The 70,266-nt window shown below is 57.4% G+C and overlaps 1 non-coding gene across 1 annotated transcript; it reads left to right on the forward strand.

Annotated features, from left to right (window-relative positions):
* The first annotated feature begins 20,544 nt into the window (after positions 1 to 20,544).
* TRNAY-AUA (transfer RNA tyrosine (anticodon AUA)) lies at positions 20,545 to 20,616 on the forward strand. The gene has a single exon. It is a non-coding gene; the product is annotated as a tRNA-Tyr (tRNA).
* Positions 20,617 to 70,266: the final 49,650 nt, after the last annotated feature.

A 70,266-nucleotide genomic window follows, 5' to 3' on the forward strand; every position in this document is an offset into this window, starting at 1 on the left:
TTATTAGTTGGAGGCTAATTACTTCACAACATTGCAGTGGGTTTTGTCATACATTGACACGAATCAGCCATAGAGTTACACGTTTTCCCCATCCCGATCCCCCCTCCCACCTCCCTCTCCACCCGATTCCTCTGGGTCTTCCCAGCCCACCAGGCCCGAGCACTCGTCTCATGCATCCCACCTGGGCTGGTGATCTGTTTCACCCTAGATAATATACATGCAGTTCTTTCGAAACATCCCACCCTCACCTTCTCCCACAGAGTTCAAAAGTCTGTTCTGTACTTCTGTGTCTCTTTTTCTGTTTTGCATATAGGGTTATCGTTACCATCTTTCTAAATTCCATATATATGTGTTAGTATGCTGTAATGATCTTTATCTTTCTGGCTTACTTCACTCTGTATAATGGGCTCCAGTTTCATCCATCTCATTAGAACTGATTCAAATGAATTCTTTTTAACGGCTGAGTAATATTCCATGGTGTATATGTACCACAGCTTCCTTATCCATTCATCTGCTGATGGGCATCTAGGTTGCTTCCATGTCCTGGCTATTATAAACAGTGCTGCGATGAACATTGGGGTGCACGTGTCTCTTTCAGATCTGGATTCCTCGGTGTGTATGCCCAGGAGTGGTATTGCTGGGTCATATGGCAGTTCTATTTCCAGTTTTTAAAGAAATCTCCACACCGTTCTCCACAGTGGCTGTACTAGTTTGCATTCCCACCAACAGTGTAAGACGGTTCCCTTTTCTCCACACCGTCTCCAGCATTTATTGCTTGTAGACTTTTGGATAGCAGCCATCCTGACTGGCGTGTAATGGTACCTCATTGTGGTTTTGATTTGCATTTCTCTGATGATGAGTGATGTTGAGCATCTTTTCATGTGTTTGTTAGCCATCTGTATGTCTTCTTTGGAGAAATGTCTGTTTAGTTCTTTGGCCCATTTTTTGATTGGGTCATTTATTTTTCTGGAATTGAGCTTCAGGAGTTGCTTGTATATTTTTGAGATTAATCCTTTGTCTGTTGCTTCATTTGCTATTATTTTCTCCCAATCTGAGGGCTGTCTTTTCACCTTACTTATAGTTTCCTTTGTAGTGCAAAAGCTTTTAAGTTTCATTAGGTCCCATTTGTTTATTTTTGCTTTTATTTCCAATATTCTGGGAGGTGGGTCATAGAGGATCTTGCTGTGATTCATGTCGGAGAGTGTTTTGCCTATGTTCTCCTCTAGGAGTTTTATAGTTTCTGGTCTTACATTTAGATCTTTAATCCATTTTGAGTTTATTTTTGTGTATGGTGTTAGAAAGTGTTCTAGTTTCATTCTTTTACAAGTGGTTGACCAGTTTTCCCAGCACCACTTGTTAAAGAGGTTGTCTTTTTTCCATTGTATATCCTTGCCTCCTTTGTCAAAGATAAGGTGTCCATAGGTTCATGGATTTATCTCTGGGCTTTCTATTCTGTTCCATTGATCTATGTTTCTGTCTTTGTGCCAGTACCATACTGTCTTGATGACTGTGGCTTTGTAGTAGAGTCTGAAGTCAGGCAGGTTGATTCCTCCAGTTCCATTCTTCTTTCTCAAGATTACTTTGAGCCCTGCATTTTCATGCATCGCTGGGCCTTGTGATGTGAGGGTTTCCGCCTCACTCACAGACGGGGACGGCGTAGGGCTTCTCTGACGTGGGTGCAGAGTGACTGGGACTCCCAGGAGGGCGGGGGGGGGGGCGGTGATTGTCGGGGGTGTCCCCGTGCTGGGCATCCTGGAGGGGTGGCAGTCATGGGGGTGCCCTCACCCCCAGCAGGTACCAACCCTTTTCTCCCTGAGAGTCTGCTCAATGGACAGCAGCTCCCAGGGCTAAGGCAGGCCCCTCTCCCTAGACCACCCCCACCCCAAGACCACCCCCTGGTGGGCCTGGGGGGCGTGCTCAGAGACGCCCCGTGGGGTGTGGGTGAGGGTGGGGGCCCGAGGTCCTGGAGGGGGAGACACGCCCTGGGGTGTCCCCCTGGTGGAGGCAGTTTGGGAGGGAGCAGAGGCCTGGTCCAGGCCCTGGGGACCCCAGATCCTGCCCAGGAGGACCCTTTCCGGGAGCCAGTTCTTCTTCAGACAGCGAGCCCCTCCCAGCCACGGGCAGACGCGCCTCATTGGCATGCTGGGGCCCTCTCGGCTCACTGCACAGCCAGCGCCCGGAGATCTGGTTTCAAGATCGTTACTGAGAAGTCCAGCTTTCCTGTAAGCATGAGTTATTACTCGGGAATCAAAGCCCAAGTGAAGGCAGATGACAAAAATCTGCTGTCTGCCAAACACGTCTGCTGGGGGATGGACGGTGATAAACACTGCCAAGCCTGTCTGCTGCACCCTGGCGTTGCGAGAAGATGAAACCGGTTCGGCTGATCCCCGGCGGGCATGGGCTAGTCCTGAGCACTTGAAGGGGGAAATAAAACCCCAAAATTCATGATTGGAGTCCACGGCGTTGTTTGCGGGGCAGACTGGGTCAATGGAGGAGGTTATGGGGACTCAGACCACCTTAGGTCTCAGGACAGCCAGGCATCCAGGTGTGTGCTCGCTCCCCTCCCCCCGCCCACATCCATCCATCATCCGCCCATCCGTGGACCACAGGAGCTGTCTGAGTGTGTAGCCTGTGCGGGTGATTGGTCCAGAAAGAGCCTCGTGGGAGAGACGGGCAGGGGAATTTCTGAGAGGACGGGGCAGCCTGGCAGCCAGGGGAGGGCAGAGGAGGCTCCCAGCACAGCGGGCAGTGAGAGGGGGAGAAGGCTTCCGTGGGAAGTGGTCCTACGCTGAGTCCCGCGGAACGGGGCAGGTGGGGGCCCGGTGGGGGGGGAACCACAGAGCAGATGGGGGACCCCGTGAGCAGGTGTGGAGGCCGGACCCGGGTACCCGGAGCATCCTGCACTTCTAGGACAGGAGGAGACGGAGACCCAGCTGGCAGAGGCCACAGTTCCCGAGACAGAGGGGCGCCGGGACGTCGTCCTGTGGCCTGGGAGCCTCTGCAGAGTTCAAACGCGGAGCAGGAGATAAAAGTTTAGAAAGGCCCATGGGTGAAGTGCTAACACAGAACGGGGCTCCCCAAACCTTTCTGCGTGGGCAGGACATTGGGCCTTTTGGTTTTCTCATCTACGCCCCATGGGAAGGATGACCCAGGTTGGACGGGCGCCCAGGGTGGTCGGGGGGAAAGGCTTTACTGAGATACCCAGGCATTGACCAGGCTTGCCCTCCAGCCCTCTTTAGCCTGAGTCCGAGGGGTCCCTCTCCTTGGAGGCTGTCCCGTGGACTGACCCCCACCCATGCAGCCGGTCTTGCCCCCTCGAGGGCTCGTCTGGCCTTGCGCTAGGTCTACCCTTGTCCCCACGGCACCTCCCCTTCCTCACCCCAGCCCGTTGCCCTGCCAGCCCTGGAGGCCGTGTGTGGGCAATGATGAGTCCTGCCCTGTCTGAGCTGTGGATTTGTCACCTGCTAGCTCCTCAGTTCAGTTCAGTTCAGTCGCTCAGTCGTGTCCGAATCCTTGCGACCCCATGGACTGCAGCACGCCAGGCCTCCCTGTCCATCACCAACTCCAGGAGTTTACTCAAACTCATGTCCATGGAGTCATGTCCTCGGCATATAGTTGGATGTGATGCCATCCAAACATCTCATCCTCTGTCGTCCTCTTCTCCTACCCTCAATCTTTCCCAGCATCAGGGTCTTTTCCAATGAGTCAGCTCTTCATATTAGGTGGCCAAAGTATTGGAGCTTCAGCTTCAGCATCAGTCTTTCTAATGAATATTCAGGACTGATTTTCTCTAGTATTTATTTGGGGCTGAGGACTGACTCATTTGAAAAGACCCTGATGCTGGGAAAGATTGAAGGCGGGAGGAGCAGGGGACGACAGAGGATGAGATGGTTGGATGGCATCACCGACTCAATGGACATGAGTTTGAGTAATCTCTGGGAGTTGGTGATGGATAGGGAAGCCTGGCGTGCTGCAGTCCATGGGGTCGCAGAGAGTCGGACACGACTGAGCACTGAACTGAACCTCCTCAGTGTCCCCATAAGGAGGGCGTCTGAGTGACATCTGTGCGGCCCATGGAGGGGTCGGGAGGCAGGTAGAGAGGGGCCGCCTTCCCGGCTGGGACGCCCGGCGCTGAGGGAAGGGTCCCCAGGTGTCGTCCAGTGTCTCCGGGAGGCACTGTCTGCGCTCCATCCGTCTCGGGGGTGGGGGTGCGGGCACTTTACTGGCCAGCTTCCTGGCATCCACTGCAGCTGCGGAGACCAAATTGGCTCTTCATTTCGTGATTAAAATCCTGGTTAAGCCGCGGGCATCACACGCCGAGCACGCCTCATCTTTGCATACCCCTAAGTCCAGCTCTGTGGGCTGAATTCAAAAGCAAAACGTGCAAAACCCAGCCCGTTGTGAAGTTTTCTGTCTCTAAAGTGAAGCTGCCCGCCACGCACGGACGCCCGGGCCAGTGGGGGCTCTGGATCTAGAGGGTCCTCTCGTCCGGTCTCGGGGCCACTGGGGTAGAGCCTGGTTAATCACGCCGAGGTGTTTCTGTCCCCGGTGAGACTCAGAGGGCCACCCCCTAGACTCCATCAGGCCGGTGGGGACAACATGTAACTGGGCCAGAGGCGCCTTGATTGATACTGTCTCTGCGATGACAAGGTTTTCGGGCTCCCAGCTGCTGGACCCTTACTGTTAATTTCCTTGGCATGAAAATGCATCTGAGCTCATTTCAGTCCTGTCCGTGAGCTAAAGAAATTCCCCCATTTCAGACAAACAGTTTAAGCAAGAGAAAATGACTAAGCGAGCGCTTTATATAACAACCATTAAGATAATTTGACGCTGCGTTTTGATTCAGGGCACAATATTCTCTTGAAAAGAGACATTCTCTGCTTTCTTGAGCATTTCCAAAAGATTGAGAATTAAATCTCATCCCCAATAAAAATAAAAAGCCTGGTTTTCCATCTCAATATTAAAGTTTAGCTGAGGCAGGAAACAGTCTCAAATTATGCAGGAGTCTCATTAACACACAGATTTTATGTAATGAAAGCTGCTGACATTTATGGGGTGTTTAATATTTACCGAGCCCCAGCTTTAGAACAGAGGCTACTGTGGCCCCACTTTATGGGGGAGGAAGCTGAGGCAGAGACGGGTGAGCGGCTCGCCCCACCGGGCAGCCTCTGCGTTGGCCAGGCAGGGGAACCTCAGTGGAGCCGAGGCGGGGGGTGGTCAGGGGCCCCCACGTGCGTTCTCTGCAGGCGGGGGCAGCACAGGGAAGACTTGGGGTGAGCAGGGGTCGCCAGCTAGCGTGAGGCTCACTCTCCTGCATCCGCGTCCCAGGCCACCTTTGAAACATGCAACCCTGACTGCGTCCCCACCGCCAACGACCTCAGGACGCGGCAGAGGTCCACCTCCTTAGCAGACGTCCAGAGGGCCCGAGACCGCCCAGCTCGCCTCTCCACCAGCTTCCTGTCTGTTCGGGAAGCCCCGGCGACCCCAGGTCCCTGCAGCCCCACCCCCAGACTTGGTGGCCCGGCTTCACCCTTGCGTGTGGCCTGAGAGCCCTCCCGGGGCCTGCCAGCCTGGAGGGCGACCCCAGGCCTTAGTCACCCTGCACCGATGCCTGCCCGCTTCTCTTTCCCTGGACATGCTTTCACTCTCGCCGACTGAAGCTTGGGTGGCTGTTTCTGCCCCAGCTCTGCCTCCTGGGCGCAGGGCTCTTCCTGTTCCAGCCTGAAGCCCAGAGGCCCCGAGAGGGGGTGCAGGGAGGCTGCAGGGCGCACCGCGAGCCTCTCACCCACCCCTGGGCACCCATCCTGGCCGGGCGACTCCTGGCGCAGGCGCTGCTTCCGCACTGGACAGCCTCGCAGCTGCCCAGAGGCGCTGGGCTGTCCCGGCCTCCCTGCCCTGAAGTCCTGGGGGCCTCTGGTCACCGTTGTTTGGAGTAAGTCTCCCCACTTTGCTCTTCTTTCTCAAGGTTGTCTTGGTTATTCTGGGCCCCTGGCACTTCTATATGAATTTTGGAATTTCTAAAGTTTATTAAAGCTTAGTTTCTTCAAAGAAGTCACTTGGGATCCCTGTCATGCATGCGGAGCTGTCCAGGATCACGGCTGCCTGGGAGAGAGGGGTCTGCCCGTGGGACGTGAGGAGCCTGCTCAGGTCTGCCCACAGTCCTCCGGGTTCAGACTAAGTGAGTTTCTGAGACAGCTCCCTGAGCTGTGTGTGTGTGCGTCTGTGCGTGTCTGTGCTTCTGTGGGTCTGTGTGTGAGCATGTGCACCTGTGTGTCTGTGTGCATCAGTGTGAGCATGTGTGTGTCTGCGTGTCCAGCGGCTGAGAGCTGATTTGGGTGTGGCGAGCCGCTGGCTTTGAGGCCGCCTCCCCAGGACAGTCCCAACTCCCCTGGGGAGCGGGTGGAGAGATTGCCGCCGATGGCCTGAGCCCCTAGGGTGTGGGTGCCGGCAGAGGCAGCTGGCGCCCTGAGGAGGCACCCGCGGGGTGCAGGGTCAGATGGGGTGAGACTGGGGGCCTCCAGGTTCCCTCCAGACCCGGAGCTCCGGGGACTCCATGCTCTGGAGCACGACCGCTCAGTGGATTTCACTCCGGCAGCCTGATTAAATTTTCACGCTCCTGGTCGTTGGGGCATCTGCTCAGTGGTTCTTTGTACTCGGCTGGCTCCTCTCCCCTGCCAAGCGTGTAACCCTTCGCTGCTGGAGAGTGGGTCTAGACTTTCTGCTGGGGGCCCCCCTCCACCTCCTGCCCGGAGCTCCCCATGCAGCCGCCCGCCTGGGTCCCCTGCTCTGGGAAGGCTGCCTGGGGCCCTGTGCGGAGTCTGAGCTATCGAGTCACAGGCCTGGGTGGGAATCGGGGTTCAGCATGGCCGGGGCTCTACTTGCCCACCTGTAGAATGGGCAGGACGTGGTTGGGGGGGAGGAGCCCGAGGAGGCGGGCAGCGAGCGCGGCGCCTGTGAGCAGCGCGGCTGCTACCTGGGGGCACGTGTGGTCGGTCACTCTGCAGCCCTGGGCCCCGAGACCCACCTGCACTCAGCGTCTCATCAGAGCCTGGGGGTGAGGAGGCCCGGCGGCTCCCTGCTCCTCCCCAGTGGCGCTGGCCTGGAACAGGAGCCCCGCGGCCCACCCCATCTGACTCGTCTCGCCCTGAGGACACCCCAGCTGGCCTGGGGGTACCCTGCTTGACCACGGAGGTGATAAGTCGTGTCCCACGAAGTGACACCTGCTGGCCTCTCCTGGAAGTAGAGAGATTCAGGGTGTGGATGAGGAGGTGAGAAGGTGAGGAGGCGTGCCTCCCTACCCCTCGTCCCGCTAGACCTGGCCTCGGCATCTCAGGGCGGTTCTCCCGAGGTTCACCCCCAGGGCCCTGGGGATCATGCAGTGATCCTGTGACTCAGCCCCGCTGGGCTTGGGGCTGCAACCCCTGCAGACTCGCTCTGAGATCCTCAGGCCCCAGCCTCTCCCCTGCGCTGAGTGAGGTCCACCACCGGGACCTTGATGACCTTCAAGTCCTTGCCGGGAGGGGGCCACAGAGACACACCTCTCACGGGCATCTGGTCCCCTTTTGCCAGCCAGGCCTGAGGTCAGCTCTGGGAGTGAGGAGGCTCGGGGGGTCCCAGGAGGCGGTGGGGGATGAGTGGGAGGGGGCTGGACACGTGGGCTCAGGGTTGATCCTCCACCGGTCCCTCAGCCTGGAGGAGGACGGGGCTCCACTCAGCAGCTTCTGACTCTTGCCCTGTCCGTGAGGAAATGTGGGGAGCATCAGGCCTGTGTTCTGAGATTTCTGCAGGATCTGGGGTGGATGAGGGTGGGCAGAGGGGCTGCCTGAAGCCAGGGGCCTTGGGAACCTCCCCCCTCACCGTGTCTCTGGGTCATTGTGCCCTGTGTGAAAACTCCAGACACACATCAACAACCACATGATCCCGCTGCACGTTCCAAGCGCCTCCTCTGGGTTCACGGGACGGGTGAGTCCAGACTCAGCGCTGGCCCCCAACTCTGCCCCCCTGCTCCTGCAGAGGATGCTAGTTCTGCTCCCGGCCCAGCCCGCGGACCCCCGAGGGCCTCGCCACCCCCTACCCCGCCCTGGAGGGCTGGGAAAGGCTGGGGCATGGTGACCAAGGGCATCCACGTGGGTACTCTGCCCTCGGACCTGGGCAAGGCCACTCTTATCTGCAGCCGCAGCCCCTGATGGAAATGAGAAGCCACAGAAAGCGTCATTGGCTCCTGCCCCAAGCCCACATTCCTCCCCTTAAATAATTTAGACAAACACACATCCCTGTCACAATGGCTGCGCAGCGCCCTTTTATCAAAACCAGAGGAGGGGAGGTGGCCACCAGCCATCAGATTCGGCGAAGATAAATAATGGATGAGTGGAGACCGTTCCCCGCCAGCCACCGCGGAATCAGAGCAACTCAGCCTCGACCTGACAGAAATTAAAGTGATTCTTGGCCCTTTTCCTTATAAATAAGGATCTGACTGTGGTTCCGGCCGAGCTGTTTGCTCAGTAGGTTTATGTGTAATTGGCTCGGCTTGGGGACCGCGGTTCTGTCCTGCGGTAGGAGCACTGGTCTGGGGCTGGGAGAGCTGGCCGGGCCTCGGTGGTCATTCTCTGGACGCTCCTCTTGGAGACAGGGGACAGTGTTGTCCTGTGCTTTCCTGGAGGAAACCCCGGGAGATGCTGAGGTGCCCGGCGGATGGTGGCTTCTCCTCCCAATGGGGCCAGGGTCTCCACGCCCCAGGCTGGTGGCTTCTCAACCAGTGGGCATGGGGAGCGGGGCAAGGGGTGTGGCACGTAGCTCGGTCTGCACCTTTGTTGAGTTCCGTGCACAGGATGCTGGGCTCACCTGTCCTCAACATGGGGACCGCGTTCTCTCTCGTTCTCTGGCCTCTGATTGTTACTGATGGCATGGTAGCTTTTGGTTTGACCGTCCCCAGCACCTCTGTTTGGGGGTTTCAAGATATTCTTTCTTGTCTTACCCGCTCCACCTGCCATACGCCTTCTATTTTCAGTCTGAGGACGCCTGTCTTTCACCCTTCTGGAAAACTCCATCATCCCCTGAGAACTGGCCCCTGGGTTATCTATCTTTTCTCACCAGAAGTACAGCTTCTGGTTCATAGTGAGTTCCCCCAAACTAGCCCGCGTTCTGCTTAGGGCCTGCCATCACCCCGTCTCTCTAACCTGCCCTCTGTGCTCCTGGGAAATCACTTCTGTTACGTTCTAATCACTGCCAGTCCCATTTTCCAGCTGTGACAAACCCGCATTGCCCGTCTTTGGAATTGTCTTCTTCAAAAGCAACATTTTTGAAATAAAAATAGAGTTGCCATATGATCCAGCAATTCCACTTCTGGGCATATATCTGGAAAATATAATAGCTCTAATTAAAAAAGATACATGCACCCCTATTTTCACAGCAGAATTATTTACAGTAGCCAAGTCATGGAAGCAACCTTAGTGTCCATCGATGGATAAACAGACAAAGAAGATGTGGTACATAAAGTACACAGTGAAGTGTCACTCAGCCTTAAAAAGAATAAAATGCTGCCGTTTGCAGCAACATGGATGGGCCTAGAGATGATCACAGTGAGGGAGGTGAGTCAGACGGAGAAGGACAAGCATCGCATGGTATCACTTACATGTGGAATCTCACATATGGCATAAATGAGCCTATCTACACAATAGAAACAGACTCTGGGGTGCCTCTAGTAAGGTTATGCTCAAAATCCAAGCCAGGCTGCAACAGTACGTGAGCCAAGAACTTCCAGATGTACAAGGTGGATTTAGAAAAGGCAGAGGAACCAGAGATCAAATTGCCAACATCCGTTGGGCTCATCGAGGGCTTCTCTGATGGGTCAGATGATAAAGCGTCTGCCTGCAGTGCAGGAGACCTGGGTTCGACCCCTGGGTCGGGAAGATCCCCTAGAGAAGGAAATGGCAACCCACTCCAGGACTCTTGCCTGTAAAATTCCATGGACAGGGGAGCCAGGTAGGTTACAGCCCATAGGATCACAAACAGTCAGACATGATCAAACAACTTCACATGGTCATGGTTGGATCATCAAAAAACCAAGAGAATACCAGAAAAACATGTACTTCTGCTTTATTGGCTGTGCTAAAGCCTTCGACTGTGGATCACATCAAATTGTGGAAAATTCTCAAAGAGATGGAACTATCATATCACTTTACCTGTCTCCTGAGAAAGTTGTATGTAGGTCAAGAAGCAACAGTTAGAATTAGATATGGGACAATGGACTGGTTCTAAATTGGGAAAGGAGTACGTCAAGGCTACATATTGTCACCCTGCTTATTTAACTTATATGCAGAGTACATCATGTGAAATGCCAGGCTGGATGAATCACAAGCTGGAATCAAGATTGCCAGGAGAAATATCAACAACCTCAGCTATGCAGATGATACCACTCTAATGGCGGAAAGTGAAGAAGAACTAAAGAACCTTTTGATGAGGGTGAAAGAGGAGAGTCAAAAAGCTGGCTTAAAGTCAACACTGAGAAAACTAAGGTCATGGCATCTGGTCCCATCATTTCATGGCAAACAGATGGGGGAGAAAATGGAAATAGTGACAGATTTTATTTTCTTGGGTTCTAAAATCACTGAAGATGGTAATTGTAGGCATGAAATTAAACGATGCCTGCTCCTTGGAAGGAAATCTATGACAAACCTAGACAGTGTACACATCCCTTTGCTGACAAAGGTCCATATAGTCAAAGCTATGGTTTTTCCAGTGGTCGTGTATGGATGTGAGAGTTGGACCGTTAAGAAGGCTGAGCACCAAAGAATTGACAGTTTCAAATTGTAGTGTTAGAGAAGACTCTTGAGAGTCCCTTGGATGGCAAGGAGATCAAACCAGTCAATCCTAAAGGAAATCAACCGTGAATATTCATTGGGAGGACTGTTGCTTGAAGTTGAAGCTCCAATACTTTGGCCACCTGATGTGAAGAGCAGACTCATTGGAAAAGACTCCGATGCTGGGAAAGACTGAAGACAGAAGGAGAAGGGAGCAGCAGAGGATGAGATGGTTGGGTAGCATCACTGGTTCAATGGACATGAGTTTGAGCCGACTCCGGGAGATGCTGGAGGGCAGAGGAGCTTGTGTTGCCGTCTGTGGGGGTCGCAAAGAGTCGGACATGACTTAGCCACTGAGCAACAACAGCAGCTGCATTGGGTGCTGAGTTTTCTTTTATCCTTTATTGCTGAGCAAGACTACACTCTGAGATCACCCTCACTGAATCGTCCCTGAGATCGCCCCTCACTGAATCGCCTGGGTTCCAGCCAGAGTGCCCCCACTGCACTGGTCTCCCCTGAGCATCTCCTTGATGACCGTGGTGGTAGAGGAATGACTTCTCTGTCCGCTGGCCTCATGTTACAGCAGGAGAGGCCAGAAGGAAACCCCAGCTTCCAGACTGAGGGAACAAGCTGTGCTCCCTTCAAGAAGCATCCTTTCCTGGGAAATTGAAGCTCTCAGGTCTCTAGCAAGTCCAAAGCCCAGGGCTAGACAGCAGCAGGCTTTAAGTGGGTTACCTGGAGTAACAGCAAGAGGGCGGTTCTCATCTCCAAACCTTGGCCTCCAATTGTGTACAAGGTATTGCAGGAAGTAAGACCTGCTACTGGCCATTGGTTTAAGACACACGCTGCATCTTCAGAGCAGTACCCTCATAGCTCCGGGAGTGTGTCTGCTCTTCTGTCAGGTCAGCCACGTCCAGGTGATGTGGTGTGTGTTGGGCCAGTGAAATCCATGGACATAAGTCCGTAGCTGCACCGCTTTCAGAGGAGATTGAGTTCCTGGGTGGAATGGGAGGCCGCGGCAGTGACGAGGGCTTTCTTCAGCACCATGGAGAGCAGTGCTGGGCCCTCCCTGCGTTTAGGAAGACCCTGGGAGTCTTGAAGACCTGCCTGTCCCCAGGAGGGCGTTCTCAGCCGAGGACAGGACTTCAGCTCCACGCGTGCAGGCTGCAGCGTTACAAGTGCAGCTTCGTCACAGTCTTTCCCCGACCCCTCATTTTGGAAGGATCTCAAGGAATCATCCTTGCGGCTCAGCTGGTAAAGAATCCACCTGCAATGCAGGAGACCTGAGTTCGATCCCTGGGTTGGGAAGATCCTCTGGAGAAGGGAAAGGCTACCCACTCCAGTATTCTGGCCTGGAGAATTCCATGGACTCTGTAGTCCATGGGGTCGCAAAGAGTCAGACACGACGGAGCAACTTTCATCTTCGTGGAATCATCCTACCAACCTGGGCCCCAGGGATGGCACCTCATTCCAGGTCAGCGTTGGCCCCGGCAGGCCGTCGGCAGACAGAACCTGCAACAGGGCTGTGGCCAGGCTGGGTCCTGGCACAGCCTGCAGCACCTCTGCCACCCTGCATCCCCTCTCCCTTGGCCTCCGTGCTGTTTCCCGATCAACCTGCCAGTGGACTGCCGGCCCCGTACAGGCCAAGCTCCAGACCTTTCAAGAGAAGGCTGAAGTTTGGATAGTTGGGAAAATGTCCTGGTTTTAAAATACTGATTACAAAGTCAAATTTAGAACAAATAAACATACATGCCAATCCAAAAAACAAAAAGCAAAACCACATGAGGGGCTTAGACTGACGGGTGCTTGGGGCTCCCACTGCTTGGCGATGGTTAGCTCAGCTCTCTCTGCTGGCTGATGGGGCTGACCGGCTATGGCCATTGGGCTGAGTTTTCTGCTTGTGTTTTAAATTATGAAAATGGTCTGACATCCACACTGCGGGATAGCAGCTGGGCTTGCATAGCTGACTCCCTGTGTCACCGTGGTTCTCTCACACGTGCTGTGGGCCCCACGCACCCCTGGAGACTGGAGGTCCACCCCCACTGACCTCCAGAGCAGTCAGGGCAGCCCTGAGACAGGCTCAGAGGACACGGGGACCCTGGAGCCGGGGTTTCGGGGGTCAGTGGCCGTGGGGGGGGCAGAGGAAGAGAGGCGGGGGTGACCACCTCTACCCCGGTGCCCAGGGCACAGGTGGCTCGGAGGCACCTCTTGGGGGTGGGTCTGACTAGTCGTCTGCACCCAGGAAGGTCCCCAGAAGGAGCGGAAGCCAATTCAAGGCTGTCCTGGGGTGGGGGTCAGGGAGTGGGCAGTGGTAGTGGATGTAGGCGGCGGCTCTCAGGTGGAAGGGGTTGGTGTACGAGGTCCCCCCGGGCAGGTCCTGCCCCATGCCGCCACCTTCTGCTGAGAACCAGGGACCCTTTACAGGGCATCAGCCACACACAAGTTCACCCACAGAATAAGAACGTATGCAACCATAGATTACAAGCGTCATTTTAAGCAATATTGAGTATGGTGAAAAAAAGGACGCTGACATCCTGTGGTCCTAGTTACTAAAAATCATACAATAGATACAATCATCAGAGCTTAATAAGAATCTACGTAATGGTAGATTACAAGCGTCATTTTAAGGAATGCTGAATATGGAGAAAAATGGTGCTGACACCCTGAGGTCCTGGTTATTAAACGTTATACAATAGATATGACCCTAGGAAGAAATGAGAAACCACTTGCACGTCTAACACTATGGAATAATTCAGATAAATTCAGCACTATCCGTAGATTGGAATTCCACGGAGTAATTCAGAATGGGGCGTCTAAGGGCCTCGAGGCCTCGGGGAAGATGCTCTCCGGTTCTACTTCATGTGACTGTCTATGTGACTGTGTTTCATGCATTTCATGTATTAATCATGTGAAATAATTAATTCAAAGATGTTCTTTTAAACCCCGAAACTTGACAAACCTCCAAGATGAGGTATGAAAATCAGCTGTTAATTCTCTGATAGGAGAGACCACGGCAAATTCACCAGGGACTGGGCTGCTTTAATTCCCTGAAACCATCTGATCGTCTCTCACGTGGGAAGAGAAGGGAGGGAAACCGCTTCAGGGACGTGGACTCTGGCAGTTTGGAAGCTGGGAAGACGGCTCTGCCCGGCGAGGAGCTAGGGAAGGTGGGGCAGGAGCTGCCCGGAGGCCTATTTTCCGGGCTCCCGGGAAAGGCCCAGCGTTTCAGATTTGGGTTCACGGCAGAGGTCCTGCTCGGCCCTGGAGGGCAGGGAAGCCGACACGTGGAGAACGCGTGGGAACGCCAGCATCCCCGTCAGCTTCAAACACCTGGGAGGCACCACTCTGCACTGGCCCTGCCCAGGTCCCTGGATGGCAGCGCCCAGCTCTGAGCCCAGGGGGGTGGAGGGTGCGTGGGGGAGGGTCCTGGGCCCATGGAATCACAGAGGATGCCGTTGTCTCTGGGAAGAAACACGGGGGGATCCTAGGGCCCAGAGACTACTGCTGTCCCCTGTCTCATGCCCCCCCAGTGGGTGTGACTCAGCCTGATCCTCATTGCCCCAAGGCTGGAGCAGGAAGGAGGTGCAGATGGGTGCTGGTGGGAGGACTGCCTGGAAGAGGGGACACGGGACAAGTGCCGGGTGGGAAAATACTGGCTTATGGAAGAGCTTCCAAAAGATGTGGGCTGCCCGTGGTCACCTGGTTGAGGCATGTCGCTGGTGAGCCTGGCACAGCCTTCAGGACACACCCTTCTGGGCGTCTCTCGTTTTCCTCTAGAGCTCACAGGGTCACCCAGAAGGGTGTGCATGTCTGAGCTACAGGGGACACACTGCTCTTCATCCGACTCCTACGCCATGTGACTCAGTTACATAGCACAGTTGTCAGGTGCCGCTGCAGAGGGTCCCCTGCGGGCTCTGGGGACGCTAGTGGTAAAGATCCTGTCTGCTAATGCAGGAGACATAAGAGGCATGGGTTCGATCCCTGAGTGGGGAAGATCCCCTGGAGGAGAGCACAGCAACCCACTCCGGTGTTCTTGCCTGGAGAATCCCATGGACAGAGGAACCTGGTGGGTTACAGACCACAGGGTTGCAAAGAGTAGGACATGCCTGAAGCAACTTAGCATGCACGGTCATGAATCTTTCAAAGCTGCGTCTCTTCCTTCATCCTTAACGACCTCTTTGGGGTCGGTTCCCAACAGCGGACCTCCCAGGCGGCGTCTTGCCATGCCTGAGGTGCGCTAGGCCACAAGCTCTGCAGAAGGTGTCTGTGGGGACCACTCATTGGTTGAGGATGGGAATGTTGGGGGATTTTTAAGCAAGGCACGACCTGATCTGCACTTTAAAGGGTCTCCATGGCTGCTGAGTTAGGGGCTTTCCTGCTAGCTCAGACAGTTAAGAACCCACTTTCAGTGTAGCAGACCCAAGTTCGATCCCTGGGTCGGGAAGATCCCCAGAGAAGGGAATGGTAACCCACTCCAGTATTCTTGCCTAGAGAATCCCATGGACAGAGGAGCCTGGTGGGCTACGGCCCATGGGGTTGCAAAGAATTAGACTGAGTGCCTAACCCTTTCACTCTCACAGGCTGCTGAGTTGGAGCGGTCTTTGGGGGCAGAATGGAGGCGGCAGGACCAGCTCGGAGGAGGCGGCTGGTGGTCTGGCCAGAGAGGCTGTGCCTGGGGAGGGGGTGCTGGGGGGAGGGCGGCGGGTGGTGGGGAGGGGTGGTGGGGAGGGGTGGGGTTCCCGTGCTGGGGGGTAGAGCCAACGGGACTGGCTCATGACGTGGTGGAGGTGGGCATGAAAAGGGGGGTCATAGGTGACTCTGGCCACAGTACTGATGTCACAGATTCGCATGGCATCTCCCCAAGGAGGGTCACGCTTCCCACTGTGGAAGTCAGATGTGGCCTCGGGACCCGCGGCCAGGGACGTGGCCCGGGGACCCCCATGTCCCTCTGGGCAGCAGCCCAAGAGCCAGTGCACGGTGAAGCCTGTCGTCCTGGGTCCTCTCGCGATGCAACGAACAGGCGGGAACGCAAGCGGAACTCGCTCACCTGAAGCCCCTGGGACGTGTGCGGTTTGTTAGCATCACCTGGGCTGGCCTGGCTGCTGCGGGCTCCAGGGTTTCTGGTCTGAGCCAGGGCAGGACAAGGTCATCAGTGGACTGAGGAAGGAAAGATGGGTGCCGGAGTGGGGAGCAGTTTGGGGCGTGCGTGAAATCTGGAGCCCTGTTGATGTCGGGGGACGGCTGGGGTTCCCCGAATGTTGGTACTGTTTCAAGCCATAGCAGTCACATTGGCTGACACAAGCTCGGGCTCGCATGTCCAGCTCTCTTCCAAGGGCTTTATGTGGATTAACTCTGGGTCTTCGGGGGAGGAAGCTGAGACACAGCAAGCGTAAGTGAGAGGCCAAAGTCCCCCGCTCCTCCGTCGTGGTGTAGAATTGACCTCGGGAGTCCTTGCACGCAGCGGCTCCGCGTTCCCCACCGGACCAGGGCAGAGGCCTGGTCCCCCGCCCCGCCTGCCCGTGTTGTCCAAGTGGGCGGCTGGGCTGGGCGTGGACCCTCATTGCTCAGGGGGTCCAGGCCCACCTGCTACCTGGCCCGTGTGGCCAGGCTCCCAGGGCCTTGGCTGTGTGTCTTTCTCCTCTGGACCTCCAGCTTCGCAAGGACCTCACCTTCCAGGACGGAACATCAACTGTTCAATAATTATAAGGGCTTTTCCGACTTCATTGTGGGGGAGAGAGAGCTCCCACAGGCAAGGCGGTTAACCAAGAGTCACCAGATCATTCAGACATCAGCTTCAAGGCTTGCACTTAAGCCGATTACTCCTGTTGGTAACAAAGGAACAGATGTTTCCAACCATCTCTAAAAAAAAAGTGAGCATTTGTGAAAGTCTCTCAGCCCTCCCCAGCTCTTTGCAACCCCGTGGACCATACAGTCCATGGAATTCCCCAGGCCAGAATACTGGAGTGGGTAGCCTTTCCCTTCTCCAGGGGATCTTCCCAACCCAGGAATCAAACCCGGGTCTCCTGCATTGCAGGCGGATTCTCTACTAACTGAGCGATGTGAATGTTTGCACGCAGCCTCCGGTACAAGTAACATCCTCGCCTTTATCTCTGGGAGCCGGCCCCCAGGGCATGTCGGCCTCAATGCCGCTGACGGGCAGGGTGGATCCCGAGCCCCCGCCTGGGTTTGTTCATCTGCAAGCTTCCATCCCTCCTGGGTGAGCTGGGGCGGACCGCGTTGCGTCTCTATGGCCTCGCCTCCACAGTGACGATCCCCTTATAATTTCCGGGATGGTTAAGTGGGACAAACGTGGTCCACTGGAGGAGGGAATGGCTGACCACTTCAGCGCTCTTGCCTTGAGAACCCCATGAAGAGTATGAAAAGGTTAATTGAGAAGCTGTGTTGAAAGCGTCAGTACAACGTAGCTGCTAAGCGAAGGCTTTGGGGACGGTCAGACACCCGCGTGGGGTACGCCGGGAGCTGGGGTGCGCGCCACCCCAGGAGCTGCGTGCCTTTCTCACACACCCTCCAGCCGAGTCTGCGGCCTCGGGCCGTGGCCTCAGCCCTCCTGCTGTCCGTGTCGTGCTCCGTGCTACCCGGCACCTCTCAGGTGGAGACGGTACCTCCCTGTGCCCTTTTGCGTTTCCGCGTTTGCATAGGGGATGAGCTCACAGTAGGCAAATATTTCTTTGTCATTTGCGTTTCCTCTTGTGTAATCCCTGTCCCTGCCTGCATCCCCGTTTCCATCGCGTCCCTGCCGTTTCCTTGCTGGTTTGTGAGAGCTCTTTGCCTGTTCTGCCTCTGAACCCCGTCCCGAGCGCTGTGGGCTGAGTGAGGGGCTTACCTCGCCTCTCTCCTTCCTGGTGTCTTGCTTTGTTTTCGCCACAGTTGCTTGAATCCATTTTGCATCAAAACGTCAATTCCTCTTCATTTGCTTGCAAATATTTCAGTATGTGTTTTTTAAATTTGGAGAGTATGTGCAGGATTTTAAGAAACAGAATTTATTCCCTTAATGGAGCTAAATCGATGGAGCTTTTTGCTGCGTCTAGTGGTCTTTGGGCTTATTATGAAATCTCTGCCCACTGCGAGGTTACAAAAGCAGTTCTCCTTTATTCTTGTTAAGTTTTAGAGTTTTGCCTTTCATGCTAAAATCTCTAAACTGCCTAAGTTTGAGGTTTTTTTGGTCTCTGTTGTGATGAATGAAACCAGTTCACTCTTATCCACACAGATTGCCATTTTCCCATCGTTGTGTATGAAGGGGGTCCACCCTCCTCTCACAGATTGGCAACCCGCTGCTGCCACAAGCATCTCTCTTTTTTCAAAGTCACTTAAATTCCGTTCAGTTCGGTTCAGTTGCTCAGTCATGTCTGACTCTTTGCAACCTCGTGGATTGCAGCACGCCAGGCCTCCCTGTTCATCACCAGCTCCTGGAGTTTACTCAAACTCAGTTACATTGAGTCAGTGATGCCATCCAACTGTCTCATCCTCTGTTGTCCCCTTCTCCTCCTGCCCTCAATCTTTCCCAGCATCAGGGTCTTTTCCCATGAGTCAGCTCTTCCCATCAGGTGGCCAAAGTATTGGAGTTTCAGCTTCAGCATCAGTCCTTCCAATGAATATTCAGGACTGATCTCCTTTAGGATGGACTGGTTGGAGCTCCTTTCAGTCCAAGGGACTCTCAAGGGTCTTCTCCAACAGCACAGTTCAGAAGCATCAGTTCTTCAGCACTCAGCTTTCTTTATAGTCCAACTCTCACATCCCTATGTGACTGTTGGAAAAACCATAGCTTTGACTAGGTGGACCTTTATTGGCAAAGTAATGTCTCTGCCTTTTAATATGCTGTCTAGGTTGGTCATAACTTTTCTTACAAGGAGCAAGCGTCTTTTTATTTCCTGGCTGTGGTCACCGTCTGCACTGTTTTTAGAGTCCAAGAAAATAAAGTCTGCCACTGTTTCCACTGTTTCCCCATCTATTTGCCATGAAGTGATGGGACTGGATGCCATGATCTTAGTTTTCTGAATGTTGACCTTTAAGCCAACTTTTTCACTCTCCTCTTTCACTTTCATCAAGAAGCTCTTTAGTTCTTCACTTTCTGCCATAAGGGTGGTGTCATCTGCATATCTGAGGTTATTGATATTTCTTCTGGCAATCTTGATTCCAGCTTGTGCTTCTTCCAGCCCAGCGTTTCTCATGATATACTCTGTATATAAGTTAAATAAGCAGGGTGACAATATACAGCCTTGATGTACTCCTTTCCCTATTTGGAACCAGTCTGTTCTATATCCAATTCTAACTATTGTTTCCTGACCTGCATACAGATTTCTCAAAAGGCAGGTCAGGTGGTTTGGTATTTCTATCTCTTTCAGAATTTTTTACAGTTTATTGTGATCCACACAGTCAAAGGTTTGGCATAATCAATAAAGCAGAAGTAGATATTTTTCTGGAACTCTCTTGCTTTTTCAATGACCCAACGGATGTTGGCAATTTGATCTCCAGTTCCTCTGCCTTTTCTAAAACCAGCTTGAACATCTGGAAGATCTCGGTTCACGTACTGTTGAAGCATGGCTTGGAGAATTTTGAGCATTACTTTGCTAGCGTGTGAGGTGAGTGCAATTGTGCGGTAGTTTGAGCATTCTTTGGCATTGCCTTTCTTTGGGATTGGAATGAAAACTGACCTTTTCCAGTCCTGTGACCACTGCTGAGTTTTCCAAATTTGCTGGCATATTGAGTGCAGCACTTTCACAGCATCATCCTTCAGGATTTAAAATAGCTTAGCTGGAATTCCATCACCTCCACTAGCTTTGTTCATAGTGATGCTTCCTAAGGCCCACTTGACTTCACATTCCAGGATGTCTGGCTGTAGGTGAGTGATCACACCATCGTGGTTATCTGGGTCATGAAGATCTTTTTTGTACAGTTCTTCTGTGTGTTCTTGCCACCTCTTCTTAATCCCTTCTGCTTCTGTTAGGTCCATACCATATCTGTCCTTTATTTTGCCCATCTTTGCATGAAATGTTCCCTTGGTATCTTCAATTTTCTTGAAGAGGTTTCTAGTTTTTCCCATTCTATTGTTTTCCTCTATTTCTTTGCATTGTTCTCTGAGGAAGGCCTTCTTATCTCTCCTTGCTCTTCTTTGGAACTCTGCATTCAAATGGGAATATCTTTCCTTTTCTCCTATGCCTTTCACTTCTCTTCTGTTCACAGCTATTTGTAAGGCCTCATCAGACAGCCATTTTGTCTTTTTGCATTTCTTTTTCTTGGGATGGTCTTGCTCCCTGTCTCCTGTACAATGTTATGAACCTCCATCCATAGTTCATCAGGCAGTCTGTCTATCACATCTAATCCCTTGAATCTATTTCTCACTTCCATTGTATAACCATAAAGGATTTGATTTAGGTCATACCTGAATGATCTACTGGTTTTCCCTACTTTCTTCAATTTAAGCCTGAATTTGGCAACAAGGAGTTCGTGATCTGAGCCACAGTCAGCTCCCGGTCTTGTTTTTGCTGACTGTATAGAGCTTCTCCATCTTTGGCTGCAAAGAGTATAATCAGTCTGATTTTGGTGTCGACTATCTGGTGGTGTCCATATATGGAGTCTTCTCTTGTGTTGTTGGAAGAGGCTGTTTCCTATGAGCAGTGCGTTCTCTTAGCAAAGCTCTGTTAGCCTTTGCCCTGCTTCATTCTGTACTCCAAGGCCACTGCTCCCACTCATTTAAATTAATTGGTTAATTAATTTTTATCCAACTTCCCTGGTGGCTCAGATGGTAAAGCGTCTGCCTATAACGCAGGAGACCCAGTTTCAATCCCTGGGTTGGGAAGATCTCCTGGTGAAGGAAATGGCAACCCACTCCAGTACTCTTGCCTGGAAAACTCCATGGATGGAGGAGCCTGTTAGGCTATAGTCCATGGGGCTGCAAAGAGTGGGACATTACTGAGCGACTTCACTTTCACTTTCAATTAATTTTTGGCCTCACCATGCGGTTTGCGGGCTCTTAGCTTCCTGACCAGAGACTGAACCTGTGGCCCCTGCGGTGGGAGCGCAGCGTCTTAGCTACTGGACCGCCAGGGAAGTCCTCGGCCACAGACCCTTCTACGGTGTAACTGGATTCCTTTGGAGGCGCCATCCACTTACACTGGCGATTTTGCCCATCTTTGCTCAAAACCACCTTCCTTTAAGATGTGATAACATTCCTTCACCATGAAGTGAGATATGATCTATATATTTTTTCATTGCTCCTCTTGTCAGGCTGAGGAAATTTCCCATCTATTCTTCGTTTGATAAGAGTGTTTATGATGAATAGGTGTTGAACTTTGTGACATTCTCTTCCTTTTCTGGATCTATTGAGGTGATCTGATCAATTTTCTCTTTCAGTCTGTTGAAGGGGTGAATTACATGGGATGGTTTTCAAATGTTGGACTCACTTAACATTCTTGGAATAAATCCACTCAGTCGTGAAGTTTTACCACGTATGTTTCACCATGTATCTTGGGTTCCATCCGCTAATACTCTCTTATGAATTTTTGTATCTATATTCATGAGAGATTCCAGCCTGTAGTTTTATTTTCTCATGATATCTTTGTCTGGTTTTGATATGGAGTATCACAAAACAAGGAGGAAAGTGTCATTCACATCAGTACGGACTCATGGATATGGGGTTTTAACCCAGGACTACTTTGCTTTTGCTCGGAGTTTTCCCGGTTTGGCCGCTGGGGACACTTTGAGTTGGCTCCTGTGTCCCCCCGACTCAACGCCTTCCCTGTCTGCCCGTGTGAACTCTTTCCCGAGCCCGTTCTTACTTTCTGGCACCGCAAGACCCTGGAGCAGCGCTGGCACCAGCCGTTTCTCTGAGGAGCCCTGGTTCCTTTTGTTGGGAGAAGGCGTTAGAAACCAAGCATTGGGCACTAGGAGCTTATTGCTGCTGGGGAATCATTCCTCTCAGGGCCCTTCAGATCCCAGAGCAAGGAGGCACATGTGTTCATCGTTACCCATGTATATATACACACGTGTCTATAAAGGTGTCTACATGTAACCGTGAGTACCTGTATTAAACGGAATATGAGTTTACGCTAACTGTAATGCCTCGTCACAGGGATCGTTCTAGTCTCCCCCTCTTGCTTATCCGTAACTTCCCACACACAGAGACACCTGGTTTGCAGTGTCCGTCATCCATTTATTAAATCGTCCGATTCCAGTAGACACGCTTTGGTTGGATTTGGTTGATTTGTGTCTTTCACTTTTCATCCAATCCATCGGCGCCGCTGAGCGCACTGGTCTAAGGGCTTGCCAGGGCTGCAGTAAGCCTCCTCTTTGATTCATAATGTCCGCGACCTGTGTCTTTTCTTCTTCCTTGATCAGGGTGAGAGCTGTATTTCGCCAGGGCTGGGGTTTTGCTGGTTGAGAGTCATAAACGCGGCGAGGGGTAAGAGAGGGGGAAGGTGTGTGCGCGCGTGTCCACTCTGGTAGAGGAGAGATTCTATGCAGCATAGAGACTAGCTGAGTGAGGAGGGAGCTGAGGGCGCGAAGCGGGTGAGAGCCGTAAGGGGCGCGGGGGACGATGGACCGTGAGTCCCGGGTGCTCAGGGGCCGCTGGCCCGCGAGACAGGGAAAGACAGGATCCTCCCATGATGAGGGAGATGCTTGGATGGGAGGAGGCGGTGAGTTTAAAGGTCATGCTGAGTCCAGGGGACATCCATGGAGGAGACGCTGGAGGAGTGGACAGCATGTTGGGAGAGGAGGTCAAGGAACCGGAGTCCGGCCGGCCTGAGCTGCTACTCCTGCTCTGGGCTCCATCCACAGAGACACAGCGGCCAGCTCTGTTTCCCATGGGGACGAGGAATCGGCAGGGTCTGGCACGGTTTGGATCTTCGCTGGGCCACCTGCCAGCAGGGTGACCTTGTACTAGCCTTTAACTTTTCTGAGCCTCAGCATCTCCATCCTTACATTGGGATAATGGGCACTTGTCCAGCGGTCCCGTGGTTGGGACTCTGAGCTTCCACTGCCTGGGGCACAGGTTCAGTCCTGGGTCACGGAAATAAGATCCCATGTGCCATGTGGTGGGGCCAGATTTTAAAAAACTGGGATGGTAATATCCACCTCATAGGGTTGTTGGTTACATTGAAGGAGGTAAAGCGCCTATGTGTTGCCTGGCACAGAGTAAGCACGTAGGAGAGCCGAGTCCCCCGTTAACTATATTAAAGATGGTTCTGGTGTCCTTCCTCTCTTCTTGGTACAGCCACCAGGAAATGATCCTAACAGAAGTGGTTAAACCAGGGTGCGGGTCTGCTCTATACCCATCTGACCTCCTCTGAACTGAGCTCATTACATCATGACTATTTCCAAATAAGGTCACACCCACAGGGACCAGGGATTAGGACTTGGGTATAGTTCGGTGGGGAGGGGTCCATAAAACTCATAACAGCATTCGTCCCAAGATAACAATAAAATACAACAAAGGTGGACATAGATGATAAAATATTGGCAAAAACTGACCGTGGTCGAAGCTGAGGGTGCTTAACTGGGGGCTTGTTACACAAGTCTCTTCGTTTTCGTGTATGTTTGGAAAATTCCATAATAAGATTTTTGTAAAAAAAAAAAATCATACTTCCAATGAATATTTAATAAACTAGAAAATGTTGAGTGCCGAAGGTAATATACAAAGCTAGACATATAATAGAAGCCTGTACAGAAGAAATGACTCTAAAATGCTCAAGGCTGTTTTCTCTGGGGAATATGAGGCTTGCTGTTTTCTTTCTTCTCTCTTTTTTGGGGCATTTGATTTTTTTGCATTTTCCAAAATTCCCACCCTGAGTGTGGATTATTTGTATAACCACAAAATAATTTTATTTGAGCAAATCAAGCCATCCCTCTATGCATCTATTCACATGTCCATTCAACACACAGGCCTTTCTGGAGCCCCTAGCGCTGCCAGGGAAAAGGTCCCTGCCTCTCGAGGTGGTGACCCCGAGCCCTGGGGCAAATCTCCGGCATCACAGTGGATTCAAACCATTGCCATGGAGGCTGGAGAAGCAGACCCCTCTGTAGAATGTTTGAAGTTATTAACAATTTGGGTAAAAGCCAGTCCGGAGGCTGTCAGTGTTCCAGGAGGACGATGAGTAAGCCAGGGGACCAGGCTCCTTAATCAAGGCGGGAGATGGGGGCCGAACAAGGAGCTGGGAGCTGTCCCCCGGCAGGGAGGCGGGGAGGGGCTGCTCGGCGGGAGGGAGAGAGAGGGAGAGAGGGAGGGGGAGAGGGAGAGAGGGAGGGAGGGAGGGGGAGAGGGAGAGAGGGAGAGAGGGGGAGAGGGAGAGAGGGAGGGAGGGGGAGGGGGAGAGAGGGAGAGAGGGGGAGAGGGAGAGAGGGAGGGAGGGGGAGAGGGGGGGAGGGGGAGAGGGAGGGAGGGGGGGAGGGGGAGAGGGGGGGAGGGGGGGAGGGAGGGAGGGGGAGAGGGAGGGAGGGGGGGAGGGGGAGAGGGGGGGAGGGGGGGAGGGAGGGAGAGGCCTGTGAGCAGACCAGAAGGAGCTGCTGCCCAGCAGGAGGCTTCAGAGAGCAGCCTCGCTGTGAGCAGCAGACGCCCCCTCCCAGGGCCTGGTGGGGTGCTCGGTGGTTAGGGACAGGCCTGGAGTCGGGCAGTCTGGGCCTCACTCCTGGATGCGACGAAAGCCACCAGCTTGTGCATCACCGGGGGTGACCGTCCCCTCCCCCAGCATCCCGGCTTTCCCTTCTGGGAAGCGGAGCTGGCGGTGCCCACCTGTGTTGTGAGATGAAAGAGCCATGTTTGGGTATTGCTCAAAACTCTGCGGCAGACACGCTGTCCCTCGGGTGTCCACGGGGATGGGGTCCAGGACCGCCCCTCTCCCCAAGAGCAAAATCCCTTGATGCTTGTGTCCCTTATCAAAACGGCCTGTATTTGCACGCGTGTTAAGTCATTTCAGTCGTGTCCAACTCTCTGCGATGCGATGGACCATAACCCTCCAGGCTCCTCTGTCTGTGGGATCCTCTAGGCAAGAACGCTGGAACGGGTTGCCATTTCCTTCTCCAGGGGATCTTCCAGACCCAAGGATCGAACCCGCATCTCTTATGTCTTCGGCACTGGCAGGTGGATTCTTTAGCCCTAGTACCACCTGGGAACCTAGTAAATCCTCCCACACACTTTAAATCATCTCTGGACTCTTCGTGTACCTAATACAATATAAGTGCTGTGTGCATACCTGTCATTGTGCAGGCCAAATTCAAGTTTTGCTCTTTGAGAACTTCCAAGAGTTTTTTTTTTTTTTTTTTTTTTAATATTTTTGATCTATGTATGGTTGGTTGAATCCATGGATGTGGAAACTGTGGATATGGAGGGCCAACCACAAAGGCTCAGCAAAGGCGAAGTTGGTGGTGATAAGGACCATGGCAAAGAGACGATGATGGGGAAGATGAACCATGATGAAGGAGGACTGGGGAGGAAGTAATGAAGAATTAAAAGAGGATGAAAATGATGATGATGATAGAGCATGGTAAAGATGGTGATGAAGATGGCGATGATGGTGATGAGAAGAAGAAATAGAAGGAGAAGGAGGAGTTCACGCCGGGGGCAGTAGTGAGCAAGACCCCAGCCTTAGCCTTGCCTTCTCGGTTTGCATTCTGCCAGGGCAGACAGCTGGGCTGACCACCCAGGTGGGTAGACAGGTGGGTGATCTGCACTAGGTTTGGGGGGGCAAGTATCTGAAGGCCCCTCACAGGAGATGCCACTCCTTCAATTCTGGGCGGATTGATTAGGGGTGAGCTGAATTCTGACTGGGTTGAGTCAAAATGAAATACGTTTTGGATTTCCATTGAGTTGGAGTTGGACTGAATTGAACTGAAATGAACTGCACTAAATTAAATGTGGGCTGAGTTGGCTGAAGTTGGGTTGGTGGAATTTGCCGAGATTTGAGCTTGGAATCTGAGAGCCTTCCAGTCTCAAGGGTCTCCCAGCAGCCCAGAGCTCTGTACCGTCTGGCTCGGTGGCCCTGGGAATGTTTGCAGCGCTGGGGACGTCCATTCACAGCGTCACCACCCCCCCAGTGCTCTCTGCCTCCCATCTTCCGCGTGCCCTGGAGGTCAGGGATCCCCCACTTTCGACTGCCTGGCAGTGTATATGGGATGCGTGTTTGTGTGGGTTTCTGTGGGTGTACGTCGTGGGGGGAGGGGGCATATGAGCACCCATCCCAAAGAGGGGCTGGGACCCCCTTCTCCGCAGGAGGGGCTGCAGGCGCCAGGGACTCCAAAGTAGCCTGTCTGTGGTCCCCTGTTCGCTCAAGGCTGGGGCTCCTTCAGCAAGCCCTTTCAAAGAGTTGGTCCCTAGGAGTATGGTCAGGGCTCCTGATCCTCCCTCGAGGAACCCCAGAAGGGGCCCAGCTGAGTCCACCACTGGGGGCCGTGGGGCCTTCCCACTTGGATGCCCCATGGACAGGGGGATCGCTGCTTCTCGGAGCAAGGGCTGATTCTGTCACTCCCCTGCACCGCTTAGAGTTCGGCTGTTAGGTGCCTGCAGAAGCCTCTGGCACTTTGCCAGCCCCACGTGCGTGGGGCTCTGACCCCGGCATCGGGAGGTGGGGGCTCGGGAGCCCCCAGCCCTGCCAGCTCTCTCCAGGGCGGCGTCTCGGGCCTGGCAGCTGCCCAGGGCCAAACAGGAGCTGGGTCTCACCTGGCTGCTCATCCAGCCCAGGGTGGGGGTGATAACGCCCTCCTCCTGGAAGGCTGGGGGCAGAAGCTGGGAAAGTGGGGAAGGCAGGGGAACAGGCCAGGCAGGCAGGTCAGCCCAGGTAGGTTGAGATTCCTTGATGTTGGGGAGGCGGTACCCGCTTCCTGGCATAGACTCCAACCCTGGCCCCTCCCGGAGATGGCGAGAGACCCAGCCTGAGACAGAGCCAGCTTCTCTGCACCCAGGGCCTGTCCTTCAGTGCCCCGAGGCCCGGGGGGACCAGGGCTCAGCCAGCCCCCGGTCCTGGCTCTCTCCCCTCCTGCAGCCCGGCCCCCAACCCCAGGACTGCCCAGAGCCGCATGGTCCTCTACAGAACCTGTGCTGAGTGCCTCTCCTGGTTGCCATAGAAACAGAAAGCCTTTGTGGTTTGCAGCCTAGGTGATGCAGGCTCCTCCTCCCTCTGCCAACTTCCAGGTCCCCACCCCCCACCCTAGGGGAGGGAGCAACACGGCTCTGGGCGATTCTATCTCCTTTCAAGTCACATCACTAATAAGCCCCCTGGCACCGCCAGGAAGCCCACCAACAGATGAAGAAGCAGGCCCAGAGAGGGAAAGCAGCCGGCCCGAGGCCACACAGCTCCCACGGGGCAGGGCGGGGTCTGGCTCCAGGGCAGCCGTCCAGACCGGCCTGGGTTCCCCCAAGGCCATGAATCAGGGGCCTCCCAGGGGGTTGGGAGGCTCCCTCCTGCACAAAGTCCCAGGTTGCTTGGTGTCTGGGGTGGAGGAGACATCTGTATGTGTGAGAGTCCCACCCCAGGACTGAGTCCTGGGCAAGCTCCTCTCAGCCTGCCCTCGGCAGCAAGGGCCCCCAAAGAGGGAGGAAGCGCTTCATCAGTGGACACGGCATGCGGAGGGCGGCAGAGCCGTCCTTGGGAAGCTGCGCTGGTGAATACAGGACGTTTGTCAAAACCCCAGGGTTCAGACCACGGGGAGGGAGCCTGCCTATAACGATAAGGTAGCCAAGGCAGCTTGTCCAGGGTCCCGGCCACACGGCACCCCCGCCAGATGGGGCCTGTCAGGGGAGCTGGGGGGCGGCTATGGAGACTCCGGGCCTTCCACCCATTGCTTCTGCCAACCTGCAAGCCCTCGAAACTGTCAGGTCTGTTGGTTAAAAAGATTAAAATAAAAAAGGAAGCAGAGAGTGGGGGACCAGCGCGGGGTGAGGGAGGCAGCTCTTCAGCGGGGAGAGGGTGGCCCTGGGACCCGTCCCTGCCCCCTGGGACTTGTGGCCCCGGTCATCTGGGGGCAGCACGAGGCTGCCCCCAGCACTGTGACAGGTGGTCAGGTGGCCGCAGCCGCCTTCCAGAACATTCTGGGTGGAGATGTGACCCCCAGGCCTCCAGAGGCCCCGTCTGGCTCCACCGGCCAGGAGAGGGGGAGGGTGGGGAGCGATCAGACCCAGGGCGGGGCTTGTGCGGCAGTGGGGGCGCTCAGTGGGCATCAAGGACCCGGCGGTGGGGAGGCCACCGTGCCAGCCCCCATGGGGACGGGCCAGTCTGAGCTCCTGGGAACACGGGCTTCACCAGGGCGGGGGGCAGTGGGCCGGGCCCCCTGTGCCGGCAGGCAGCACCCCAGAGGGTGCTTCATCCACCCGCCTCCTGGAATCTTCCAGCCAGAGCTGCCCCAGGCCTTTGCACAGAGCTGGAAACCCACTGAGGCCCTCGGAAGACAGGGACTGCATTTTGCTGTAATCTGCAGCTCTCTCGATTTTATTTTATTTGCTCTTCCCTGTAATTATCCCATCGGTGGGTGAAAATAAGCCTCGACAAGGAGACAGCCTCCCAGAAGGGGGCGTGATGTGGGAGCCCCGGGAGGCAGGCAGAGGGGGTGCGGCGCTTTCAATCTTCCCGGCCTCCTCTCCCCTCGGGGGGCTGGACGGCGGGGGGCAGGGTGCCCCTGCAGGCACTGGTCATTCGGGTTTGTCTGCGACTGTGGCTGCTTAGCACAGAAATCCCAGGTCCCAGGAACCCCGTCCTGGGTGGATGGGGTGGTTGGACGTCCGTTGCACAAGCTCCTGAGGGTCTCTGGGATCACACCCCGAGGTCGGCTTCTCCTGGGGCCCCACCCCACCTCCATCCTTGGGGCTTCTCTCCCAACGCCCTTTGTTCACCCCGGGCCTTGGGCTTCTCCTCCTTCCTCCCTCGGAAAGCCCACCCAGATCCGCTCCCCAGTTCCATGCAGAGCTCCAGACCCCAACTTTCAGCTGATGGCCAAGCAGTCAGGCTGCTGAAGAGCAGATGGGTTACACTCGAGGCCTCGGTCTCCCGTTCTGTGAAATGGGAATGGCTGTGACTCTGCTTGTGGGGCCTGCAAGGGCTTCAGCGATGAGTAAAGTCAGGGGCTTCGACCCAGTGCTATTCCCATCAGTTAGCCACAGGCACCCCTGATAGTGGGTCCCAGAATTCCCGAAGCCAGGGCGGGGATCTGCACGTTACACACAAGAGGCCCGAGGCTCAGAAAAATGAAACAACTTGGGAAGACCTGGCCGGTCAGGGCCCACGGCCAGTCCCACACCGCCTGGCAGGGATGGCGAGGCCACCCGCCCCCCTTCACCCGGCTTCCTCCTGTGGGTGGCGGTGTGAGGTCGTCCTGGACCGGCCTTTGGGGCAAATTCTATGTTTCAGCTCTCAGAAACATCTCCTAACTCAGTCAACGGCAGAAACAGGGAGAAGGTTATGCATCCGAGACAGCTTATTCACAGGGGAGCTGTCTCTGTTATTTAGCTCTGAAACAGGAACTCCGCTTTGGGGGAAATAAGAATTATTTTCCCCTTTTCCCGCCTGGACTCTGAATCGCTGGGGGTGAGACTAGCTGCTGGTCATTATTTCTGCTCCCACGGGAGTCGCTCCCCTGCCCTGGAGCATTTAAACCTCTTGGCCTGCTCTGTGGCTGCCCTGTGGGACCCCCACCCACCTGGCTGCTCCTCCTCCTTGGGGGCCTGTCTTTGGAATAAGAGCGTTTAGCATCTTCACAGGGTTCTCAGCAGAGTAGGGGGTTCCCTTCCCCTCCCTGTGGGGACGTTCGGCCACGTCTGCTGACCCTTTCGGTTGTCACAGCTCTGGAGTGGGGAAGCCTGGTGTGAATGGTCACATCCAGTCGGGGCCCTGAGGCAGGGACGCCTCTGGGTCAGGGAGCAGGAAGGGGAATGCTGGGCGGGGGAGTATTCACCCATCTCCCCTCACCTCAACTTCTCAAGAATTGGAGAAGACTCTTGAGAGTCCCTTAGACTGCAAGGAGATCCAAGCAGTCCATCCTAAAGGAGATCAGTCCTGAATATTCACTGGAAGGACTGATGCTGAAGCTGAAACTCCCATACTTTGGTCACCTGATGCGAAGAGCCGATTCGTTGGAAAAGACCCTGGTGCTGGGAGAGATTGAAGGCGGGAGGAGAAGGGGACGACAGAGGAAGAGATGGTTGGATGGCATCACCAACTCGATGGACATGAGTTTGAGTAAGCTCCAGGAGTTGGTGATGGACAGGGAGGCCTGGCGTGCTGCAGTCCATGGGGTCGCAAAGAGTCGGACACGACTGAGCGACTGAACTGAACTGACTGGGAACGGTGGGGGGGAGCCTGGGGAATGGGGGGGCAAGAGGCTGGGAGGAGAAGGCAGGCACACCCCGAGTGGGGATGGTCTGGTGCAGCCCCGACTTCCCTGTTAGACGGGGCTGGGATGGCCGGCCCAACGTCCGTGTCTCCTGGAGGCTCTGAACCTTCCTTGACGGGAAGGTACTCTGCTGGTGGGAACTTGGCTGGTTTGGAGAGGCTGTGGGCTTGCAAAGAGTGGGACACGACTGGCTGACTGAGCCGCAGACCCCGGCTCTGCCCCTGCGTCCGTGTCTATTCCTGCTCCCCGAACACAGGGACGCTGCCGCCCAGGGTGACCTGCGTGTCCGGGGGCTGGGCGAGGGTGGAGAGTCACTTCCTGGCCCACCCAGCTCAGCCAGACCCTTTTGGGCTGCCTCTGGCCAGGCCGCTGGGTCCTAGTGGAGGGGCAGCAGGCCACCCCAGGCTGGGTCTGCTCCCCACAGGGACCCCTGAGCCCCGCCCAGGGGTTGAGGCACGGAAGCCGCTGGCCCTGGGTCCCTGGGCTGCAGCCAGGCCCTGTGGCCATGATGGATTGAGAAGACAAAGATAACACTTTGTAAGATAATTTTCTTTTCTGTCTTCTTTTTTTTTTCCCCAAAGAAATTGAAGAAACCTGTGGTTTGCAAATCTGCTGACCCAGCAGGAGGCTTCCGTTGAACCACCCGGGGTCAGGAAGAGGCCTGAGCCAGGGAAGACACCTCCAGGCAGATTCCAGCCTGTGTGGGGGAGAAAGTGGGTCACGGCTGGCTGGCCATGGTTGATCGGCTGGAGGGCCCCTGGGCACAGGGCGTGGGGTGGGGAGCAGAGAGACGTGCCCCCTCACCAGGAGAATGTCCCTGGGTCTCCTCCTCACGTCCGTCTGTCCAACTCCTTGTGCTGCGAGGCCAGGCTCTGCAGTCCTGCCTCCAGGCCCTTGACTTCCTCACCGGATGCACCGAGGCTCCCGCCCGCCCGGGAAGGGCGTGAACACGCCCAGGGACCAGGGCATCACTGGGAGGGAACGTGTGACAGATTTCAGCACCAGGTGGCCCCCCGTGACTCTGCAGGAGGACACGACACCCGGAGTTCGTGGTCACCTCCGGCTCATCCTTCCCGCCCTAACTTCTGGAAGCATCGCACGCTCATCCGGTGATGAGAGGCGAGGGGGCCTCCTGGTTGAGGTGGGGGCTTCCCTAGTGGCTCAGATGGTAAAGAATCCACCTGTAATGTGGGCAGACCCTGCTTCGATCCCTGGGTTGGGAAGATCCCCTGGAGAAGGGAAAGGCTACCCACTCCAGTATTCTGGCCTGGAGAATCCCATGACCTGTACAGTCCGGTCCATTGGGTTCTAAAGAGTCGGACATGACCGAGCGACTTTGGCTTCGCTGCCCCCTGTGCCGGCTTCTCCTCATTTTCTCTTTTCCGGCCCCCTCTCCTCCGCCCACCCCTTCCCCGGGGCAGTCTACCACGCGTCCGCGGGACTCCGGCTGTCCTGCACCGCCTCCCCTGGACACACCAAGGCTCTGCCTCTCGTCCCCAGCGCTGACCGCGGCCTGGGTGTCCATCTGCCTCCTGGGTGTCCCTCGGAGCCTCATCTGAGGCACCAGACGGGCCCCATCCTCCTCCTCACTCATCGTGCGGGGAGTCCAAAGGCTCCGGGGCCCAGACTCTGGAACCTTCCACTGCGTGGTTTTGGAAGAGGCCGAGGCGGGGTGGGGGGCAGAGGCCGGGGCCGAGGAGGAGGAGGGGAGCCTGCAGGGCTGCGGGGCAGGCGACTGGGGGTCCCAGGTGGCGGGCTGAGCGCCGGCCGAGGGAGGCGGCTCTGGGCCGGATGTGTGACCCCCACGTGTGAACTGTGTGGGCGACTGCACCCGGAAAGCTGCGGTTTCAGGAGCCCCAGGTGGGGGGAGGCACGCAGAAGGCACTCACCGCGCAGACACTGTCATTAACTGTTGGCCTTATTTTCTGAGAACTCTCGAAGCTGGGTGCTTGTGCACCAGGCCCTTGGCTCGAGTCCGGGCCCTGCCCCCCAGACCCCCCATGCCTTGCTCTGCGGGGCCTGGCTGGCCTTGTGTTATGTCCAACTGCTCCGTGCTGCGCGGCGAGAAGCTTTCAAACTCTAGGGAATCTGTAGCCGCCCCATCTCTCCCCTCCCGCCGGGGCAGGGGGCTGGTGACGGGGAAAGCTGTGGTCTGGGTGCCTCGGCCCAGAGTCCATCTCCCCCCCCCAGGTCACGCCTTGGGAGGGCAAGGGGTGGAGAGGAGACTGGGTGGGAGCGGCCTCTGCTGGGGCTGGACGGGCCTGTGGACCAGTCTTTCCCCTACCCCGGGACTGGGTTTTCCCTCCTTCACGACAGGACCAACCACCTCTGGATTCCTACACGGTCGAGGGGGGTGGCGGACCAACCCGCGCTTAAAGGATTGAGGCCCACAGGGCTCCTCTCGGGAGGGACACCCTGCCAGCCCCATCCCCGCTCCAGGCCGCTGGGGTCCTGGAGACTGAAACCCCGCCCCCCCAATTCTTCATCATCGCCTGCTTCCCGGTCCTTCTGCGGACACACAGTTCAGCAAGCTGCAGGTGCCGCCCTGGAGCCCCTGACCAGCTCTGATGGAGCTTCTAGTAGCTTCTCTGTGCTGGGTCATGAGGAGCCCGGAGGTGGGACCCACGGCTTCGACACAGCTGGAGGGACAGTACCACGCCGGGAACCTCAGCGGGGCTGGTGGTCTCCCTCTGGCTGGCCTGGGGGACTTTCAGCCCCTTTTGGGCCCAGGTCGCATGTGGTAGATTGGGAGGTCGTGTCTCCCAACGTCGTTCTTGTTTATTCATGGTGCTCGGATTGTTCAGGCTTCCCCCAGAGGTGAGGCTACAACCTTCCACCTCAGGCTTTTGCCTGTTTTTTTTCTTTAAAGATTATTTTTATCTTTCTCCTATCCATCCACTATCTGCAACCCATACGCCATTTCATCCACATACCCACCCACCCACCCATTCATGCATGCATCCACCCATCCATCCACCCACAATCTACAATCCATATACCACTGTATTCACTTACCCACCCATCTATCCATCTATCCACACACCATCCATCCATCCATTCATCCACCCACCCACCATCCATCCATCCATCCATCCACTCACCATCTATCCATCCATCCAACCACCATCCATCCATCCATTCACCCATCCATCCACCATCCATCCACCCATCATCCATCCACCCACTCACCCACCCACCATCCATCCATCCACCCATTCACCCAGCCATCCACCCAGGCACCCACCATCCATTCATTCACCCATTCACCCATCCGTCCACCCATCCACCATCCATCTGCCACCCCACCATCCATCCATCCACCATCCATCCATCCACCCATCCACCATCCACCCATCATCCATACCATAATCCATCCATCCACCCACCATCCACCCATCTACCCACCATCCATCCATCCACCCAGGCACCCACCATCCATCCATTCACTCATTCACCCATCCATCCACCCATCCACCATCCATCTACCACCCCTCCATCCCTCCACCCATCCACCACCCCTCCATTCATCCACCCATCCTCCCACCCTCCATCCATCTACCCATCCACCATTCACCCATCATCCATCCCCATAATCCATCCATCCACCCACCATCCACCCATCCACCCACCATCCATCCATCTACCCATTCACCCATCCATCCATCCATCCACCCACAACACATGTATCATTCTCTCCACTTCCCCACTCCTCCTTCCATCTATCCATCTATTCACCCGTCCCACCATCTGTCCATCCAATCACCCACTGTCACCAAGGCATTTGTTTGCTGTGCGTGCATTCACCAGCCAGTTCCTCAGCCTTACTCCCCTCTCCTGTTCTTCCGCTGACAGACGCACACCCTCTCACCATCCAGCCCCTCCCCATCTACATTGACCTGTCTACCCGTCTGCCCGTCCACCCACCCATTCATCCGTGTAGATCCTCTGAACACCTACTTTCTCCATCCCAGGCCTCGTGGGTCCCAGCCACTCTGACATTCTCCAGGCTGCCTGTATTTAATATTAGATCAAAGCATCCGACCTGCTCACCACATCTTATGCTTTGAGGATCCTGATCGATGTCCAGATGTCTAGAGAGCTGGCTTATCACGTACGTATGAAGTGGAATTTCCAGCGGGGCACGGGCTGGAAGGGTGTGTCCATTCCCCTGACGGAAGCAGCTACTGTGGGGGAGGGAAAGATGCCGCCGAGACTTCTAGAATGGAAATGGAGTTTGTCATGGAGAGAGCCCAAAGTGGGCTGTTTCTTGGCACATGCGAGCTTTGCTGCTTCTGTCCTAGGGCTTCCTTCTGTGCTGTTTATTTAGCAACAGTGTTGAGGCCCTGCTTGCCCCTGGAGCGGGGCTGTGGGTGATGATTCGGTAGGAACAATACAGTCATGGCTGCTCCATCATGTGCCTTGAGGGGCGGGCTCCTGACCCACTGACCACAGTGCCGTCTAGGAGGCAGGCTGTGCCCCGAGGGACCCAGGCTGTGTAAAGGAGGGTTCTTCCCCACCGTCTCCCCAGATGTGGAGGCAATTTTGGGGGAGCAGGAGGTGAGAGGGGCTTGCATTTATTGCGGAGGGCTCACTGGTGTGGAGGGCAGTGCAGAGCTGCTGGCCTGGAGTGAGTGCGGGGCTGGGGGGACGCCGGAGGGCTGCAGCCTCGTGCACTAACGCGGGCGGCAGGGGAGGGTCATCCCCAGCCCGATGTCACGCCCAGGAACCTAGGAGCTGCCAGAGTCAAGTTCTGAAGACCCCTGGGGGCGGGGGGCCACCGATGACCTCCTCCAAGGGAAAGAGACCCAGGTGCGTGCGCAGCCGCCTTGACCTGAATCTCTGCTCAACCGAGTTCCTGCCCTAGGGTTTGCATAATTATTATCTCCTAACCTAATTACAGAACTTCCTGCTAATTCCCAGGGTGCTCTTGAGGGCAGTTTGCAGTCCCTCCTTCACGTGGATACTGGAGGAAGATGCAGAGGGTATTGCTTGGAAGTCACACCCGCCGCCTTCAATCTTTGCGTTGCTGCTTCAAGCTGTGTGACCTTGGGTGTGTGGCTTAACCTCTCTGAGTCTCATTTCAGGGACCCTAAAATGGGGGTAGGGATGTTATCTACCCTGAAAGGTGTAGCAGAGTGGATGAGAGAAAGCGGATGAGAGAAAGTTTCTGCCCCAGCTGCATTCCTGGCCTGGAAAAGGGTCTCGGGGGTGGAGGGGGGGGTGCCTCTCCCCTCCCCCATCCCCCTCCCCACCCTTCCCCTCTCCCCTGGTGGCTGTGCATAGCTCTCCTAAAACACTTGAGGTTGGAAAGGGCTTGGACTCTTGTATTATTGTATGAAAGTCTTAAATCTAGGCTAAGACAATTAGGATAATCCTGCAGATGAGTTGTGAGAAATCAGTCTGGCTGCAGTGCGGGTAAAGAGAGCCAGTCGCCCGCCTGCTGACCTGTTTTGCGACGGAAACAGGACACCTTCGCCCTGATTTGTTGCCTTATTTACTGAGCAAAGCCCTGCGCCCAGGCCAGCCCTGTGGGACAGCGGTCCAGGCTCACAAGGAGAGGGGGTGGCTCAGGGCCTGCGAGGTCCCCCCGGGTCTGGTCAGGGGGCTGCGGGCCTGTCCCCCGATTGCTCTCCTGCCCCCATGTCTCAGGTGCTGGGACCCTTTGGGGGGCCTCACCCTGCCAACTCGGCCCTTTGGTCACAAGCTCCCCCAAGCCTCCTCGGCAGGAGCATCTGCCGGGCCCAGACAGCCCTCCTAGGAGGAGGTTGCACCTCCACAGTCCCGCATCCGGCACTGTCTGTCTTCCCCAGGCTTTGGAGGGTCCCTCGCTCCACCCCCACCAGGCTCTGCCTGGGACAGACCCAGGATTCCAAACCCTTCATGACACGGACGGATGGACGGACAGCTGACTCTCCCATGAAACACTCCACGTGCCAGCTGCCGTTCCAGAAGTTTCCACGTGTGTTAGCTCACTCACTCCTGGGACAGCCGCTCTGGAGGCACCCTGATGATCCCCTGCTCTGCAGATGGAGAGTCTGGAACGAGGAGCATGAGAACCTCACGGGGACGGGAGGGACAGGAGCCGGGAGGACGCTCCCTGCGGCATCTCTGCCCAGCGCGAGCCCGTGGGGAGGGCGGCGCGGTCCCTGCTCGCCCTGCTCCCGCCACCTCCAGGATCAGCGGCCCCTTCCCTGCCAATCTGCCCCGTCCTGGGACATGGCTTGCAGCCCCCTTCCCTCCACTGCTCCTGGCTTTTCATCCGGAGACGCGATCTGGTTACTGCCCTCCATGGGACCCGTGGCTCTCCTGGCATCGGAGCTCTTCCCTGCCCGTGACTGCTCACCTGTCACAGTGGGTTGAGAGGGGGCCCCCAGAGATGGGTGCACGTCCTGAGCCCTGGAACCTTGGAAAGTGGTTGCATTTGAAGAAAGGGGTCCTTGCTGAGAGGTAAGCAGTTGCGGATCTCTAGATGAGGTTGTCCTGAATCGCCTGGGTGCCCCCAGATCCAACGGCCGCTGCCCTTGTGAGGGACACAGGGGAGGAGATGGGGTGAGGGGCTGTGTGACGACACAGCAGAGGTTGGGCGGATGTGCCCGCAATTGCAGGAGCCCCTGGACCCCCAGAGCTGGCGAGGGGTGGGAGGGTCCTCCCCTAGAGCTTCTGGAAGGAGTCTCGACACCTTGATCTGGATTTTGGGGCCAGAAATGTAAGAAGGTAAATTTCTGTTGCTGCAAGTCACCCAGGTGGTGGTAATCTGTACGGCAGTGGGAAGACGCTCGTGCGTTCCTGGTGGGGGAGTGGGGCGTGATACTCTACTGCCTACACTTTGCGGTTCCGAGAGGGGATATCACTTTCCGAGGACCACGGGCTCCAGGGTGACTGAGCCTTCCCCTCGCCCCAGGGTACCTCGAGGCAGGGTTTGGGGAGCACGTGGGGACACAGCCCTGGGCAGCTTCTCAGCCCCTCGAGGGCTGCCTTCTCCCTCGGCTGGCACCCTGCCTCTGCCAGGTGGACCCCCCATCCATGTGGATGCAACCCCCGCTTCAGGCCCCCGGGGGCTGGCTTCCTCGGTGGCCAGGTGATGCGAGCGCAGACAGCAGGGGTCGGTGCCCGGCGGGGAATGGTCAGGAGACAGAGCGGGTGGGCAGCTTCCCGTCCACGGACCAGCCCGTGTGTGAGTCGTCCGAGCTGACCGTCCTGAGACACCCCTTGTGCCGACCAAGCAGGGCCACCTGCCTCTTCCTGCTCACAGTCCGCCGGCGGCCAGCGAGGGGGGGTCTCACCCTGAGCCCCTCTCCCGGTCTGCCTCTCGTCCCCTGACACCCCCCGTCCCGGCCTTGCCCCTCCCACGAGAAGCGGCGGCAACTTAACCCTCGTCTCAGGCTCCTCTTTGCGGAGGACCTGAGCTGAGACAGCAGCCTCACATCCTGAGCCCCTCTGCCTGTCCGTGGCCCCCCCATTCCCGCTGTGCGCTCCTGATTCCTCACCAGCCTCATCCTTCTACCGAAATTTGCCCCCGGCGATCTGAAGGCGGCCGAAACGCAGACCAGGACAGCCCTCTTTCTATCAGCCAGCAGTGGCCAAGGTCCTATTCAGGCGTTCACCCCTCCCTTCCTCAATCTGGGCTGGCTTGGGAGTTCTGGGAAGTTAGACGGGCCAGAAATGCTCAGAAAAGACAACGGGGCCGGCAGGAGTGGTCAGGCAGGGCCTGTGGACGGCGGTGCTGGGCTGGTCCCTGCGAACGGGGAGGAAGAGGATGGACAAGGATCCGAGGGCTTGGGACTGCGGGGCAGCTGGGGGAGGGTCCCAGCCGGCCCACAGCAGCTCCCGGGGAAAGGCTGCTGCAGAGGCGCCTGTGAGGGTCAGAGGCGGCGAGTCCCGCTGGCCGTGCCTGCCCCTGCCCGGGGCACCGGGGCTGTCTGCAGCCCCAACTCAGAAGCAGAGCCAGTCCTGAAGATGCCGGGGCTGTGCCTGTGTGTGTGCGTGTCCGGTGGAGTGGGGGGTGTCTTGAGGGAGATCCAAACTCTCCTCCATCACTGTCCATAAACATGGATCAACTGTGTGCCCGGCCCGAGGGGCACCTGCAGGCATCAGACTCCTCCCTAGCCCAGAGTGGGCACCCAGAGGGGAGAAAGGCAATTCAGGGACCAGCGCCGCAGCTCCAGGAACACCGGTCCAGGACTCTGGGAACTTCTGTGCTCCCAGGGGCTCCCGTGACCCCGACCCCCTCCCCTGCCCCCGTCCTGCCCCCTGCAGTGCTCAGCCAGACCCCTTCCCTCGCCTCAGCACCTGTGGCGTCCTTGGGGACTTGGAGCTCTCAGAGGCTCAGGTTGCCATGGTCACCAGACTCTCCTCTCTCCAGGACCTGCTTATTCCTGATTCAGCACACAGCGGGGTGAGCTTGGGGGGCCCTCGGTGTCCCTGCCATGCTGGGGGGCGAGGGGAGGTCACGTGGGCACGAGATTCCCCTGCCGACTGAGCCCGCACCGGCCAAGGGTGAGCCGGAGGCTGGGGGAGGGTTCTGGTCTTCCTCGCTGGTGGGACTTCAGGCTAGAGCTGGCAGTTGAGACGTCGGGGTGGACGAGGTCCTGCTGGCTGACTCACTGTGGGGACGAGGACGAAGCCCCAAGCCCAAGTCCACGCTGACCACCTGGGCGTGTCCGGGGCTTGCCTGGCCTGCCCCGCCCCCTGTGCGGGCTCCTCAACTGCAGACCCCTGGGGTGGCCAGGGAGACCCCCAGATCTCCCCAGCACCCCGATCTGTGACTCTCCTCTGCATCCCGGTGGTCCTGTCGGGGTCCTGGGGACGGGGGAGTCCTGTTCAGCTTCCCCAGAAGCTTCTCCGCAGCCCCATCACGTGTCCAGCGGGTACTTTACCACCAATGTGAGAAAGTCCCCGTCACATTGCTTTGCTTCAGAGCAATCTGACATTTTGAGAGACAAATTAAGAAAATGAATGTCAGCAGAGCGCTTGACTGTGGAAATCTCATCACCATCTTCCCACAAGCGCGGTCGTGCAGGGCTCGCTGGGTTTAACTGGCCCGTGGGGTGCTGGTGCCCTGGGCAGGCTTTCTCGGCTCTACAGGGGGTCAGCCCCCACCACCCCGGGTTCGAGCACATCCACGAGCCTGTCTGGTCTGGACACTGCTCATGACGGGGAGGAAGAAGACAGGGACAGAGATACGAGCCTGCTGTCCTCGCCACCTGTGGCTCTTCTTGGTGACACATGAATTTACCATGCTAAATCCCTCCCCACCTCCCCAGGGCAGCTCTGAGGGGCAGGGACTTGTCAGATCAGCTCACTCCCAGTTCCCCAGAACCTGGACGGGACCTGGCCCACAGTGGAAGCTCAAGATTTGTTCAATAAATGGATGGATGGATGAGTGGGTGGATGGATGGATGAGTGGGTGGGTGATGGGTGGATGGATGGATGGATGGATGATAGACCTTGGATGAGCAGTTGATGAATGATGGCTGCTGGCTGCCTGGATGCCTGGGTGGGCAGGTGGGTGGGTGGTGGGTGGATGGATGGTTGAGAGAAGGGGGTGGATGATGGACCAGTGGGTAAGTGGATGAATGGGTAGATGGATGGGTTAGTGGGTAATGGATAGGGGCTTCCTAGGTGGTTCCATGGTAAAGAATCCACCTGCCAATTCAGGAGATGCAGAAGACACGGGTTCCATCCCTGGGTGAGGAAGATCCCCTGGAGGAGGGCATGGCAAACCACTCCAGTATTCTTGCCTGGAGAATCCCGTGGACAGAGGAGCCTGGTGGGCTGCAGTCCATGGGGTCACAGAGAGTCAGACACAACTGCATGCATGCACACACGGGTCAGTGGGTGAGCAGGTGGATGGAGGGGTGGGTGGATGGATGGATGGATATTCCCCAAGTGCCAGGCCCTGATGTGGGTGCTCTCAGGCCCTTGCTTCTCCGTTCCTCACCCAGCTGCTGGAGGTGGTGGCTTTGTTTTGTCATCCAGTTCCTGCCTGTGTGTGATGAGTATTTCACAGTTAACCCCAAACTTGCTCCGCGCAGTGAGACGGTTCCCTGAGGGTACATGCTGGAATGTGTCCACTTACTGTGGGCTCCTGGGGTCACCAAGAGGGCACTCCTGCCAGGGGCCGGCCTCTGGCTAATCTCCGTGACTCACTGGCACATCCTCCCTCCTTCCCGGGCGGGGTCCCTGTTCCCGGCCAGGTTTGGGCTGGGGTCTTCAGAGTCCAACCTTGGAAATCAGCTGTGGGGTTTGGGCAGCCCCTGAGAGGAACGTTCAACTTTGCGGTTAAGAATGAGTCCTTCCTGACTCTCCCCCAAACCTGAGCCGGTGTCGGGGGAGGGGACAGGAGCCAGCCCACACCCCTGAACAAAAGAAGGCTGATGTGGGGATGCCCCTCCCTCTTCCCGTGCTCCTTCCCCACCTGGGCATTCTCCCCCAGCAGACTCCTACACATACGTCAAAACCCAGAAGGCCCACTCAGATCCAGAGTGGGGACCTAGCCTTTTCTCCCTTCCTGTCCCCACACAGATCAGACCCTTGGGGGTGATTCAGCGAAGACAGTCTCCTGCTTACTGATGAGGAAGCTGGGGCCACAACGAGAGCCCTGGGCCCAGGCCTCACGGACCCTGATGGCTAGTCCTGATCCCGACCTGCCGTGGTCTCTGCGCCCCTGCGATGGTCAGGCTTGTGTGTCCACTCGGCCAGCCCGCTGTCCCCAGTGATGCAAACACTCCTCTAGGTGCTGCTGTGACGGTATCATGAGTGCATTCATTTCTACCTCCTTCAAGTGATCGGGCGAGGCCCACCCACCCTGGGGCGGGCCGTCTGCTTTACGCCTTTGACGGCTCCGAAAGCTGAGCTCATCCAGACACCCCCGCAGACACACACAGAGTCGTGTTGACCCAACAGCCGGCCTCCGATCAGATTGACACGTACAAGGAATCATCTCAATTATAAGCGTGAATTTAGAGCCGTGGCCCTGCTTTGGGCTTCACACTTCAGACCCAGGCCCAGTCCCTTCACCTCGCTGCTTACGGAGGAAGGGCCACGCGGCCGCAGTGCAGGCCCCGGCCCCCCGGAGCTCCCTCTGGGAAGACGGCGGCAGCTGCTCTGATGGAGACGGATTGCTGAGGCCCAGAGAGGGCGGGCACTCCCCCGAGGTCACACAGCAGGCCCTGTGGCAGTGACTCGCGCCGTTAGTTCTCTGCCAGCTGGGCTGGGAGAGTCACGGGTCCCCAGTCCTTCCCTGGCCCCTGGGCCCCGGCGTGGGGTGGCTGCGTTATCATCACAGGGACCTCTGTTTTTGACCTCAGCAGCACACACTTAACACTTTCTTTCAACTTCTCAATTGCCTCTCCCAACAGCCTGGGAGGCAGGGATGATCCCATTTCACAGATGGGGAGACTGAGGTACACAGGGTGGGAGGGATTCACCCAGGGTCCCAGCAACCCATGGGTACAGACCCGGCCTCGATGGGATCACAATTCAGTCATATTTTCTGCCCCTGCGCCCCCGTTCAGCCTCCTCCTCCTTCCTGAGTCCTGTGGGGAGAAAGGGGGTCTGGGGGTCTCCGTTTAAGGTGCCTCTGTGTCTGTAGGGGGTGTGTGTGTGTGAGTGCATGTGCATGTGTGTGTGCACACGTGTGCACGCCCGTGTGATCAGGGCAGCGACGGGATTACTCCTCTGAGCCCTGAGCCCACCGTGAACCCGCAGTTGGTTGTTTTGACCCAAACTTGAACTCCACACACTTGAACGCCACACCACGGTTCACTGGCGGTCTCGGTTTCAAAGTTTCCTTTCTGAAGAAAAACAAAAAGCCAACAAACAAACTTGAAAGAGTGGAGAAAAAGGCCAAGGGCAGCCGTGGCGGGAGCAGGGCTAGATGGGAAGCAGATGGTCCAGACTCGCACTCGGACTGGGGAGCTGGGGGCAGGTCCGGGAGGCGGGCGCGGGGCGCCTGCCTCGGCCTGTGGATGCCCTCCATCTGGACGGGTCCAGGGCCCACTCCCCCGGGCCTGGCGCAGAAGCCAGAGCCCAGCGGCCGGCCCTCCCCGTAAGCCGACTCACCCTCCCGACCCCCCAGCAGCCCTGTGGAGGGGTCCAGGCCCTCCTGTAGCGACGGCAGAGGGAGCAGCCCCAGCGCTGAGCTGGAATCTGACCCAACACGGACTCCAGGCCGGGCACCGCCACCCCTGCTCCCCCCGACCCCGGGCACGTCCTGGCTGCTCCCGCCCTCCTGCACGCGCCTTCGCTCAGCCTGCTGGCTCCGACGGAGACTCCTTCCTCCGCCTCCCTTGTCTCTGTGGAGCCCCCACGACGAGGGGGATGGTGGCCGCCCCGTGGGACCCTGTGAGGGGTCAGGATGAGAATGCAGGCTGGGCGCGGAGGAACACCCTGCCCGCCTCGGTCCCCTCCACGTGCAGGGTGGGGAGCAAGGGGTCTGGCTCTGCGCTTCCTTCCCTCGCCTCTTCCTCTCAGGGCCCTGAGGCCTGAGGGAGCATCTCTGCAGCCCCGAGGAGCATGTGTCCTGGATTTTTAAGTCCAAACTGGGTTTAATTCCCTGCCATTTGGCCCTGAGCACCCGGGGCGGGGGCAGTTAGGGGGTAGCTTTCCATGTCTCCATCAGCCTTGTTTATTGCTCCTTCCTCCCCTTGGGCGGGGGCTCCAGGGACCCCCCTGGGCTCCTATTCCGGGACAGAGGGTCTGGTCCCCGGGAGGAAGGAGTGGGCGGGGATGAGTGGGCCCCCCAGGCTCTGATCTCAGCCAAACTTGACTCTGCTGCTGGCTCCACACACTGTCGGGTCATGATCGGGGCGGCGGGAGGCGGGTGACTGACGGAAGGGAATGTTCCAGAGGCCGGCCCCCACCTCAGAGAAGCCCCTGCTGGGGTCCCCACCCTGGGCCTGGGGTTCTGCTCCGAGGGCGGCCCTGTGGCCATGACTGCCGCTGCCTCTAGAGGCTCTGAGGAAGGATTTGCTCAGCCAGGACCTTGCTGAGGGCCTCCTGGGTGCAGGGGGAACCAGACAAGGTGACCACACTGTGGGGTCCCTGTTGGGAACACTGGCCCTGAGGCCGGGGAGCATGGGGACACCCCTGGTCCCCCAACTCCCTCAAGGTTGTATTGAGACTGGGTCTTGAAGGCAAAGCTGACATCTGACATCGGGAGGGGGAGGAGAGGGGAGGAAGGGGAGGAGGGGGAGGGGAGGAGGGAAAGAGGGGTGGGGAGGAGGGAGATGTTATAACAGAGGAGCAGCATCCACAGTAGCTTCATGGTTTTATCCACAAACAGGTAAAATGCGGATCTCCGGCCACGGCAGGTCCCTGGACCAGCACGGCCAGAGCTGCATTTAGGACACCCTGCAGGTTCTCATCTGAGTAACACCAATGATCGATTGCAATGTCCCAGGCGGCCACCCCACCTCCTCTTGGGCCCCACGTCCGTGTCCCTGAGCCCCGGGCTCCCAGCTGCGCCTGCTGCGCACCGGCCTCCCCCTGGACTTGGTCAGCCCCTCTCCCGCTCCCTCAGAAGACTCCGGCAGGCAGCCTGTGGAGAGGAGGTGTCCGGCCGGGAGCTGGCCACCTTCCCGGAGAGCCCACCATGCCCCTCCCTCTCTCAGACTCACAGTCTAGGGAGCCTGGACATCCAGGGCCGCCTCATTGTCCGAGGCTCCATGCTGGCTCCCGAGTCGGGCTGGGGATCTCTGGGACCCTGGGGAGGTCGTGAGACCTCAGGCTGCCAGCCCCCCACCCCAGGAGGAGACCCCCACACCCTGTGCTGGGTGGCGGTCTTCCTGGCAGGGCTGGGCCCTCGGATTCCTACAGCCAGCTGGGCAGGCTGCTGACCCACAAGCAGGGCTCGAGGCAGAGCGGCGGTGACCGAGGCGGGGTGACCGCCTGGCCCGGGCCCCGAGGGGAGCGCAGACACTGGCGGGGCCAGGCAGGGGGCAGAGGCCGTGCTGGGGGGAGGCTGGCTGAGGACTGTCGGGAGAGCCGTTTCTATGTTCTGCACCTGGAGCAGGAGGCGGCCTCTGCCCTCTGGCCAGCAGACAGGCCTCCGAGGACCTGAACTCAGGGTTTCTCCCTCCCTGGGGCAGGGACGAGGAGGTGCTTTTGAAAATCTGTTTTCAGAGCCGTTTGCACAACGGCTCTCCAGCCCTCATTTCCAGAAGGTTCCACAGTTGAGCGAGGCTGTAATCTCAATGCGGAAGTCAGTTCAACAAGTTACGTGCATCCTGGGTCCTCTCATTCCGTCAGGTGGCCTCGGGTGTCCTGCCATCAGCTTGGTTCCTTCCTGCCGGCAGGCCCTTCCTGCGTCTCTGATCCGTCTGTCTACACGCTCAAGGCCTCCCTCAGGCCAGCCCCTGGGCCAGGCAGGGCCGGGGCCTCCTTCCTGGGGCCCTTGCTGGGAGCGGTCTGGTCGGCACCGCTGAAGTCGGGGTCTGGGCGCTGGCCTCCGATGGTAAGCCGGGCCCAAGCTCAGAGGGGCTCCCGGAAGGACCCGGTACTTGGATGCAGTTTCCAGACAGGAGCTTCACGACTAAGGACGAGACGCTCCTGATCCCCCGCCTGGTCAGCACACGCCCCTTGAACGCTACCTTATCTTTCATTTCATTGAAACAACAGTGTTGAGTGCATCATTCCAAAAGTCAGATCATTCTTCAGGGTTTATCATAAAAACCATCTGTCTCTGGGCCTCCCCTGCTTTGATTCCCCCTCCCTGAAAGCTTTTAACTTTTCATCTGCTTTGGTTTTGGTTTGGCTTTCTGGGTTGGGCACGCACACCCTCCCTGCTTCTAAATGACGTGTTATTGTGTGTTGATTTTTCAGGGTAGACACCACCCTTCTCGTTGATGGTGACAGACCCTCGCTGAATTCTCTCAGGGCTTCCACCGCCCCATAGAGGGGAACTGCACTTGGGATTCAGTCACTATTCAGTATTAATCAGTTCGTCAACGTATGGATTAGATATTTTAAATGAGACCCAGCAATCCATCTCCAGTACTTTGGCCACCTGATGCAAAGAGCTGACTCATTAGAAAAGATCCTGATGCTGGGAAAGATGGAAGGTGGGAGGAGAAGGGGATGACAGAGGATGAGATGGTTGGGTGGCATCACCGACTCGATGGACAAGAGTTTGAGTGGACTCCAGGAGATGGTGAAGGACAGGGAGGCCTGGGGTGCTGCAGTCCATGGGGCCGCAAAGAGTCGGACACGATTGAGATACTGTCCATCATCCTCAGTCCATCAATCCTCTAGTCAAATGCTGTGTCTCATCGGTATTTTTCCACGTCTCCCTGAAGTGAGCTCTTTGGGGGCTACATTCTACATTTTCTTGTGTTTCCAGTACAAATTCTTCCCCTGAACTTTTCACAAAAGCCTGTGAAAACTCACTCTCTGTGTCCCCTGCAGCGGGCGGCTGGTCCAGCCCAGTCTCCTCCCTGGAGACGCCAGCCCGAAGCCGTCTTCGCTCCCTGCCCTCAGCTGCTCAGTCTCTCTCCTGGATGCGTGCGTGGTAGGTCGCTTCGGTCGTGTCCAACTCTTTGCGACCCCATGGACTGCAGCCCACCAGGCTACTCTGTCCATGGGGACTCTCCAGGCAAGAATACTAGAGTGGGCTGCCATGCCCTCCTCCAGGGGATCTTCCTGATTCAGGGATCAAACCCTCATCTCTTGCGTCTCCTGCGTTGGCAGGCGGGTTTTTTTTTTTTACCACCAGCTCCGCCCATGTCTCCTGCAGCTGGTTTCACTCTCTCCTTCTGTGTGAGAGGTCCTCCAGGAGGTCCTGGCCGGGGACACAGGGGCTGTGCGCTTCCTGAGTGATGTAGGGCCCCGTCTGTCCCCGTCTCTGGGTGGCGGCCGGGGCGGGCTGTGGAATCTGGGTGCGAGTGAGCTTTCTTGGCCATGGATGCTCCACCCTCTCCGAGCTTCCAGGACGCAGCAGAGAAGGTCGAGTCCGTGTTGCATCCTGGTCTTTTGTGGCCTGTTTCTGCTCCCCTCCCCAAGGAAACCTTACTTCCTGTGCAGGGACGCTGCGCTGGGCTGCCCTTGGTGACTCTGTCCATGCCTGTGCCAGGCCCTTGGAGGCTCCGCGAGCTGGACGGAAGGTCTTCACTTGGGGACACAAGTCTGCCTCCCTCCCACCCTCATCCCGGCTTGTGCCCCGGGGCTCTCGTCTCCCGTCCCTGCCCCATCTTCTCTCTTGAATCCTTGCTCTCCCTCACCCCTGTGTCCTCATCATTAGCTTCTCAGTCTTCCACCGTCAGCTAATTAGTGTGCGGCAATTTTTCAATTTTGCTGAGTGTTCACTTTTATGGGGCCACGCTCTGATTTTTGTGACTGCATTATCTTTCCTCATCCCTTCGAGCCGCTGTCTCTATTTTTTCCGGGAGTTTCCCCCCTCCCCTCTCTGTTTATGCCCAGTTCGCTTTTTCCGTTTGAGTCTGCATTTCTGTCTTTGGTGTTGGATGCCTTCTCTGACGTCGGTGATCCGGGGTCCGTGGGTCAGGGTCCGTGACACATGGTCTAACGAGCTAACCCTGAGCTGCGCCCACACTCCCTGCCGCCCGGGGCGGAGCCGGACACAGCGGGCTGTCTGCTCCTGGTGCTGCCCGCCCCCCCCCCGGCAGAGCCCGTGCAGGGGGGGTGCTCATGGCAGCGCTGTCTGTGACTCTGAAACCCTGGACAAACCTACACGAGCTGATCCGGGGCATCAGCTGCATGTGGCTGGTCCACCCTTCCGGGGAACACCGTGTGGCTTGCAGTGATGGGCGGGGCTGTGTCCCTCGCTACGGAGGTCCATCCAAGACACCACAAGGGCATCTCACAGATCATCAGGCAGAGCTTGAGTCTTTATGCAGAGAGACCTGTGTGCGTTCAGAGGTCGATGTCTGGAAGGACGTTTAACAAAAAGTCACCAGAGATTCTTATTTCTGGGTGATGAGATTTGGAGTGATTTCCCTTTTCTTGTGTTTTTCTACCTTGTCTGAATTTTAACTGCAAGTGTGGGTTGCCTTTATAGTCATCTTCATCTCGGAGAAGGAAAACCACTCACTGGAATAGTTCTCTAGCTGCTTAAAAGCAGGTGCCGGCTCCCCACGGCTCACCAGCAGGGTGTCCCCGCATCTGTACGAGACGTCCCAGCATCTGGACGAGACGTCCCAGCCTCTGGACGAGACGTCCCCGCATCTGGACCAGACGACGAGACGTCCCCGCATCTGGACGAGACGTCCCCGCTCTCCAGGGCTGCCTGGTGCTTCCTCCCGGTCACGTCGCGGTCACCATTGACCTCGCCCTGTCCCCCCGTCCTCACGTTCACAGGTCCTTTCTAACCTCTGCGTCCCCGGTCCCCGCCGCGGCTGTTCCTTCTCCTTTCTGGCCTTACCAGGGTCGAGTGCCAGCCTCCAGCACTGCCCTGGGGCTCCCTCAGGTCAGCCCACCTGTGTGGCCCAGTTTGGGGTCTTCAGAGGCACCCATCCCTGCTTTCTAGCACTGTCAACGGATGCTGGTGTATCTTGGATTTCTCGGGTCTTTTCTATGGGCTGGAGGCAGGACAGTGAGTGTAGAGACATCATGGGTGATTTATTCACTGATGTTCCCCTCCCAGGGGCCCGGCATGGTGCCCGGGACACAGCAGACAAGGGAGATGCTGAAGAATCAGGGAATGAGGACAGAGTGAATTTGAAGGCGGGGACAAGGAGAACAAATGTGTAAGCTAGAATTCTCGATTCTCTTCTCTTGTAAGAGATAAAATGAGAAGGTACTGGAATAGCCGTGATCCAATTTAAGTAAATGTGAAAAATCACTTTACAGCCGAGTTAAGAATGGTTTATTTATCCGAGAAATTGGTGTTTTCCTTAACGAGTCGGTAAACAGTGGCTTGGAAAAGTGGGGCTTGTTGCTCAGCCCTCGGGTGTTAAAGCCTGTGTGTGTATATCTGCTCGATTGTTAAAAGTCAGGTTTAAACCTAGGGACAGAATCAATGTAGTGTTTACTTTCCTCTTTTTGCGATAAGCTGGATAATCGGGAGCTCATTTGCTTTGGAATGACTCAGGCTATTCTGTTTGAGGCCTGAGAGTGAAAGGTCTCTCTTGTAAGTCATGCAATTTGCTCTCTGAGCTGAGAGCATCAGGCTGGTTGAATAACAAATGCTATTAGGAATCGGTGTTCACTGATTTTTGTTCTTCAGATTTAAGTGCGTGTGTTCGCTCAGGGCGTTTAGAAGCCGGCAGAAGAAAACGTGGGCCCTGTTTGCAGCCGTTAACGCACCCCCTCTAAGCTCCCTGCGGAGCAGCATCGGGGCTGTTGTGGCCGGAGGCCGGGTGGTCCCCGGGTCCCACTCGTGGTAGGGCGCAGCCTCACGGGGCCAGCAGGGGGACGGTGACAGCGGTGGCCAGGGTGCCGTGGGGTCGGGTGGATTTGTGCTCCAGGGGAAGAGTGTGCAGGGAAGGGTGGGTCCTGCGGGGTAGCGGAGGGCGGGAGGAGGAGGCCGAGGCTGCTCTCAGCCCCTCTTTGCTGTGGGGAGCAGGAACTCCGGTGGTCTCCCGGGAGGGCCAGGGGCGGAGGGGCCCTTAGACCTCAGAGGGCCCGGGAGGGCCTGTGAGCCTGTGTCCCCGTCCTCCTGGGCCCCGGGCAGAGGTCTAGGACACGTTGGAGCCAGTTAGCTGATAATGGAGCCAAAATGGAGCGTTTCTTCTCATGGGCTAAGCAGTCCATTTTTCTCCATCTTCAAGGCTGACAGCGTGGAATGTACTCTGGGCACCGAGCTCCGATGATGAAAGAGGCCGGCACCATCGGACAGACAGCCCGCCGCCTGGGAGCCCACTGGCCGCGGGAGGGGCGCAGGGCAGTGCGGACCGAGGCCCTTCTGACGTCTGGGGCGCTGGGTCTTCAGGTGAGGGCGGCAGGAATGCCCACCCTGAGCCCACCCGCAGCCGCTGGTTCTCCAGAGGCGGGACTGGGAAACCGCATGCTGCTCTGCCCTGCCCGTCCGGGTGATGCCCCGTCCGAGCACCTGGGTGGTAGAGTCACCCCCTGGCCACGCCTGCTTCTGTCACCAGGCAGAGAGCACTCGGGGCTTCCGGCAGAGGTGGAGGGCTGCTGGCCAGAGTGCTGAGGCCCCTGCTGGCCAGTGGGAGACCTAGCAAACGGGGGTGGAGGAGGGTCGAGGAGAGGACTGCCCTGCTAGGCAGAGGCCTGGAGCTGGGCCTGGGTGGAGAGTCAGGTGGGGAGGGCGGAGAATCGGGGTGCTGGTTGCGTAAAGGATCAAGGCACAGCTATTGGGTTTTGGCGCACACTCCTCGTGGGGTGAGCGAATGATCCAGGGCTCCTAGGAGGGGTCTTAGGCCGGAGATGGGCTCTGATGCTCAGCAGAGCCCAGGGAGTGGAGGTTGGGGGAGAGGACTGTACTTGGCGTCTCTCCCATGCTGGTGGGCAGACACTGAGGACGCACCGGCTACGCCTGGTCACAGGCATGGGGAGCAGGCTCCCGCGCTGGGTGCTGGGCAGGGTGGGAGCTGTGTGCAGAGCCGGTGGAGCTGTGAGGTTGGGGGGTGCCTGGGCACACCCCGTCCCTGTGTTCATCCTTCCCTTTGCCAGGGGGGCAGGGGGAGCCCTGACCGACCCGGCCACCCCCTGCTGGATGCAAGGCTCCAGAATCGGCATTCCTTGTGTGAATTAGCTCCGGTCACAGTGATGCTGCGTAACGAACCATCCAAGCTCCGCAGCTCACCGCAGACAGCATGAGCCTCTTGCTTACCAGTCTGTGCTGGGCCAGTGCTTGGCGGCTCCCAGCTGAGCCCGTGCAGGGCTCCAGGCCGTGGGCTCACATCGGCTCTGTGCTCTGCCTCCCTCCCCGTCCAGCCCGGTTGCGCTCTCCCCTCGGCTGGTCTCAGGGGGCTCAGACGATGCTCCCAATAGATAAAGCTTGGAGGCTCAGGGTCAGGATGCACACTCCCCTCTGTGCCGCCCTCCATCGGCCAGGTTACAGGGGGAGGGTGCTTGCCACACAGTGGTGGTCATCTGTATTCACCTGCCTCCTCTAGGAAGGGCCCCCGGGGGTCCCCAAGATCTCAACAGGCCCTCCCTCTGATGACGTGTCACAGCCCCGCGTGGGGTGCTCATGGCCATCTGTCTGTCCACAAGCCGGCTGTCCCGAGGGCAGGGGTCACCGTGATCCACAGAGGACGCAACACGTCTGCGCATAGGAGGCACTTTGCGAGGTGTGAGGTGGGGGGGACACCGGGATGGGGGACCTGCCCCTCTGCCCCTTCCCTGGGGGCCCGGCGCTGGGCAGCGCCTGCTCTGTGATGTCCTCCTCCCCCGCTGGGACCGGCCCTTCCTCTGCGGCTCCTCGCACCTTGGGCTCCCTGACGAAAGCCTGGGAGGTGTGGGCGGGGTGAGAGGAGAGGGGAGGGGGCACCCCCAGAGCGCACCCGGAGCCTGAGGACGCAGCACCTGTGGAAGCGGGGGCCCGGAGCGCCGAGCTGCCCCCAGCACGGCTCTGCAGCATAAAGCAGCCGGCTTTCATCCCGAATAACGGGGGCCCGGCTTGGAACACCTCCGGACGCCTTTATAGAGCAAGTAATTGCTTAACTGCAATTATTTTAGGAGGTTTAACGAGGCTGCATGGGTGCTCTTTAAGAATACCTCTTCAGCTTAAAAATTCCACCCACGGCCCCTGAGGGTGGGGCTGAGAGGCCTGCCTCCTTCAAGACTCAGCTGTGCCCCAAGGCGGGGTGGCGGGAGTCGGTGGGGGGGTCTCTGGAGGGGCTTCTGGCAAGGCAGTCAGCCCTGTCCAGGGAGGCAGAAGCACCCAGTTGCCAAGGAAACAGCCTCCTTTGCACTCCGAGGAGGCTGGGCCCCTCCTGACGAGGATCCGCTGGACCAGAACTCAGTGGCGAGGGGGGATGAGGAAGAAGACGGAGGGACGGAGGAAACAGTGATCACCTTCACGTCGGGCACTTTTCTGAGCCCCCGCTTCCTTACGGGAAAGAGCCTTCCCTATGGCTTCTTGCAAGGGTGACATAAGAGGCCACACGTGAGACGCCTGCGTGGGGACCGGTGCCTCCTCCAGGGATGCTCGCCAGCCTTCACCGGCCCGGGCCGGTTCATCTTCCCGCTCAGCCATGAGGTTGGCGACACCAGCTTCTGGAAGAGCTACCCTCACCCATCGAGGTGCAATAGACACAAGTGAGACCCGCTCAGCTGCCCCGGGAGGTCTATCACCTGACGTGTGTGTGGGCAGAGGCCTGGAGAAGGCTTCTAGGGAACAGTTTATGTTTGCAGAGTCAACCCCCCAAACCGTGAAAGGCAGCGTGTGAAGCGACAAGAGATGAGCAGTGAGCACGGTTTAGTGAAAGTTATTTAAAAACATGTCACAAACGCAACGCATCTGCACAGGCTGGTGCGTCCTCACATGTGGACTGCTGGCTGCAAAAGGCGTTTTGGGGAAAAGGATGGCTCGGGGTCCAACTGTCTGACCAGGACTGTGTGGTTTGGGCTCTGTAGCGACCATGCTCCGGCCACGTGGTCAGACCACAGCCGGGTGGGCCACGGCCTCGGCGAGCACATCCTCTCTCTCCACCCACTGGGGCCGCTTAGTAAGGACAACAGTGATGAAGGCAGCTGAACCAGGCTGGCGGGAGACCCTAACGCGTCAAGCTCCGAGATAAGCATGGTTCCCACTCCTGTTGGGGCATCCCTGGTGGTTCAGACGGTAACGTGTCAGCCTGCAGTGCTGGAGACCCGGGTTCCATCCCTGGATCGGGAAGATCCCCCTGGAGAAGGAAATGGCAACCCGCTCCAGTACTCTTGCCTGGAAAATCCCATGGATGGAGGAGCCTGGTAGGCTACAGTCCATGGGGTTGCGAAGAGTCAGACACAACTGAGCGGCTTCATTTTTTCATTTTCCACTCCTGTTTGATGGAGAAACTGAGGCACAGAACAGCTGAGCAACAGCAGAGGGGCTTGGCCGGTGGTCAGCGGCACAGACCGGCTTCAGGCTGCAGTCATCGGATGCCAGGCCCACAGTCTACCCATCGGTTATCCTCCTTTGCTGATCCCCCAGCCCCCACCAGCCAGCTCCCGTCCCCCAGGCCGGAACTCTCCCTCGAGAAGGACATGGCCGTGGACCTGAGTGAGGCTGTCGGGGAAGGCTCAGGACAGCCTCTGAGCGGCCCACAGCCCGGGGCAGCCCCTCCCTGACTCTGCTCCTTACAGACCCCCGAGAAGGAAAAAGACGCCTTCCCTCAGCTCCTTGACCCCAGGATGCAAAGAGGACGACAGAGGATGGTATTAGTTCAGGCTTACGGCTGCAAATTAGTTACCGTGGACTCAACTACTCGTCCCTCCCTTGGAGGGCAGAGAGGCCAGACAACACGAAAAGCAGCCTCCAGGCAGGCCGGGTGGACAGGAGCAGGCTTCTCCCTGGTTAAGTGCTTTTAAATTAAAACACTGAGGCCTCGGCCTTAAGCCCAGCTCATGCGGCTTGTGCCTCTTTTTGTCCAGGGAGCGAGACTCGCGGTGGTAGCAGGAGGCACCGTTCCCCACGGCCGCTGACCCAGGGAGTGTCTTCTCTGGGTGAGCGCCACGTGCAGGCTTTGGGAACCCCTGCTCAGAGCCGGGTCCTGGTGCCATCCCCCCGCCAGCCTGTGAGCTGAGGCAAGGCCGCCCTCCCCCAGGCTGCAGACCCTCCCTTCTCCCCATGAACCCAGAGGAGGGTCTCTGCTCGGACCTCAAGGATGCTCGTGGCTTTGTTCCCAGCGGGGCCAGCTCTGGTTGCTCTCCAGGCTCACCCCGCGGTGAGGGGCCCTGGGGCCCTGGCAGCAGGGTCAGCCACAGGCCCACACACCGGCCACGCGGCCCTCTGTCCCCCCACCCCATTGTCCCTGAAGGTGGCAGTGGGGGGGCGTCGCCACCGGAGACCTCTCGGGGAGTCCGGAACCTCTCAGCTGGTCTCAGGGACCCCACCTCCTCCTGCATTTATACCTTTCACCATGTAATCCGAGCCCAGACATGGCTTTTCCATTCAGTCGTGGCATTGACTGGGAGCCGAATGGCCCATCACGGGTCTCAGGAGGCTTGTCCCCCCCCAGAGCCCGCCCTGCCGTGTCCGCAGCCACAGCAGCTCAGGGGGGCGGGGGTCCTGATGAGCTTCACATTCATTGCCTTTTCTTATGTCTTCCACAATTCCTGCGGTGGGACCGGCTTGTTTTCACAATCAGAAAAGGAGGAAGCCGGACGCAGCGTCCTGCCTGCCCTGAGCCGTGCAGAGGAGGCGGGCATCCGTGCATGTTTCCTGCATCTCGAGCCGGTTAAGGCCCAGGGCTCCTCGCCGGCCGTGGTCTCAGGGCCTGGCCCGGTGTAGGGAGGACCCCCAGCCCAGGCTGAGGGGCTTCCCGTCTCCTCCCGGCCCGGGGCCGCGCACTCCGCCCGGCTCCAGCTCCCTCCATGAACTCGTTGGGGCGAAGGGGGAAACCTGGTTCTCTGGCATGAGTCTGGCCATATCCTCGTACCGCCGTGATGTCCGGGAAACGCACGCAGGGTGCGCTGGCCTCGCCCGGCCAGCCGACTCTCCTCCTGGACCCCCGTCTGCCCACAGAGCAGACTGCCGCATCCTGCCTCCACGTTGACCCGGGCGTGGTGTCCAGCCTCTTGCGGGGGTCCCCGTCCCTCCACGGAGGAGGTCCCTGCCGCTCATGGGAACCTCAGGACAGTCTGACTTCAAGGCCAGAGTTGGAAGTCGTGTCCCTCCCCACCTTGCCTTCACCCCAGCGCGGGCATCTGGGTAGCACCTCACCTGTGTTCCCGCCCCCGGGGAAGGGGTGGGCACTCGTGAATGTGGGGGAGGAGTTTTATGATTTCCCCGCAGAAGAACCCGTCTGGTCGGACTCCTGCTTCCACGGCCTTCCATCCTGTGCAGGGCTGTCTGTGCACACGCGCTCCGTCCCCAGCCTGCCCCCAAACAGCTTCTCCACGGTCGGACCGAACCAGCCTCCGCTCTGTGTGGACAGAGCTGGGATGCTCTTAATATTGTTGCCCCCTGCAGTGCCTGGGCTGGGGTGGGAGACCCCACCACATCTGGGGCCCCCAGAGGAGATCCAGGTGTCACGGGGGCTCCCTGGGAGAGTTCTGGCATCACTGGATCCTCTGTTCCCACCTGTGAGGCAGGCAAAGCAAGCGTCATCACGCCGTGAGGAAGTTAGCAGGCTTTACAGTTCAGTTCAGTTCAGTTGCTTAGTCATGTCTGACTCTGCGACCCCATGAACTGCAGCACGCCAGGCCTCCCTGTCCATCACCACCTCCTGGAGTTCACCCAAACTCATGTCCATTGAGTCAGTGATGCCATCCAACCATCTCATCCTCTGTCATCACCTTCTCCTCCTGCCTTCAATCTTTCCCAGCATCAAGGTCTTTTCCAATGCGTCAGTTCTTTGCATCAGGTGGCCAAAGTATTGGAGTTTCAGCTTCAGCATCAGTCTTTCCAATGAACACCCAGGGCTGATTTCCTTTAGGATGGACTGGTTGGATCTTCTTGCAGTCCAAGGGACTCTCAAGAGTCTTCTCCAACACCACAGATCAAAAGCATCGATTCTTCAGCTTTCTTTATGGTCCACCTCCTACACACCAACTCATCATCCATCCACTCACGCGTGCTCACAGTCACTCGCTAGCACTTACACAGCCCCCGTGTCAGGGGCTGGCCAGGAAAGCAAGGGTCCTGCTCTCTCCCGAGGTCACAGAACCATCTATGGCTCCCAGCTGCCTGACGCCTCCCCCTGCGGTCAGTCTCTCTTGCGTGCTGCTTGATTCCATCCCTGGCATTTCAATCGCTCTTTAACCTCGTCTGAAGCCTTGGCTTTGGTGAAACGGATTTCAAAGGAGAGGGAAATAATGTTCCATTAAAGGCACTGAAAAAATTGATCATCCGATTTCCGTGCAATCTCCGAGGTGGAGGTGTCAATGACTGTTGGGACTGAAAGTTCATCCTTCTTGCTCGAGGTTTAGCATCAACCCCAAGCTGATGGCCGCTAAGAGCCGCCACAGGACAGGAAGTCGGGGCCCAGGAAAGTCTGAAGCTTCAGGATTCCGGCGTGGCTGAGCCAGCATGCCTCTTGCCGAATTCCTCTTTGAAAAGCATGAAGCTCGATCACTGATGCCCTGAACACACGGCCCACGCTCCCCTGGCCCCCAGGAGGGACCTCGAAGGGCGTGGGATGCGGGAGGGGGGCACCTGGGGCCTCATCTCAGCCCCCCCGAGGCCGTGCCGTCCCCTCTGCTCGCCCTCCCACTGCCTCTCACAGCACCCCTCCTCCTCAGGTTGGGTTCTTTCTTTCCCACCTCCAGGTCAGATGCTGTGACCCCCCCCACCCCAGCCTCTTGTGCCGCTCGGGTCCTCAACGACCAGCGGACACACAGACCCTGCTCCCACCGAGAAACAAGTGGGAGTGTCGGGGCCCTTCCCCTCTGCCCCTGGCTCTGGGGTGCTCCTGGGCCCCAGGGACTGCTCGCTCCCACACGCCTGCATCCGCCGGGGGGCCGTCTTGCAGGGCATCCTCAGCCCAGAGCCTCCAGGGCGGCTGGGGCTTGAGAGCACCACCCGAGACGCCTCCCACCCCGTCGGTCCTGTCCCCGCTCCCTGGGGTTCAGGGTATTTCCATCCGCGTTGGCACGGGCGACACAGACAGGCCAGGCGTTTACAGACGTCCGACCTGGCGTGGATGCTGGGGGGTGGGGGGCGGTCTACGGGGAGTCTCTGTGCTCACTTTGCCGAGAGCCTGACACTGCTCTGGAGAGCGAGCGACGTGTGTGCACACAGCAGCCGGCGGCCCCGCGGAGGCGGGCGTCCCCCTCTCTCTGCCCCACGTGGCGGGCTCCTTCCACCGCCTCGCAGGACACAGGGTGTCCCACGCTTCCGGCCACAGCCCCCTGTAGCAGAGCTCCCCGCGGCCACCCCGGGTTCCCCCAAAACCAGGGGGCATCCCCGGCAGGCAGGGGTGTGGGGCAGCGGGGGTGAGGGCTGAGGCCCTGGGTACGCAGCTGGGGGGTAGATGGATGTGGGGGGGATGGTTAAACAGGGGGGAGGGTTAAGTGTGTGGCTGGGGGCTTACAGAAACCTTCCCCCTGAGCAGTGTACAGTAGGAGTTCCCTGCCCTCCTGGGGGACACCCGCCCTCCTGGGAGCATCTCTGGGCAGAGGTGGTGGTACATCTGGGGATGGCAGGATTTGGCTCCCGGGTGGTCTGGGCTGGAGCTCCGGGAGCAGGCCCACACCGGGTGAGAACTGGTCCCGGCAGGACTGGCCAGTGGGCTCCGTCCTGGGGAAGGGAGGCCGAGGCGGGGGCCTGGGCAAGCTGGCAGCTGCAGGCCTCACCCACGTGCTGGGGCGCGGAGCCCTGGGTGCGTACACTACGTGTACCAAATTGGCTTGGCACAGAGGGGGCCACAGAGGCGCTTCAGAAACCAGAGCAGGGCCAGGCCCACCCTGGATTAGCAGTGGGAGCAGGCCAAAGGCCACTCGAGCCCCCCTCCTGCCGCCCCCACACAATCACGCTTCAGACTCAGCGCTGACGAGTGTCCCCGGGCCTCCGGGCGCCTCTCCACAGGGAAGCCTGCAGGTCCAAAGCAGACGGCTCTGTACCCTCAGCTCCTCCGCTGAGGAAAATAAAGACAGTCCCAGTTCGCTCTTTCTGAAAGCTCCGCAAGTGTAGCTTTGGAGAGGAAATTCGTCAGCTCAGATAATTCGTGTGCCTCTCGAGACATCTCAGGAGATCATAAAAAGCCCTCAGGAGCCTGCAGCAGAGGACCGTGGTGGAGACGCAGACGACGGGGCTGAGACTGACCGGCGTGGTTCCAAAGCCTTCAATCCAGGCGCAGCAACCTGCTCCAGCCAGAGCCAGTGGGATCGGGGGGACCCTCACACGTCTCGTCACCCAACTTCCAGGTGAAAACCAGCCCCGTTCCCGGCCTTGCAGGTGGATGTCTGAGACAGGGCCCCTGGGAGAGACACAGGTGGGGTCAGGGGTCTGGGTTCAAGCCCAGGTGGGCCTGCAAGCTGAGCTCCTCACCTGCCTGAGGCCAAAGGGGAGGGGCTTTAGGGATCAGACGAGGTGAGGAGTTTCAGCTGCAGCCACAGAACAGGTCCCCACGAGGTGACCGACAGCCATCCCAACTCGTAGCCACAGCCAAGACCGCCCGTGGGCAGGTCTGGTTCCCACGGCACAGACCCTCGAATGGTCACGGGGGCCGTGGGTGACCACACCTGCTATTTACTGGGTGCCAGCCTCTCTCGTGGGGGAGGAATTGGCAGCCCACTCCAGTATTCTTGCCTGGAGAATCCCATGGACGGAGGAGCCTGGCGGGCCATCGTCCACGGCGTCTCAGAGTCGGCCATGGCTGAGTGACGAGCACACAGGCTTTCTCGGCGCCCACCGTAGATGGGGACTTGATGAACTGGATCATCGAAGCCAGAGGGTAAGGGGTCCCCGTGAAAGGTGGGGATGACTGTGGTCCCTGCGGAGGGGCGTCCCCCAGCACGGTGTTCCCGAGCACGTGCCCACCACGACCTCTTGGCTGTGAATGCCTAGGCCAAACACAACCTGAGGTTTTAAGGGCTCGTGTCGTTGAGGGTCTGGGGACGGCACAGAGACCCTGTCCCAGTGCAGGCTGCTGTCCGCTTAGGACATGTGTGACGGTCCCCCCATCACCCCAGCTCTGCAGCCCTGGGGAAGAAGATTCTGATGGATCCACTCATGCTCATCACCTTAGGGGACGGAGGGTGAGGTCTAGGCCATGCACCCACTCAGAGACCACGGGGGCGTGGGGATCGGCCCCCCAAGCCAGGGGAGCAGAGGTTGGTGACCAGAAAAGAGAGCAAAGGGTACAAACCAGGTGTCCGTTCAAGCGCCCCCCAAGTGGGAACCCGGCCACTCCTGGAGGTGGGGGGATACAGAATTTCACCCTGTTCTCAGCCACAGGTGTGGGAGCTACACCCAATTGTTTTCATAAAACTTGGTTCAACAACCGGGCCCTGACTTTCCCTTGATTGAAGTGAAGTCTGAGGCTTCGATGACTTCACCTGGTTCTCAGCGGACAAACCCAACTTCCTAGAAACCAACCAGTTGGCAGACGGATTTTGAGCACCACTTGTTTGCCATGCACTGCCCTCAGCTCCTAGAAGCCCCGAGTCGGGGCTGGTGCCCTTGGGGAGCCCCCAGTCCCCCTGGAGGAGAAGGTCCAGCTGTGGGCAGATGGCAAAGAGGAGGCACTGGGGAGGGGATGCGGGCAGACTCGCGGGGAGAGACGTCGGGTGCCCCTGAAGCGGGGAGCCTGGCATGGACTCTGGCGCTGGGTGGGGCTTGAGATCGTGGGATGCAGTGGTGAACGGCTTCCCCCGGGAGCCTGGTGGCCACTGCGCTGGTGTGGTCCAGTCGGCCGTGAATAGTGACCAAGCACCCGCCTGTTCCCAGGCTCTGTGCGGCGGCCCAGGCGGGAGGGAACCGGAGCTCCTGGGTGGGGCTCATGTTCTGGAGGAGACGGAGGGAAGCCACTGACAGACAAGTGGACGGAGTGGACAAGAATCTCTGTAAACTGGTGCCCCTGCTCTGTGTCCCCTTCTGCCAGTGACACGGTTTATTTTTACCTTGTCAAAGCAGTTGACGTTCACAGCAGACCCTGTGACCACACCTTACCCTGGGCCGGGTTAGAAATGAGAAAGCCAGGGAAGAACATTTAGACTGTTCTGACGGTGTAAACACCATTCAGATCTGGCCTAGGCCTGTGCTGAGATGATGTCCCCTTTCCACCGGTCCTCTGTCACAGCCCCTGGATTTTCAAGGACCCTTCCTGCAATCCCGAGGTAAATGCATTCTTTCTTCTCATCATCCACTAATTGCTCAATGTCTGGTCACTTGTCAATTTTCCCCAAAGATCTAGTACAGCTTTTTTCTTTTCCTGCAGTTTTCAGTGGCATTTGTTTTTAGACATGTGCTTTATTATACCATCATTTCCTTCCTAAAAATGTTCAGTTTTGTGTCATCACATCCATTCTGCAAGTTGCCTTTTCTGTAGACTTTGCTCTCTGCTCCAGCGAAGACCAGCGGCTGACCGGGCCTCCTAGAACACAGTGCTGCCCTGGGCCTTGCCTCACCCCTGCACAGAGTCGGGCTCCCTGATCCTCAGCTTCTACACCTTTTTCTATCTTGGTCTTACTTCCTGCTTTTGCTGGAGTACACCCTTGGTTAATTTTTTCACACCAGATGCATGAGAAACACACCTTTTGCTCTCTCGATTCTGAACATGCTTAGGGCTCCTTCAGGGTCTCCGTTTCCTCTGGGGTCAGTTTTTCCCACGCCGGCTCTTGCTCCACCTGCCTGGGGATCCCGGCGATGTTCCCCGTTTAGGAGGGAGCCCCTGGCTGGCTGGAGTGAGTTTCCCCTGCTGTCATGTCAGAGCTGTTTCTCCTCTGGGCAGATGAGCCATGTCCCCTGGAAGCTTAGCTTTAGGAGAATGTCAAGAAGCTGCTTTGGGACTGGCCTTTCCAGGAGCTGGAAAGGATTTGTGGAGGACAACTGGTGTCCCCTGAAGGACAATTTAGTTGCTAGGACATCTCACCCAGGGAGTGTTTTATTCCCTGGGGGTCCGAGTAGCCTGCCTGCCCTCTAAGTGAGAGTTGGGTGGAGCTGGGGGACAGGGGTCCCCTCCCCCTTCTCCCCTGCAGACCGTGAGCCCAGCGCCGCCGTGTGCTTCTGTCGGGCAGGTGGGCTCACCCTCCTTCTGCGGCCCCTCCTTCAGGTTTTAGGCTCTGATCTCCCTTCTGTACCATCCATCAACCCACGTGCCTCTCTTCCACCGTCCAGACATTTATCGAAACCGCCCCTTGGCTGGTGACCTGTGTCGCTCCTAAGCACTCTCCTCCTGAGGGCGTGTCGTTGTCACTGTAGTTCTGTGGGCCTCAGAGGGGACGGGAGGTGAGCACAGGTTCTGGTCTGCCATCCGGAGCTGGGTGTCTGCTGGGGTGACAAGGCTCTCATTTCAGAGGGGAGCAGAGCCCCTTGAAGGCCACTCGGAGAATGGTCTGGAGAAGGAGACGGCGGGTGGGAGGAGGGCAGGAGGGGCTACCCAGGTGTCCAGGGGTGTGAGAGTGAGGCTGACCATGGACCCTCAACCTATCAGGGACCAGGATGGATTGAGGCTGAACATCTTCATCTGCCTGGTACCCAGGGTGAGGCTGGGCAGGGACAGGCAGAGAGGAGTGAGGGAAGGAGAAGAGGGTGAGGGGGTCCCAGGCCAAGGCTCCACGTGGACCCTCAGCAGAGAGAATGGTGGGACCCGGGGTCAGGGCTGGGGGACCACACCAGCAGGTGATGGAGAGGATGGAGTCAGGAAACCAGCCGTGGACAGTGCGGGCCACAGGGGAGCCAGGACCTTCCGGGCCCCAAAGGGTCCAGGAAGGGGCGTGGCCGGACCCCAGAGGGCGGGCTGTGGTTGTGGCCGAGGGACAGGGCTGCCCCGGACGTGCCGCAGCCTCGGTTCCCTGGCCTGGCAAGCCCGGGAATCAAGCTGTCTGTCTCCCCTCATCCTGTTCTCTCCGGCGGCTTCCTATTGGCCAGACATGCAGAGAACCTAGAGTTAAGGGGCCCCTTGAAGAGGCCACATGGGTCCGAGGGCAGGGGCCGGAGGGGGATGGGAGGGCCAGGGAGTGCGGGGGGGTGGGATGCCAACTGGCTGGCAGCCCAGGCCCTGCTCCGCCGCCCCCCGGCAGGCAGCTTGACAAGACATGTGCAGAGCCCATGTGAAAGAAACCATAAAACACTCCTGCGAGGCACGAAGAAGACCCAAAATAGAAAGGTTAGGACGTTCCAGCATCATCAAGATGTCAGTTCTCTCTAATTTAGGGTATAAATTTAATGGGCTCCTAATAAAAATTCCAACGAGCATTTTTTCGCGGAGCTACATGGATGATGTTAACATTCGTATGGAAAAATAAACAGGCAAGAATAGCTGAGGGCGGCGAGGAGGAGGGGCTCGGGGTGGGCATTACGGCACGCTGCGCAGACTTCTCCTGGAGACAACAGGCTGATGACACGAGGGAGCCACGGAGCCAGACCACGGTGGAAGAGTCCAGTGAGTGATGAAGGACGCATTTCAGTTCCCCGCAGCCATCAGGATCCGTCAAGTAAAATGATGCCAGGTGAGTAGATCATTGTTTGGAAAAAGATAAAATTAGATCCATTTCTCACACCAGGCAGAAGAAAAAACTCACAAGATCAAAGCTCTGGAAGTACGAAGCTTCGATATACAAATACCAGAAGCAAACACAGGTGAATCCTTCTGTAAGCAGTGTGCAGAGAAAGGCTTTCCAGCTGTGAGTAAAAGCCCAGCTCCAATAAAGAAAACAGCAACACATTTGTCTGCAAAAATGGGGAGTCTTGCATGAAAAATAAGTAAAGTAAAAGACATGCTAGCAGAAAACACTTGGAACTTACCTCGTAGATAAAAGGCTTGATATACGAAGAATTTTTAAAAGGTGAGAAACAAAAGTGCAAAAATCACGTATAAAAAAGAGCAAACTACACGAAAAATCGTTCCCCAAAAGGACTATAAAAATGGCCCTCGGACAAGTGAAAAGTCACGTTGCTTCTCCATATAAGAGAGATAGACTGAAGCCAGGCAAGGTGCCATCTCTTATCCATCCGACTGGCAAAAACACAAAAGTCTGACAACATGCTCTGCCGGCGAAGCTGTGGGTAAACAGACAGGCTCAGATGCTGCCGATGGCAACGAACCCGGTGTAGCCCTTGTGCGTGGACAAATCAACGCGTGCATTTACTCTTTGAGCCAGCAACCTCACTTTGAAGAATTCACCCCAAAGATACGCTTTCAACATCACAAAATACAGAGGCATGGGGTGTTCGCTCCATCAGTATTCATCGCAGCGAAGTAGGGAGAGTTAAGGTGCAAGAGGAGCGGGGACCGCGTACCCCACATCCTCAGCGGGGTGGGGCTGGGCCCCTCGCCAAAGGGTCTCTGCCAAGCACTTTGGAGTGATTTCTAGGATGTAACATTGAGTGAAAAAGTTCAAGGGCAGCAACAGCACAACCACATGCCAAGTTGTACGTCATAAAGAAAGAGAACAGGAAGAAGTACCCAGACGGCCTGTTTTTACAAGAAGACACTCCGGACAAGTAAGCAAGGAAAGAATGAGATCCATCCCCTGCCAGGAGAGGGGGTGGGGGGACTCCTCTGTGAAGTTAGCCTTTGGAAGCAGGTTCTTGTTCTACATCCAAGTCAATTCAATCAGCGAGGAGGAGAAAGGGGAAGATAAAATTGAAAGCAAACTGGTAGAAACCAATCCCCATTGGTTCAGAGGCACCCTGAAAACCAAAATGGAAACAAAAGCAAATCCAGGTGACTTTAGAACAGAGTGATGGTCTGGACACCCCGAGTCTTGGATGGGGCTGGAGACAGGGCAGAGAAAAGTGGGAGCAAATTAGAACAAATACAACTAGATGGGCTCTTGTGCGATTAGTCAAAGCTATGGCTTTTCCAGTAGTCATGTATGGATGTGAGGGTTGGACCATAAAGAAGGCTGAGCACCGAAGAATTGATGCTTTTGAACTGTGATGTTGGAGAAGACTCTGGAGAGTCCCTTGGACTGCAAGGAGATCCAACCAGTCCATCCTAAAGGAGATCAGTTGCGAATATTCACTGGAAGGACTGATGCTGAAGCTGAAGCTCCAATACTTTGACCACCTGAGGCAAAGAGCCGACTCATTGGAAAAGACCCTGATGCTGGGAAAGATTGGGGGCAGGAGGAGAAGGGGACGACGGAGGATGAGATGGTTGGATGGCATCACCGACTCAATGGACATGAGTTTGAGTAAACTCCGGGAGTTGGTGATGGACAGGGAGGCCTGGTGTGCTGCAATCCATGGGGTCGCAGAGTCGGACATGATTGACGGACTGAACTGAACTGAACTGGAGTTGTCGGGCTGCTGAGAAGCTAAGGGCACACCCCTGGGGGCACCGCTGTCAGAAAAGAGATGTAACTATGGAGTGGGGAGGGCGCCAGCCCAGGTCATCAGTATGAACTCAACATCTCTACAGCGTCCAGGGGGCTTCGCTGGTGGCTCAGATGGTCTTTACCATCTGCCCGCAGTGCGGAAAACCCAGGTTTGGTCCCTGGGTTGGGAAGATCCCCTGGAGAAGGGAATGGCAACCCACTAATGGCAGCCCAGTGCTCTTGCCTGGAGAATCCCATGGACAGAGGAGCCCAGCGGGCTACAGTCCACGGGGCGCACAGAGTCAGGCACGTCTGAGCGAGTACGCCTGCACTTTGACATTTTCACGGTGTCTTTGCCGTACGTTTGTATGTGTGCTTGTGGGCCTGTCTGCTGCATGCGTGCCCGGGTACACACGTGCGCACAGCTCCTCCGTCTCTCTGCCGACGGGCCTGAAAGCCTGAGTTCATGACCCCTGGCACCCAGACACTTTCTGGTTTCTAAGCCACTTTCTACTAAAAGGAAGCAGGCTTCCCAGAGAAATGGCTGATTTTAGGGCTGCGGCAGGGACAGCCTGCCTTGAGCCTGGAACCTCTTGTCCACCAGGGAGTAAAGAGGTGCTAACAAAGGTGGGATGTCACAGAGACCCACGAGCCGGCTTGGCAGGGCAGTCAGGGGCCAGCGTTTGGGGTGATCTGAGCATCAAACTAACGAAGGACCCCGAAAGATTATAGATGTTCACGCTGACAAAAGACACCTACCTACATTTATGATACATAGATGGAGTGATGGATTGATCGATAGATGACGATATGGATGCATCTATCCGCACAAACATACCTACAAACCTGCACCCCTACCTACCTACCTGACAGATGACACAGAGGGGGACAGACAGGTGGACAGATGAATAGACGACAGACGAGATGGAAGACTTACGGCTTTCCTCGCACACGGGATACCAACTGCTACACGTGCAGCAACTGCGGGTTGGAAAATCGACATTTAGCAATGTAAGATTGGATCAGCAAGTCACTAATGGATGCTAAATCTGGGGGACGTTTTGATGAGACGCAGACCATTTCCAGGGTCTTTAAAGAGTGTGCTTTCCAGACTGCGTATCAGTTGCAAGGAAATACAGCAGGTAAATCAGACAGTTCCTTGAGCAGCTCACCAGAAACAGCCTCATCGGTAAGAGGCAGAAGCTTGTCGTGTGCTCTCGACGTGGAAGCGGGGAGGACACGTCATCCGTGCGTTAGTGCAGCCAGAATCTAATAGAGAGGAAGGATCAGACAAACCCCAAGGAGCACCGTTCTATTAAAAAAAAAAACAACTGTAGTCTTCAAAATGTCAGTGACATGAAAGACAAAGGCTACGGAAATGTACCAGATGAAAGGAAACTAAAGAGACAGGCAGATGAGTGCAGTCCCTGATCCCCAAGGGACCCTGGGCGAGAGAGGGCGAGAAAGGGCGTCATCCGGTCAACTGGCAGAGCGGGAGTGTGAGTGGCAGCTTAGATAAAGGTACCGGAGCCGTGCTGATAATCGCACTGATGTTACGTAAGAGAAGAGCTCTGTCTCGAGGGGCGAAGGGCTGCCGTGCCTGCAGCTTGGTCTCCAGCGGTTCAGAGAAAAATTGCACGTTCCCATGGGGGTGAAGGGGGGAGGGGGAGGGGAGGGGCATGGGAGAGGGGGGGAGGGGGAGGGGGAGGGGGGAGGGGGAGGGGGAGGGGCAGGGCCGAGGAGGGAGGGGGGAGGGGTGGGCAGGGAAGGGAGGGGGAGGGGAGGGAGGAGGGGCAGGCAGGGCAGAGGAGGGGGGAGAGGGGGAGGGGAGGAGGGGGAGGGGCAAATCAATGATGAAATAAATGGGGTAAAACATTGGCAGTGATGGAATCCAGGTAAATGGTAGGTGGCATTCCTTGTGCTACTTTCATTCTCCTAACTTACCTGCAGTTTGAGATTATTTCCAAATGAAAAATTTAAAGACAGCAGCCACCTGCTCCCCACTCGTGTCTAAGTGAGGCGCCCAAATAATGCTCTGCTGTTGGCAGTCACACACACTCCCACCCAGCAACCTCCCCCTTCTAGGAACCGCTCAGATAAACAGTGCCAGAACGCCCCACCCTCCTCAGAGTACTCGTTCAGTAAAAACAGTAATAATCCCCCACAATAATAAACCCCCTCTGTGTACACAGCACTCAATAGTTTATAAAGCACTTACCAGACCCAGTATGATCTTGATAGCAATTCTGAGAGAGACTTGTAACAGCTAAAATTTGTGTTATATTAAATCATGGTTCAAAAACATTGCTTTAAAAGGGGGCTTCATAATGTTTATTTTGCTGGGCTCTGATAAGGATGAAGTGGAATCAGACAACTGTAAATGCTGGGAATTCTCAAGCAGTTTATCTAAAGCAGTCCCTCAGGCCTCTTGGGATCAGCTAGGGAGCTTATGAAATGCAGATTCCTTAAAAAAAAAAAAAGAACGAAAGAAATGCAGACTCCCAGGTGCCATGCCCGGATCTCAGGTCTGAGGACTAGCATCTCCACGCTAGCAGACTGCCCAGAGGAAACTGGTTCAGAGCAGACTTGTGGGCAGACACAGATATGGGGCGACCCTGCCCCCTGGGCTGGAGCTCAGGGCGGGGCCAACCTCGGGCAGGACCACATGCCCTGTGTCCCACTCCTGCGAGGGGCCAGGCAGGGCCCCCATATGTTCTTACCCCATTTCTCCACTGGGACGTTTCGGTCGGCCAGCTGGGGCCCTGCGCACCCGTCTGCCGGCTCAGCGAGGCTCAGCTGTGGGCTCCCTGGACAGAGTCTGGGACCCGCTGCAGCCTTGGTGGAGCCTGGCTTTTCAGATAGGGTGTTCACATCACCTCTCACCCGAGACACAGGCAGAGGGCCTTTCCTTTGTATTTTATTTTTATTTTTAATTGTGGTTGAAAATACATGAGTTGAATACACAGGGCTTCCCTGGGCACACAGACGGTAAAGAATCCGCCTGCAATGCAGGAGACCCGGGTTCCATTCCTGGGCTGGAAGATCCCCTGGAGAAGGGAACAGCAACCCACTCCAGTATCCTTGCCTGGCTAGAGAATCCCATGGACAGAGGAGCCTGGCGGGTTACAGTCCATGGAGTCGCACAGAGTCGGACACGACTGAGCGACTTCACTTCACACAGATGGACCATGTCCGCGCTTGTTAAATGTACAGTTCACCACGGTCAGCATCAGCTCCAGGACGGCGTCCTGCTCCCAGTCTCTGGGGTTTGGTTCCAGCGGCGCCAACAAGCTGACACAGCGGTACAGAGTTGGGGTCCCTCCGCGCAGACAAGGGGGCAGGGGAGCGCCAAGCCGTAGGTGTGGCTGGGGAGTGAGTGTCTGATCACTCAGGGCGGCATGAGGTCATCAAGGAGGGGGCGAAGGACCCGCCACGCCAGGGACGGGTGTCTGTGAGTCCTGGAGGCTGGGACAGAGGGGCTCTCTCATTAGAGATCGGACCCGAGCTTTTGGAGAGAAAACGATTCCTTGGTCCTGAATTCTTCTGCGTCTTCCTTATGCCAAGGACTGACTACCACTGGCGGACGTGTCCAAGGGCTGACCGCCACTAGGGGACGTGGCCAAAGGCTGACCGCCACTGGCGGACGTGTCCGGGGTCGCCCTGTTCCAGCTCATCCACTCGCTCTTCTGCTCAGCACTGACTGAGGTTTTTAGATTGAGGCACAGTTGACCTTGTCTTCCCCGGTAACTCCGTGGTAAAGAACCGGCCTGCCAGTGCAGGAGACGTGGGCTCGATCCCTAGATGGGGAAGATCCCCTGGAGGAGGAAATGGCAACCCACTCCAGTATCCTTGCCTGGGACGTTCCGTGGACGGAGGAGCCTGAGGGCTACAGTCCATGGGGTTGCCGAGTCAGACACGACTGCGCAGCTGAGCAGCGGCAACGCTTGTCTGAGGATGTTGCGTTCATTTCAGACGCGCGGCCCAGGGATTCAGCTACACGTGTCCATCTCACATCGGGTTTTGGGCCTTCCCTCACCTCCAACAGTGTCCATCTTACCTGGAAGGTCTGCCATGGCCGTTCCAGTAGCTCCGTTCACTGGGGAGCTGGTTAGTTCTCGTTCGCGGCATCCCCCTTCCTCCTGGTTCCTCCCCGCCGCCTCCTGACTTTGCACCTCTAACCCCCATGGTGACGGCCGGCTCTGTCCTCACTCACTGCCCGCTCTGGGGAGGGCTGACAGCTGTTAAGATGGGCACACATCTCGGGGCCTTGGTGAGAGTGAGGCAGGAGCTGGGGATCCCAGGGTCTGGGGCTCCTGGGCAGGGGCTGGTCTTCTGAACCAGTGACTGCTCTTCTGAGCCAGTCTGAACCAGTCACTGATCTTCTGAACCACTGGGCAGGGGCCGCTCCGTTGCGCTTCCGTTTCTCCCCCTGCCGACCCTTCTCGGCCTCTGGCCCCTGGAGGCGAGCCCCATCCTCCCCACTGTGGGGAGGAGAGCTGCTGGGCGCCTGGCAGTTCCTGAAAGACCCCCCTGCCCCCTCCCCAGGCTCCGTGGGGTGGCCTGAGCGCCTGGCTCATGGCCCTCCTCACCTGGCCGGACCTTCCTCACCTTCCCTGGTTCCCTGTGGCAAAGCCCGGAGGACGGCTGCGTGCTGGGCGGGGCTCCCTCTGCGGTCCGGGGCGTCACCTTCCGCTCTCAGCGTCTGGTCCTCGCACGGGATGCATTCCCCTGGTGAAGGCAGCTTTGCCATCGTCTGTGAGACTGGAGCAGGAGGAGGTGGGGGAGAGGGGGTGCAGCCTGCTTCTTGAATCAGAAGTCCCTGGGCGCCAAACGGAGGAGGTCAGAGCTGAAACACTTCTGTGTGGTCATTCTGCTCTGGGCTTCCCAGTAAGGAAAAAAAAAAGGGACTTCCCTGGCGGTCCAGGGGTTAAGACTCCATGCTGCCCATGCGGGAGGCGTGGGTTCCTTCCCTGGTTGGGAAACTGAGATCCCGTATGCCGTGCAGCGTGGCCAAAGTGTAAGAACATAAAAGTAATAATAATAAACAGGTGTGCACACAGCAGTCCTGAGAGGTGAGCATTTGATTCCTGCCTGGCCCCCCAGTGACACTTACAGAGGAGAGCCTGTTGCTTTAAGGAAGATCAGGATTTGAGCTTGGGTCTCACGGTGTGATGGGTCTGCCATGTGAGCCCCAAATCTGTGGCGCAGTCTGCAGGGCCTGGGTGGGGGTACTGGTCTGGGCAGCCCTGGTCTGCCCTGTCCGTCTTCCCAGCCGCCCACCGTGGACGTGATCTCGTTTCACACCGCTCAGTCCAGGTCAGCTTTCTCCGCCTCGACGCGCACGTCTCCTGGGCCGCCCTGTGCCTCACCGCGGCTGGGGCGTTGACGGGTGAGTAGGAGGTCGGGCTCTGCCTCCTGGCGGCTGCTCCCAGGCCAGAGGGACGGGCTGAAGGCGAGTGGATGTGTGCCTGCTTCTGAGAAAGGTTGGAGATCTTGTCTGCTCTCCCTCTGGGACCACCTCGATTCTACCCTTTCACCAGCTGACTTGCCCTTCCTCAGACTGGCGGTCACTGAACCATCCCTTGAAAGGGCAGCTGAGACTGGGATGCGTGGGGCGGGGGTTGGTCCCCAGAGCAGGGAGAGGAGTCCCTGCTGGACCCACGGGAGCGTCCGCACCCACCTCTCCAGCCACGTGTCTGTCCCAAAGCAACAGTGCCTGTGATGAAAGAGCCGGAAGCGGGTGAATAACGAGACAGCGGACTTAGTGCTGAGCAGAAAGCCAGCCATGCACGGAGGCGCGGCGCAGCCCCTGTGGGCGCGGACCTGGCCGGGAAGGAGGTGGGGGTCCAACGTCGCCCACCGCCGGGGCTGTGCGCACGGCTCCTCAGGCACACGGCGCTGGGCCTGCTCAGGCCGTCACATGGTAATGAGGTGCCGTGTGCCCCGCGCTGGGGGGCCCCCACCCCGATACAGTGAGGAAACCACGGCTTCGGCAGTGAAGCTGCAGAGCCAGGCCCCAGTCCTGCCCTGTGACCCCAATCTCTGCTCGGAGGGCCGCCAAGACCACGTTCTAATACATGAAGAGTACGTGTCTGTGACGCTGACCTTCCACCAGCAGAGACAGCTTTGCACCAGAGACCCTGGTTCTGGAACCTTTCATGTGCCAAACGTCACTTTCTAGGTGGCGGGCAACAAAGTTAAAATGAATGCATTTTCCTTTAACGAAATGTAACCTTGGATCAAGGTCCAGGATGGAGCGCCCCTGGTCCCTGGAAACGGGGCGCAATCAGAAAGGGGGGATCCCTCCCCGTCTCACAAAGTGCCCCCCGGTGACCAGGACCCACACCCCTGGATGACGACCTGCTTCCCGTGAAGGAGACTGAGCCAGCCCTCGGGAGGCGATGGACGCACGGAGACGTACAAACCTACAGCCTCGCGTGTCCCGGCCGCATCTGAGCAGCGCCTGGGAAGCCGCGAGTTCCCCTGGGGGCACAGCCTGGCCCGGGCACCACTCAGGCCTGCAGGGGCCTCGGACTCTAGGCTGGTAGGAGATGGAATTTTCACGAGCGATTCTGATGACCAGTCCCAGGCTGGGATCCCGCAGGACATTCTGTTCGGAACACGGCCTCAAGGGCAGACTTGCATGTGGGCATTAAGTCTACCAAAGGTGGACGGAGTGACCCTCACCCCTGGCCTCCACGTGCCAGGCTGCCCGGGTCCTCCCTCCGAGTACCAGGCTGTGCCAGGCCTCAGACATGCTCTGCCCCTTAACCCCCTCCCCAGCAGCCTGACGAGGTCCAGGCGTGGTCTGAGTGTCTGTTCCCTCACGACTCACATGCTGAACTCCTACCCTCAGCCTGAGGGTATCTGTGGGTGGGCCTCGGGAGGTGGTCTGACTCTCCAGCTGTGGGTGGGATCCGTGTCCTTGTAGAGGAGGCTGACAGAGCCCCTCAGCCCCCCGGTCTCACGGGGACGTGGGGAGAAGGGCTGGCAGTAACCCAGGAAGACGGTCCTCACCCGGACGTGGCTGCACGCGCTGACCCCTGGCTTCCAGCGGCCAGAACCGTGAGCAGTAAACGTCTGTGGTTCATGGGGCCGCCACGCCTGTGGGCTTTTGTTACAAGCGTGCAGACAGACCGAG

The sequence above is a fragment of the Muntiacus reevesi genome, chromosome 22, assembly GCF_963930625.1.
Source record: "Muntiacus reevesi chromosome 22, mMunRee1.1, whole genome shotgun sequence".
Classification (NCBI taxonomy): Eukaryota; Metazoa; Chordata; class Mammalia; order Artiodactyla; family Cervidae; genus Muntiacus; species Muntiacus reevesi.